The 72,089-nt window shown below is 45.0% G+C and overlaps 2 protein-coding genes and 2 pseudogenes across 2 annotated transcripts; 2 read left to right on the forward strand and 2 right to left on the reverse strand.

The window, feature by feature from the left end:
• Positions 1–7,342: 7,342 nt before the first annotated feature.
• On the forward strand, positions 7,343–9,336 carry LOC136486562 (probable protein S-acyltransferase 1). The gene is made up of 3 exons (XM_066483483.1): positions 7,343–7,600; positions 7,787–7,969; positions 8,085–9,336. Exons 1-3 carry the CDS (start codon positions 7,481–7,483, stop codon positions 9,150–9,152), a joined length of 1,371 nt encoding a protein of 456 aa, XP_066339580.1. The 5' UTR covers positions 7,343–7,480; the 3' UTR covers positions 9,153–9,336.
• A 2,984-nt stretch (positions 9,337–12,320) lies between these two features.
• Positions 12,321–17,365, reverse strand: LOC136486564 (uncharacterized). Its single transcript, XM_066483484.1, has 2 exons — positions 16,063–17,365; positions 12,321–13,075 (listed from the first exon to the last, which is right to left on the reverse strand). Exon 1 carries the CDS (start codon positions 17,189–17,191, stop codon positions 16,091–16,093), a length of 1,101 nt encoding a protein of 366 aa, XP_066339581.1. The 5' UTR covers positions 17,192–17,365; the 3' UTR covers positions 12,321–13,075; positions 16,063–16,090.
• A 1,762-nt stretch (positions 17,366–19,127) lies between these two features.
• On the reverse strand, positions 19,128–33,986 carry LOC136490160 (ATP-dependent DNA helicase At3g02060, chloroplastic-like; annotated as a pseudogene).
• LOC136485354 (uncharacterized) lies at positions 25,586–27,132 on the forward strand (annotated as a pseudogene).
• Positions 33,987–72,089: the final 38,103 nt, after the last annotated feature.

Genomic DNA, 72,089 nt, shown 5'->3' on the forward strand with positions numbered 1-72,089 from the left:
CTACCAAGTCCAGGCAATGATGTTTGGGTCCAGGCATGCTAAAGAGTAGGGGTGAAAACGGTATAGATATTTTTCAATCGTATTCGAGACCGAATCCGTTTAGAGGGGTTCAGATATGTTCGTATCCGAGTTTGGATATTCAACATCCGATACTGTATCCATATCCAAATACTCAAAATTGTATATTTATGATGTTGATATCCAATCGTATCATATCCGACATGGTTGACACTATCCGTATTCGAATCCGAATCCAGACAAAAATATGAAAACAAATGTAATATCAATGATATCCATCCGTATCCGATCCATTTTCATCGATGCTAAAGAGGTCGCCTGGCTCAAAAAGTTGTTGCAATGGAGCAATTTAATCATGACAGTGTCCTAGAAAAGCACAGCACGCTGATGCATGTGTAATAGCAACAACTCCAATTCAAAGGAGCAACTGCCAACGTCACCGAATTTGAAGCCCTCCTGCACCGTCTTGGTGCAGCCGCATCCTTGGGTATCCATAGACTACGGTCCACGGAGACTCTGGGCTAGTCATCAACCAAGCGACGAAGGACTCAACATTTAAGGATCCGAAAATAGAGGCATATTGAGGAGAAGTGCATAAGCTTGAACACAGGTTCGACGGCAAGGAGCTACACGCCACGTTCCTCGACAGGCCAAAGACATAGCCAACACCTTGGCCAGGTTAGGATCTACTCGGGAACCCGTGCCTATATACAGGAGTATTTCTCCACGTGATCACAAAATCCTCTATTCGACTAGACGGTGATCAACAGGAAACACATAAGCCACAGGAACCCACTGTTAGCAATCGTATAGCTATGGCAGAGAAAGGGTAGAGAATCAGGGATCAGTAGGATTGGAGAAGAACAGTAGGGAGTAGAGGAAGGAAGGGGAATGACCTTGGGTTCTGTATTGTGTTGTTTGATGCCTCCTTCCTGCTGCCCCTGTGTTCTCTTCTAGATGATGCCCAGCGTCCAGCGATCCATCAGACACTTGCTCGACCAGGCCCAAGCCCATGGCCCATGTGGAAGTACAACCATGGGAACACCCACCAACAATCCTTGAGTGCAGGTGACGGCAATAACCCTGGACTGAGCTGTTAGTTGATCTCCACCAATAGGCCCAACGGCCTATTGGGCCCTATCTCTACTCCCTGATCGGGGGAGCCCAACCCTAATTCGGTTGGAGGACCCCTGTCGCATAGCACACATAAAAGGAAGGTGGGAGTGAGGGCTTGGACTATGAGGTTCACTGGAGCCGCCACACCCACCTACAGAAATCCTAATACCGATCTAAAGAGCTGCTGCCAGCGACGGGATGTGCCCCAACCACCGCCGTCTCCCACTGCAGGACACCACCGGCGTCACTAGACTTCATCTCGCCGGCGCTGGATGTCTTCTACACCACGACACTGGCTGCGGTGCATCTACTGAAGGGCTGGGAGCCTACTCGGATCTACGGGTTACACAGAAAGGTACTCACATCGATCCTAACAATAGTACCAGAGCAGGTTACCTCTGTGTATTCCTGTGTATCCCTAACCCTAATTGGGTAAAAGCAAAAGAGAGACCGGCTCACGGTCTACCGGTCGTCACCGCCATCGTGCGTGGGGGAAAGGAGCCGCACCGTTCGACGGCGCACGGCAAAAGTAAAGAAAAGAACAGATCCTTTCGGATCAGAGAAGAAATAGGGCCCTAGGCTCATAGAGCCAAAACCCTAACCCTAGAGCGGGGATAATCTGTTCGGGTAAACAAGGGAAAAGAAAAGAAATAAAAGAAAACAGAACCTAACCCTAGATCCATTCGGATGTCAAAGAAAAGAAAGGAAAAACAGAAAAGAAAGGGGAAAAGAACAGGGTCGGCATACGAACCCTAAACCTAACCCTAGAACGGATCCTCATCCCTAACCGGTTGAATCCGAGAAGAAACAAAAGAAATCAAAGAAAAGAAAAGAAAGGAATCAAAGAAACCCTAACCCTAATCCCCTCCTTCGGTTCGGTACGGATAAGAGGAAAATGAGATCCAAATCAAAAAGAAGGGGGTGGGAAAGGAGAAAGGGAAGGGGACGGATCCACCCTCGCCGGCGCGGGAAAAGAAGAGCCGAGACAGCCTTTCGCTGGCGCGGGAGAAGAAGAGCCGAGCCAGGGGCGCCGCGGCCAGGCCGCTCGACGGCGGCGTGCTCACCCGTTGGGGAGCACGCGCGCCAACGAGGGGGCCGGCGACGGCGCCAAGGCTCGCTCCACCGCCCACTCGCTCGTCGTCGGTCGCTCGCAGCTGCACTGAGGTAGAGAGAAGAGAGAGCGGCGAGCGAAGAGAGAGAAGGGCAAGTGCCGAATGAGACTAGGGTTTCGGAGCCCGCGGCCGGAGTCGTTTTTTATTCGGCCGAAACAATCGAACGGCCGTCAGATCAGATCCAACGGCGCCGGATGCACGGGCCCGCGAGCGGCCCAAGCAGGGGGAGCGCGCCGTGGCAGTTTGCCGGCCTAGGCCCAGGTTGCGGCCTGGGTGCGGCCTGCGCGCGCGGAGAGAGGCGGCCGAGCTGGTTTTACCGGTTGGGCCGAAAAAAAAAGGGAAAGAATCAAGATTAGTTTTTTCTTTTCCAGTAATTGCTAATTTCTGGAAAATGAAAAATATATCAAAGAAAATATGAAAAGTGATTTTACCTGTGGGTAAAATTCAAGAAATTGAGCATATATTTTCCGCTGCGAAAGAAAAGTACATCCTCCAGTGATTTTGAACCGACATGATATTTAACTGGAGAAAAGAAAAGATTTTCCAGAAAATGTTTATTCCCTGGAAATTGATTAATGGATTAAAGAAAATATAAAAAGCAATTTTCCCTGTGGGTAAAATTCAAGAAAAGGAGAAGTTTTTCCATAGCTAGAGAAATTATTTATTCTCCAGTTAATTTGTACCAACATGGTATTTAATTAGAGAAAAAGAAAAGTTTTCCGCTGCTAAAGAAATTGTTGATTCTCCAGTTATTTTGAACCAATGTAGTATTTAATTGGAGAAAAGAGATTTGTCATGGATTATGATGTTATTTTCTGACCAACGTTGTTAATAACAATATCGTAATTTTAATGATTTATGCGTTGATTCTACTTCTGCCCAACGGTGATGTAGAATTAGTGTATAAGAACAGATGTTAATTTTAAATGATTTATGCATTAATTCTACTTCTGCCCAATGGTGATGTAGAATTAGTGTGTAAGAACAATTGTGAAAGTTAAAGATTTATGCATTAATTTTATTTCTGCCCAACGGTGATGTAGAATTAGTGTATAAGAATAATTGTATGTTTTGATTTTGACCAACGTTGGAATTAAGGCATGCAAATGATGTTATTTCTATGTTAAGAAAAGTTTTAACCTAGTTTTTCATCTTATTTGAGGTGGACTGGGTAGTCACCTCACCGTGTTCCACTGAGTTTGTGGCACCGGTGAGGGAGACAGAAGTGAATGATGCCATTTGGGCAACTAAAGAGAGGGATTTTGAATCCCAAAAGATATCCTATGACTCCTTGGGCATAGGAAATGAATCACTACCAACAAGAAAAAGTTTGGCTGTGATAAAGAACATGATTGAACCTGCAATTGTAGGCTAAATCCCAGAGTGTGACACGGTCACCGAGTAACTCGATAGAATAAAGAGTCAGTTCACTAGCTCTTCAAAGACATATGCTACTTAGCTAAAGTGGTGGCATATGAGAGCTCACAATGCGTTGTCGAAATTATGGCAATATCGTTTAGGCCATATTTCGAGGGGGGGAATAGAAAGAAAAGTTAAGAATGATATTCTTCCTCCATTAGAGCTCTCAGATTTAGAACAATGCAGAGAATGCATAAAAGAAAAAGTGTGTAAAGAAGCGCAGGAATTTTATAGATTATTCACACAGACATCTGTGATCAGCTTTCCTATAAAGAGTGTGGATGGTTATGATTCGTTCATAACATTCACAGATGATTACTCCCATTATGACTATATTTATCCAATCAAAGAAAGAAAAGATGTATTGGATAAATTTAAGATATTAAAGATTAAAGACAGTTAGGTCTGACCGTGGTGGAGTACTACGGTCGGCATACACTAAAAAAATGGTATAGTAGCCCAGTATTCTATACTGGGCGAACCTCAGCAGAATAAAGTAGCTAAAAGAATCAATCGTACTCTGATAGATATGGTGGGCAGTATAATAATTTACTCCACCTTATAGTTGAGCCTGTGGATGGAGGCATTAAAACCTCCATTCATATTCTCAATAGAGTATCAAGAAAGTCGGTGCTCAAAACACTATATGAGTTGTGGACAGAAAGAACACCCTCACTTAACCACTTGCGTGTGTGGGGGGGAGCCCTGCTGAGGCTAAAGTGTTTAACCCAAACATTGGGAAGTTATATCCCAAAACAGTAAGTTGTCATTTATTTGGCTACACAGAAAAGTCAAAAGGTTTTCGTTTCCACTGTCCAGAGAGATATACAAAGTTTGTGGAAATGAGATATGCTGTCTTCCTGGAGGACGAATTGATGAAGGGGAGCATGGTAGCTCGAGAAATTGACCTTGAAGTGAAGCGGGTGTAAGCGCCCACTCCAATGATTCATGAGCCAATTTTCTCACTACCTGTTGTAGCTGCACCGACAGTGCTAGATACTATGGTGCCAGCACCTGTTGTTATTTCACCTGTGGCAACAATGAATGAAAATGAGGAACCTGTTCTTCAGGATTCTATAGAACCTATTGCCACACATGAGGGGGAGCAACAACAGCCTCAAACAGAAGATGTGCCAAAAGTGGAGGCCCCTAAAAGGTCTCAAAAAGTTAGAAAATCAGCTATTTCTGCTGATTATGAAGTATATAACACTAAGTAATTTCAAATGGAGAAGGATCCCACCTCATTTGAAGAAGCCATGAGAAGTGATCATTCATCAAAGTGGCTTGAGGCCATAGAAGATGAAATGAAAACAATGAATGTCAATAAAGTTTGGGATTTGGAAATAATTCCTAAAGGAGTCAAAACAGTAGGCTGTAAATGGGTCTACAGAACAAAACTTGGCTCTCAAAGGAATATAGAGAAATATAAAGCGCGACTTGTGGCAAAAGGCTATATGCAAAGAGAAGGAATTGATTACAATGAGATATTTTCTCCAGTCACATGTAAAGTTTCCTTCAGAATCATAATGGCATTAGTGGCACATTACGATTGAAAATTACATCAGATGGATGTAAAGACGGCATTTCTCAATGGAGACTTGGAGGAAAATGTTTACATGGCACAACCGAAAGATTTTGTCATGGAAGGAAAAGAACGAATGGGATGCCACCTAAAGAAATCTATTTATAGATTAAAGCAAGCTTCAAGACGGTGGTACTTGAAGTTTGATCAGTCAATAAAGAATTTTGGGTTTTAAAGAGAAGGTAGAGGATAATTGTGTCTATGCAAAGTTTAAGAATAGGAAGTTTATCTTCTTTATCCTGTATGTAGATGATATCTTACTTGCTAGTAGTGATGTCAGTCTACTACTGGAAACAAAAAAATTTGATATGAGAGATCTTGGCGAAGCCTCGTTCGTTCTAGAGATCGAGATTCACCAAGATAGAAGAAAAAGGGTATAAGGACTGTTATAAAAGGCATACATGGAAAAGATCTTAAAGAAATTCAGTATGCACAAATATAGTCCATCACCTGCTCCTATAGTCAAGGGCGACAGATATAGGGATTTTTAATGCCCCAGGAACCAATATGAGCTCAATCGATAAAGTAAAAGTGGTTCCATATGCTTCAGCTGTCGGAAGCTTGCAACATGCTCAAGTATGTACGCGCCCTGACTTTGTATTTGTTACCGGGTTTTACTTAGTAGATTCCAGAGCAATTCTGGAATAGAATACTAAAATTAGTAAAAAAGTCTTGCATTATTTGCAAGGAACGAAATGCCTCATGATGACATATAGAAGATCTGATTGACTCCACATGGTGGGATATTCAGATTCTGATTATGCGAGAGTGAATACATATCCAGACGTGGATTTTCTATCATCTCGCAAATAGGAGTTATTTCATGGAAAAGCTCAAAGCAAACTGTCACTACATCGTCCACAATGTATGACGGTTTGTAGCGTGTTATGAGGCAACGGTCAGGTGAACTAACTAACGAAGTTCATACCCGGTTTTGAAGGTGGTTGACGACATCTATAGACCACTAAAGTAATACTGTGATTATAATCTATCAGTACAGGATGCTCACAACATAAGTTAAGTGGTGCTGCCAAACACATTGACATAAAGTATTATGTTGTGAAAGATTAAGTCCGGGATCAAGTCATAAGTCTTGAGCATATAAGAACAGAAAGGATGCTCGCGGATCCGCTTACAATAGGCTTACCACCCAACATGTTCAGAGGACAGGGTGTTCAGAGAACATGTAACTAGCTTGGGTTTAAGGGAAAGCCTAAAATATTCCTGGACAAAAGTAGGCCCAAAGATAAGTATCTATTTCAGAACAGAATAATAAGTTGTAGCTGTTAAGTCTATCGGCAATGGACCGTGACGATGAGACATGCTCTATGAGCTAATCTGTAATGGAATGAACAAAAGCAAATGATATGAAAGTGAAAGATGGAATGCTCTCAAGGGGGAGAATGTTAGTTGATCTCCACCAATAGGCCCAACGGCCTATTGGGCCCTATCTCTACTCCCTGATCGGGGGAGCCCAACCCTAATTCGGTTGGAGGGCCCCTGTCGCACAGCACACATAAAAGGAAGGTGGGAGTGAGGGCTTGGACTACGAGGTTCACTGGAGCCGCCACACCCACCTACAGAAACCCTAATACCGATCTAAAGAGCTGCTGCCAGCGACGGGATGTGCCCCAACCACCGCCGTCTCCCACTGCAGGACACCACCGGCGTCACTAGACTTCATCTCGCCGGCGCTGGACATCTTCTACACCGCGACACTGGCTGCGGTGCATCTACTGAAGGGCTGGGAGCCTACTCGGATCTACGGGTTACACAGAAAGGTGCTCACATCGATCCTAACATGAGCACGACTTCTGGTCAACTACTTGTTGCACGACATCCTCCCGATAAGAGCCAGAAGGTGTTTAGAAAAGCGAAGGCTTTGTTCCTAAAAAAAAAAGCGAAGGCTTTCATCATGATCGTACATATCGTCATTCGGGAGCTGTGTGATGCGCGTGCTATGTTTAGGCATGGCGGTTCCCCTCCGCCGATCTATTCGATCTTTGCACCCCAATAACAACCAGGACGCGCTATAGCTTCTCCCACCTATGGATAGCACAATGATGTCCGAAACGGGAAAACGAGGAGACGAGCTTCCCGTCCCTCCTCCCCCACCACCTCCATTCCGGCCGCTGCCGCTCTGCAGGGCCGGCCCATGCGCGGGTGAGGTGAAGGTGACGACGACGCGGCGGCGCGCGTTCACCGGACCGGCGGCGGCCCACGGGCGGAGACGATGAAGGGGAGGCCGCTGTTCAAGAGCCCTCTCCCCCGCAGCTACCTCTCCGACACCTCCGGCGTCTCGTCGGCCGTCGTGGCCACCCACCGCGTCTACCAAGTCTGGAGAGGGAAGAATGTACGTGCGTGCGTTCGTTAATTGATGGCTAATTGATTAATTAATTCATTACAAGCTGCCGCGATCGATCGTTGCTACGTAGTAATTAACAATGGCGATCGATCGAGGACTCTCGCGTGGCCGATCCTGATGTCGTTGTCTGATCGAGATGCATGGTTTGGTCTTTGGTGCTGATGTCGTTGGCAGAGATTCCTGTGCGGCGGTCGGCTCATCTTCGGCCCGGACGCGAGCTCCATCGTGCTCACGGTGGCGCTCATCATGACGCCGCTCGCGCTCTTCGTCGCCTTCGTCTCGTTCCGCCTCGCCGAGCTCATCGGGAAGCCGCTCGGCACCGCCGTCCCGGCGACGGCCATGGCGGTCGGCGTATTCGTGAGTCCGTGGCACACATACATACAATCAATCACGGACCAACTCTATCTAGTTGTAGCACGCGGCCGGCGGCATCGATCATGATATCATTGCGATGGTGCGTGCGTGCGTGCAGGACGTTGTGGTGCTGGTGCTCACGTCGGGTCGGGACCCCGGCATCATCCCCCGGAACGCGCGTCCGCCGGAGCCCGACGACGCGTCGACGGACAGCTCCTCCTTCGCGTCCCCCGCGACGGGCGCGTCGTGGTCGCTGCCGCCGACGCGCGACGTGTACGTGAACGGCGTGGTGGTGAAGGTGAAGTACTGCCACACGTGCATGCTGTACCGGCCCCCGCGCTGCTCGCACTGCTCCGTCTGCAACAACTGCGTGGAGCGCTTCGACCACCACTGCCCCTGGGTGGGCCAGTGCATCGGCCGCCGGAACTACCGCTTCTTCTTCATGTTCATCTCCTCCACCACCTTCCTGTGCCTCTACGTGTTCGGCTTCTGCTGGGTCAACCTGCTGCTCATCTCCCGGCAGTACGGCGTCAGCTTCGGCCACGCCGTGGCGGAGTCCCCGGTCTCCGGCTGCCTCATCGTCTACACCTTCGTCACGGCGTGGTTCGTCGGCGGGCTCACGGCGTTCCACTCCTACCTCGTGTGCACCAACCAGACCACGTACGAGAACTTCCGGTACCGGTACGAGCGCAAGGCCAACCCCTTCAACCGCGGCGCCGGCAGCAACATCGCCGAGATCTTCTTCTCACCGATCCCGCCGTCCAGGAACGACTTCCGGGCCAAGGTGTCCCCCGCCGACCCGGACGCCGCCGCGCTCTACTACCTGGGCCCGCTGTCGTCCGAGTCGCGGATCAGCTTCTACACCAGGGCCAGCCTCAGCTTCGACATGGCCAAGGCCAGCTTCGACCTCAACTACTCCGCCAAGCGCACCAGCGTCGCGTCCTCCGACTTCGGCGGCATCTACGGCGGCAGCCACGGCGGACACGGCCACGGCGGGGCGCTCGACCGGGTCTCGACTACGCACCTGCAGCAGCCGCGGCACTCCATCTTCGGCGGGCCCGGCAGGGAGAGCAAGAAGGCGGAGGACGAAGCGGACGCCGTCACGGCGGAGCTCGGGGCCACCATGCACACGCACTACGGCGCCGCCGCCGGCCGCCCGCGCGGGAGGGAGTTCGAGGTGGTGTGATCGAGGTATCGCGCGCATGCAGGGGAACGAGCGAGAGGGGTCGTTGATCGAGAAGAAGCAAATGCTGCTGTGTTCTCAGCTCGATCGTGAATGCGATTTGCGCGTGTGCTTTTTTGCGTGATGTACCTACGTGTAATGTGTAAGTAGCCTCAGCTTCGTCCTCCATATGTATGTTTGGAAATGGGATGGCTCATATCATAGCATTCTACTTCCTGCATGGTACACTGTAGTTCAAGACTTCATGTGTATATAGTTGTGTTATTTATACATACATGTATATAGGCTGCCTATGCACATACATGTGAGTTGATGTCTGGAAGTTGGAGTCCGATGCTAGTAATCACCAAACAGGAGATACACCATCTCTCACTCGCATAGGAGGATGGCCCTATTTGGAATCGATTACAATTGGATTTCCGACTGTCCCACAGTGAGATACCAAAAAAATCCCGTCAAACACCTTGCGGTATCGATCATTTTTCACCACGCAAGACTCGCCCACCGAGGAATTGAACTAGAAGTCTGATTTCTCGTACCGTGGCTCCGCTAACGTGCCGTGCGGTTGTGGAACGCGTATCAAACAGGCCTATATATGTTATACGTGAGAGCGAGCACTTCGACTTCATGTCCTCTTTGACTAGGCTTTGGCTTCTCCAGAAATGGTGAAGCCAGAAAAAGCCACATTTTTGTGGCTTCGGTTTCACTACTTTTGACTAGTTTTGGCTTCAAAAGTTGTTTCCGCATGTGTATTTGGCAGGGCTTCTCCAAAAATCCACAAAAGCCTCAGGTGAAGCCCCTCTAGAAGTTGTCCCAAAGAGGCATGTGATGCACATTCTCTATATCCAGCAGCATTGTTGGGTCGATCCATAATTAGAGTTTGAAGTTTTGGGCTTGGGGCTCTAGCGACACTCTCTCAAATCCCTCTATTCGGTAGTAGTGGCCGCTACTAGACCCCGGAGATGAAGGACATCGATTGATTGGGTGGAAAAAGGACAGGAGTGGAATGACTTGATGCGCTAGCGCAGTAGCATGAACTGCCAGAGATGGAGGTGGAGGTGATAGACCGATGGCATTATGAAAAATAAATCCTTGAGGCGAGGAGGAAGGGTATGGTGATGGCAGAGTTCACTGAAATGGCATGTCGAGGTTAGAGGCAAGCTTCAGGTGTCATGTTGCCGGCGGCGGTGGAGCTGTGGTTTGAGTGGAGGCAAAAGATGACTTGGGATTGTTGTTATGTCTGACTAAATTAATCTAGGTCGCCCGATCTTCACCTAATGGGTGACAAAATCGAGTGTTTCATGGTCTAGAATACACTCCATTGATACAAATACATCAAAACAAGGCCTTGAGAAGTTAAGAGGGGCGTGTGTCCTAGGTTCAAAACGATGTTACAAGGATGAACTAATTTTCTTTCCCAAGGGTTCCTACTTCTTAGTTTAGAATACAGCCTGTGCAATCATCCAGGACCACAGTTAGAAACGAAATCTGCAAGCACATGAAGAGTATTGTATTTCTGCACTGCATGGGTGCCCCATTTTGTGCTCCCTCGAGCTCCATCAAATGCATCAAGAATAAGAACAATATTCATCTGGATGTAAATTGCTGAGCTACTAAAAGCCTATAATAAAAACTGACGGGAAGACAGAAAGCCTATCAAACCTGGCGCCAGAGTCGCCTGCAATATTTTTATTTACATTAATTGCCTTGATCAAAGCGCAAGGTGCTTTGATCTCACAGTGAACTGCATGAGCTAAACATAAAACTCACTCATATTTCAACAAAAAGACATAAAACCTAAGTTGATGGGAAAAAAGTGTGGACAATTTTAACCAAGAATGACAATTGACAACAAATAAATCAAGCCTTTTGACTGTTGAATAAAGAACGACTGGCTTCACTACCGGTCAACAAGTAGCACAAAACAAGGAGTAGATTAATCGACTTCCACTACTACCAGAAACGTTTTTCGTGGCGGACGAATTTGCTTTCCCGCAGCGGGCAAACGCGTCCGCCACCGCGTAAAGGTCACGGTAAATCGTGGCCTTCCTGCGGCGGGCCGCTTTGCCCGCTGCGGTTAATCGATTTACCGCGGCGGGCACATTAGGACGCCCGCCGCGGTAAATCATTAAAAAAACAAAAAAAAACCCAGGATCCCGCCGGCGAGCCCATTCTCAACCCCGCCAGCGAGCCCGTACGTTCCCAGCCCAACCCACCGACGCACCGGCTGGATCCGCCCACCACCGCGGCCAGGGAGCTCCTCCGCACCGGATCCGCCCACCACCGCGGCCAGGGAGATGAAGGAAGAGGGAGAGGGAGGGAAGTGTTGTACCTACCTCCACGCGCCGCGCCGCCGTGGATCCCCGCCGGAGCAGGTGCCGCCGCCATGGATCTGGCCCCAGCCGTCGTGGATCTGGCCCCGGTCACCGTCGTCGTCGTGGACGCCCCAGCCGCCGCCGCCGCGAGGAGGGAGGGGGAAGGCCGCCGTCGTGGATCCGCGCCGTGTCGATCCGCGCCATGGAGAGGGAGGGAGGAAGGCCGCCGCCGTGGTGAGGCCAGATCCGTCGGGGACGCCGTGGTAGACGCCGCCGCCACCTTGCTGTGGCGGTCCTTGCCGTCGGGAGATGCAGGTCGCGCCTCCTCTAGAAGCAGCTCGCCGGCTCGAGGGGAGGGGGCATCCCGCGGCCGCGCGTGGAGGTGCAGCTCGCCGTCAGCCTTCGTGGAGAGCTCACCGGTGCGGCCGCGTCGGAGGGAGCAGGGCAGGCGGCGATGTCCGAGGGAGCAGGGGACGGCACGCCGGTGGGGGCCGTCGCGCCGGGGGCAGGGCCGGCCGCCACGCTGGTGCTGGCCTTTGCGTCAGAGGCAGAGCCACAGCGCCTAAGTATACCTATATATACGTGTAGATGAATATCGGGCCTGATGGGCCTAGTCCTTTTCCGTGGCGGGCTTTTAACGTTGTCCGCCACGGTAAATTGATTTACCGTGGCGGACACCTTAGGATGTCCGCCACGGTAAATAGGGTATTTACCGTGGCGGACATCTTAATATGTCCGCCACGGTAAATCGATTTACCGTGGCGGACACCTTACGATGTCCGCCACGGTAAATAGGGTATTTACCGTGGCGGACATATTAAGATGCCCGCCACGGTAAATCGATTTACCGTGGCGGGCAAAAGTGCTCGCTGCGGTAAATAAAAAATGCCCGCCGCGGTAAATCGTGGGATTTACCGCAGCAGGCAAAAATAGATGCCCGCCACGGAGTGCAAAAGTGCAACGCTGCGCATATTCGTTTGTGTAGTAGTGTTCATCTGTGATTGGTATCTGACTCTGCTCAATCAATAAAGGAAAGTTGAGCATCTATTAGGAAAGTTGAGCATGCGCAACAACAGTAAACCTTCGTCTGCAATACAGCAACAACATCAGCTTTGAGTCCCAAGCAAGTTGGGTACACTAGAGACAGAACCTAACATGAGGGCCACCAACTGAAAGAATTCATATGGATCTACACTAGAAAGAGCAGGAAAATGTCAGCTTTGTACAACTCAGATAACAGAAGAGACATTTCTCAGGAAAAATATCGTTAAAAAGAATCACACTCAAATAATTTTTTTCTTAGAAATGTTTTGAAGCCCAAGACCAGGAGAACATCTCGTGCATTTCCGTAATCAAAGACCCAAAAGTCATCCAGCTCCAACAAAAAGAATTTTTTGTTTGCCAATATTATGCCAGGTGCGCAGCTCCTAATTCATGCATGTTCTTTTAAGAAATTTCTCATGCTTAATGCTAATAAAGCCTCTTGAAATTGTTTGATCTTTATTGCGATGATGATGCTCATACCTTTCCTTGTGCACGTGCACCTTTCAGTTGTGTTGAGACCATGTGAGCTCCAAGAAAAGCTTGGCAACTTATCCCTATTCTCCTTACCTGGATACAAGTGAGATAGATGATCAGTAACGCCCACTGCCTTGTAAAGATAAGAAGCATATTACTCACCCACTGTCCATTTCTCATACATCCACTGTCTGATTTTGATTGAGATTAGCTAAGTTCATTTCGAACAATCAATACAACAAATGATTAACCAAGTTCTCATAGAAACAAACAATTAATTAAGGGGGTGTACCCAGTGCAGAGAGCTCCCGCTCTGTGCGGGGTCTGGGGAAGGGTGTCAGTGGCAAGCCTTACCCTCGCCTGTGCAATGCGAGGAGACTGCGACTCGAACCCAGGACCTTCCGGTCACAGGCGGTAAGACTCTACCGCTTGCACCAAGCCCGCCCTTCAGAAACAAACAATTAATTAAATACACAAATAACTAAACAGTACACATCTTGGCTGCTGGGCACAGGCACTGTGGCTCACTTGGATCCCCCCCCCCCCCCCCCCCCCCCCCCCCCCCTCCTGAAGGCTTTCTCACAAAGATCTGGTGGAAATTCATTGTGCAAGCCAACCAGATTTACCAGAGAAAGCCTTCAAGGGAGAGAGGGACCAAGACGGCCATGCCATTTGTCACTCTTAGCTCTAGGTTTACAGTTCAGACAACATTGGAGTTGTAGGCACAAGGGATGATTGACAGAACTTGGTGAACATTTATATAGTGTTCAGAACCTACTATATATGCATGATGCAGTTAACACACACTATTAAACTAATCTGACCAAGACAGGCAACAACTGAGGTATAATTAAAACAATAAGGTGTTATTGGATTGTAGACAGGTAAGATAAATATAGGCTCAACCACCTAGAAAGAGACCAGATACTTTACCATAGTGGAACTATCTTTTTTAAGACAACTTTTGTCCAATGGTATCTGACTGTGCCTATCAATTGGTCCAACTCATGGTTATGTTTGATTCCCATTTGCTATTTAACCACCATCTTTCATGCTTGATCACCTTGTATCACAAGGCTACAACAAATTAACCAGCTTTGTATCAAGAGAAAGCTAAATGCTCACTTTCCTGTATATATGATGTTCACCAGTCTTTATTCATAGTCTTGACACCTATGCATAAGAAAAATAATAGTACATGCCAGCAGAAGTTCTTGATAAGTTGGGTAGAGCTAACAGTTTAGCCGCATCACAAGGTTCAGTAGCCTCTTTGAAGATGAGTCACAATTTTTACCCGTAAAGCATGCAAGCACTTCCATAATTAATCGAATTGCGAAGGAGTGGATGCGCTGCCCTAATCAAAGTAGCATACTTGGATAGCCATATGAAATGGTTTGGTGCAAGGAACTATCTTTAGTATCTTATAAACCTCACTCGCTACACAAGAATGCAACCACGAGAAATCACATAGCAGATATTCATACACAGTTGAAGATGTTCTGAACCAGGCAATTCAGTTGTCACATCTGCATAAGTTCAACCATAGTCCAGCAGTATTCACCCACAGACAGACTAAATGAAAAATGACAAGAATCACCTATTGGACAGAGATATAGAACATAGATGTCCTAAGTGACCTTTGCTTTAAGGAGTAGCCAATTCGCTTTTCCTAAAGAAGCACTAAGCGAAAGATTTACAAAGGTGTAAATATGGATCATAGTTGGTACAACAAGTAGTTAATTGTCAATGTCAGAATCTCTAGAGGACATCTTTTGCATCCCAGCAATATCACTGATAAGTCAATAGAAGATTTTTGCAGCTACCAAATAATATTTGGCAGCACAGTGACATGAGGAAGCATATGGAAAAATTGAAAACACACCATGACTTGGATTTGCTTTATTATTTAATGAGCAGAAGAAGAATAGCTTGCCAAAACCATAAAATAGTTCAGAAGGAAACAGCACAGATTTGCCACTCTTGGCTATCTAATTCAGTTATATAAGATTTTTAACAAAACAAAGGCATAAAGATACAAATAGTAAAATTCATTTGCAAAATTCAAGGATAAATCTAAAAGCAAAAAATCATTTGGCTAACTCCACGAAGGAAGAATATGGTCGTCATTTAGTAGCATTTAAGTTTGACATTGCCACATCATTACAAACCTACTACTAGCAGACTGCAGATATACTCCTTTGAACTAGTTGGGTGTAGTCTCAATAAGATTCAGTGAATCACAATAAAACTGAGTATGGTTCTTGTCAACCTTTCCAAATTAGCTCCAGTATGCTGTATAACCCCTTCACGTTCTAATCAAATAATTGAGAAGTAATGATATCAAATTTAACAAATCATGAGATGAGAACCCAGAAGAGGTGTCCCTACAACCTGAGGTTCTGATCCTAAATAATCTCTTGGTGCAAACTGCAAAGGGATTCTACATTCTCCGACTTCTGGTTCCACAGTTCATTTGCTACACCACTTAGACTTATATAACATCTAATTCATGGAACTATCATCATCATGAGGTCATCCATGCAATTCCTTCAGCTTCTCTCAATATCTCTCTTCGAAAAGTGTAGCACAGGCGAACAAATATAGCTAATAAATCCCTAAATGGTACTATGTGAATGTAAGAGTCAGTATAAAAAGCACAAGAGCTCACTAGCTAGTTATATGTGTGGGCATAGAGATTTGGCATATGTATGCTTCTTCACAAGTGCAACAAATGAACAACTACAACTAAGAATCAAGTAATAAACAAAAAATATTGCAAATTAAATTCCCCTGAAGTAGACAGAACTACCAAATACCAAACTGTGGACACAAACAAAGCATTGAGATCAGTACAGCAACCCTACAACAATGGTCCAGCCATAGATTGGGCTCCAACGGCCAATCAACAATGCAATTTGTCTGCAGCAGCAGCGACTAGTGCCCTCTCATTTCAACTAAAGATCAGTGTTCCACTTCCACAGAACAATTCTGCCACCATTTTGACTGGCCAAATTCCCCACCCATTCGGCCATTCCAGGGGTTCACATCTCTAACATATACTTGAGTCATTTGAAATATACCTAGTTAATCCAATACATTGCACATATTTCACTCCTGCGCCACGCTCTTGCCAACAACACCCTTCCCCTGCAAATGCTCCATCTCCGCCATTGCCCCAGCAGACGCCACTGTGGGCAATGCATCATAGGAGGATCCATTATGCCTCCTCCCCACACCAGCGCTGCTGTCAACCCCGAACCACCTCGCCACCCCGAGGAGCACCCCGGCCACGACGGCAGCCACGACGACGCAGTGCACGGACAGGGCGAGATCCATGACGGCGACGGCCCTGAGCCTAGCCTCCTCGACGTCGCACCGCGTGGTGGGCGGCGCGGCGCCGCCGGCGTCCAGGAGGCGGTGGCACCCCGCGGGCACGCACGCGTCGACGTAGAGGCTGAGCCCGCTCTGCGCCGCCCAGAGCCCGCCCACGGCGCCCGCGCAGGCGAGCCCCGCCTCGGCGACGAAGTAGGCGCCGGCCGCCGTCGAGCCCCTGGGCGCGGCGGCGGAGAGCGACGAGGCGAGGGAGGCCGCCGCCGCAGCGAGGAGGAGGAGGCGCGCGACGGCGAGCGCGTGCGCCTGGAGGTCCGAGGCCGGGAACGAGGCGGCGAGGAGGTCGGCCGCGCGCGCGAGCAGGAGGAGCGGCAGGGAGAGGAGGAGCGGGCGGAGGAGGAGGAGCGGGAGGTGGGGAGGGAGGAAGGGGAGCGGGAGGAGCGGGAGCAGCGGAGGGAGGAGGAGGAGCGGCACCAGGGACGTGGAGGCGAGCGGGAGGAAGGCGAAGGGGAGCGCGAGGAGCGGCGGGAGGAGGCGGACGAGCGGGTGGCGGAGCAGGCGGATGAGGCGGTGGTGGAGGGAGGAGGGCGAGAGGTGGGAGACGGCGGCAACGACGAGGTGGGAGAGGGAGGCGGCGAGGAGGGCGAAAGAGAGGGCGAGGTGGCACGCGAGCAGCAGCGCCTCCGCCATTGGGGTCAGTTGGAGCACGGCCGGGGTTCCGAGGAGGAGGAGCGATCGATGCCGGAGTTTTTGGGCAGGGTAGCGGAGGAGGGAGCAGGGAACAGGGCGGCGAGAAATGCGGCGGGGGCGCGGTAGCCGTGCCCGCGAGGACGGTGGAGAGGGGCACCGGTTGCCGCCGGTATTCGGTCGTCCCGGCATGGACACGGTTTTCTCCGGAAGCACACACTAACTTGAACTTGCGAGTTTGCGTGTCAGACTGGGCATTCTGTTTAAACCGAAAATTCGGTTTGGTTTGTTCGGTGTCAGTAAACTTCGGTTTCCAGCGATGAACACCCGATCGGTTATTTCAAAAATACAAAATCGATGAGTTCGGATTCAGTTTTCTAATTCGGCTTTTTGGTTTAAACCGAGATGACCGAAGTCTTCCTGCTGACCTGCTCCGCTCCTCGCTGATCTCACTCGAAGTCGCTCCTGCGCCGCTCCTGCCGCCGCGGGCACGGCCGTGCAACTCCTTTCCCTGCTCGCCGCGCCGCTCGCCAGCTCCGGTGCTCGCAGCCGCCACTCGCTTGCTCCGGCACAAGGTGCTCGTAGCCACTGCACACCCGCTTCGGCGTAGGGCGCTCGCAGCCGCTACGAGCGCCTACGCAATTCGGTGCTCCACTCGGGCGCTCGCAACTCGTCGGCGAGTCGCACCTAGCCGCCCATGTCGCTCCCCGCTCGCCCGCTCGGGTGTCCGTCTCGTCGCGTCATCTCGCGTGGGGGCGGGGCCGAAGCGGTGGTTTGGTGGAGTGGCCGAGTGGGCCTGCTAATTGGGCTGAGGTGGGCTGCTGAGAGGACGAGGAGAGGGACACGGGCTGCTGAGAGGTAAGAGTTGACGAATATTCGGTGTTCTCGGTTTACGGTTCAGTTTTACATAGAAACCGAACACCGAGCCGATGACCGATGTTTCTAAAACCAAAAACCGAAGCCAAACCGAACTATCGACTATTCGGTTCGGTGTTCGGTTTTTGGTGAAAAAGCGCCTAGGGTGATTTGCGTGAACGTGCGCATGAATGAACGGGTCTCAAATTCTCACCTACAGGCTGCCAGAGTGGATCTACAATTGTAAAGCATTAACAGTATTGCTGCCAAAGCATTGGAGTACAAAGCCATTCAACAAATTCAAAAACGTTTATGGCCTATTTGGATCAAACTATCTGGCTTAGAATTCCATATTCCACAGCATTTCAAATCTTAATTACACACCTACGTCAAATTGAAAGGGTAAGAAATAGAAAGAGCGATTTGTCGCCACACCTTCCGCTCATCTCTCCGGAGTCTGGACCCAAAAAAAAAACCTCCATACTGATAGAAACACTTTAATTAAGATCTAAAACGTAATGTGATTCTTGACTCTTAAAATAATATTCAATTACAAGAAAACATATAGGCCTTTAGAGTTTTCTTGAATCACCTAGATTAGTCATTAGTCCCAACTCAGTCAAGTAAAGTTTAGTCCTATATTTTGAATACGTAAACTATTGAAATCGACTGAAGGTAAATTAGACTGGACCAAATAGTAGTCACCTTTTAATTTACCCATTTAGATGGCCTAGGACTAAACTTTAGGTGATTACAGAGTTTAGTACAGTGATCCAAGCAGATCCTTAGACATGCTTTGCAATGAATTTCATTTGCACCATTTTGTACATTTGGACAGAAGTGTTGCTTAAATGAAGACCGAGACCCCACGATTTGATTTCACATCGGATATTCAGATGTCATTTTCAATTCACGTTTTCGTGAACTTATCAAGCAGGATGTTTCTTCTAACATATCAGTGCTTTCCTGAGATATTATTACTTTTTTTCTGTCTTCAGCTAAACTATGCTAAGCTTCAAATGTTAAAGCACAAATCTTAAACTGTTACACAACTTAGTTGTACAAAACCAATACATCAAGTTTCACATAACTACTTTGACCAAATGAGTTGATCAATAATTGGCATGTACCATAGAACTACTTTGGCACTTGTTACCACAAAGCTACAATTTTCTTGCAAAAAAATACCAACTATTTAGGGACCAGGTTCTGTGGTCCAAGTGCCAAAAGGCCCAAAATAGTAGTTTTGTGATACGTGTCAAATATTATGGATCTGCGTGTATTATGTAAAAAACTGGTAGTTCCGTGAAATTTTGTCAACTAATATGGTCGCTGTCAGTTTGTCACAATCTGTTTGAATAGGCATTTACAACAAATATTAACTCACAGACTAAATGGCCCCAAATTTCCTAATGATTTTTGTCAGACAAATGGTGTATGGTTAACGCCATCCCTAGTTCCCTACCTACCATTTTATCGAGCAATATTTCTATAGTTCATGTCAAAAATCCTAGAAGAATTTTTAACGTATCTATTGTCAGGTATTCTGAACTAGTTCTCTGAGCTTCCTGATTTCATGTTTCATACTTGCATTGCACCTGAATTTAGCGATTATGCATCAGGCAATCATCCCGTCAGCGAATGTAGAAAACTGCAATATGTGGCTTTGTGTTGAGCATTCTCCTGAAAGAATTGGCAGGACGACAACCAATAAAGAAGATAGTGTGAGAAGGATTTATTGAAGAACTGCAAAAAAGGGAACTTTGGGGCTCAAGATAATACCAGTTTGTGTATAGGACTAAAGTATGCTCGTTATGTTGACAATTTTGACAGACCTTTTCCTAAATCAATAGTGCATATGGGCTTGCTTTGGCCTGCCAGAGCCTGACTGCCAATACCAACATAATGAAGAGCCATCCTTCGCAGATGAATCAAATAGCCAAGACTGCTTTCTCGGACAGACCATTCTCTTCAAGCATGGATAAATTGTCCCCTTTCATGGTGGCGGCAAAAGCCTTCAGTTCTTATGAAATAATAATAATCTAGTACTTCACAAGGGCTGGTATTACAGTATAGCAGTCTGATAAGTAATGGAAAAGCCAGTTCAGAAGTAGGGTATCTGGCAAGCTCACGAGGAGTTCAGCCTGTCGAAAAGAGTACAATTGTAAGAAAGGCGACACATGGAAATATTTTTTTCTTGAACACAAGAGAGATGTGCGTCCAGGCACATGGTTTATGGTTAATAGAAGGATTTGCACTAAGCCACTAAACCACTAACCACTTGGCTGTGCACGAACACTAAAGATCACATTAATTTATGCTATATAGATAATAAAGAAGGTCATGTACTTTAAGAATATTGTTTGATTGGATTTTGGGCATAATGTTAGTCGCTGAATTCTCACTCTTGGAAGTAGCAGAATTCTTACTCTCATCGAGAGAGGATGACACTAGGAGTTGGGACAATTTTCTGATTTATTTCTCAATGCCATACCAATCCGAGGGGTTGGGGATACATATTTATAGGCTGCTAGCCAGCCAAGCATATGCCAAGATGCTAGTCTAAGATGCTGTCCTAGATGCTAAGATGCTGTCCTCTAGATGCTAGTCTAAGATGTTGTCCTAGATGCTGTCCTCTAGTCTAAGATGCTGTCCTATGCTGTCCTAAAAACACAAAGACCACAACAACCCCATAAAAACCACAACAGCCCCACAAAGACCACAGCAGCCAGACTTATCCATCACATAAAACCTACAAGATCCCAAATTTAATCCTATCCATCACAACTAAAATACTGCTTTGCTTATAGTATTTCAAAATCATTACTAGGACTGATTTTCCTCAGTTTCATCTGCTCCAGGAAATTGCATACTGGGGAACATGGACCCTTACCTTAATTTCCTTTCCAGCAAATGATAGGGAATTCCGATGTGTTTCAGAAGTCATTGCTTCTGTCATGAGCCTAAATACCTTCTTGTTCATGTTTGTTTTCATGAATATCATCTTGCCAGATGGATATATCCGACTGATACCAAGATCTGCAGCCATCCGTCTTACATAGAGCTTTTTCAGTAGTAACTGCAAGAGAAAGCACATAACACAACAAAGTAAGCCACTAAACTGAAATCATGAGCCCTGATCATAGCACAAAGAAGAACCTCCATATCACGGGGCTCCTTTCCGTATCGTCGACGGAGGTCTTCTGTAAACTGTATCAAGGTCCATAGGTCTTTCTCTGCAGCTTTTGCCGCTTCATTGAGCAACTCAACAGGATTTTCCAGATAACTTATGTATTCAGAGGGGAGACGTGGAGAAATGTTTATATCCAGCTGCCCCAAGAAAAAATTCACTCAAACAATGCTCGTACAAAATTGCAAAATATCATTATGTAATGCTTGCATTAGAAAGCTATGCAACTCAAATTGAGAAGTATTTTCAGGTTCACCTGAACATCTTTGTACGGAACGGGAACAAGGCAAAACTGATCAACCTGAAAGAGTTAGAGTAATCCTATCAGAATTATCATGGGCAATAGCATGTCATGCAGAGCTTATAGATAGAACTTAGCTAAGAAATTACTCAATTGCTTTTATAAAGGAAAGCAATCATCCCCAATAGTTGTACTGTTGGAAACTGAAATAGCAAAATACAAATATTCTTAGCTATCCTTTCAGTAATCTGAAGGACTAGCCAAACTGCTTTAACTATCCTTCAAGTAATCTGAAGATTCTAAATACAATAATGTGCACCCGTGATGAATCAAGCAAAGAATAGACTGTCTTGCAAAGGGGAGGACATGATAAGGACACTTGTACACAAGCTAGTAGTTCAGAACAGGAATTATCTTCTCGGCCATGTAAGATGCGTCTCACAATTCTGAGAAGCAGTTAGCTCTACTGATGCAAATTTGCAAATGTGTAGCAGATGATTAGATGAATTATTAGTGAAGTTTGTCATATCTGACTTCAGTGTTACCAATGTGGTAAGAGAAACCTTTCAGAAGTTGGTAGCCAGGTAGATGTTTCTACCTTCTCTCTCCCAAAAAAGCTCAATTACAAGTGCATTTGCACCACCATATTGTATCAGTAACACTATTTGTAAGAAAGAAATTTCTTATGCAGCAGATTTAATAGCTTAAGGCTCACCATAATATTAGATAACCAATGCCATGATTATTAAGTAGAAAACAAAATGAGAAGAAATCATTAGTAAATGTGTCCGAATGAGTGAAGATACCTTTGACAAGCTATCAAAAAGCATATCAAAGAATAGATCAATGCCAACATTTGCAACATCTCCAGACTGTTGATCACCAAACAAGCTTCCAAATCCCCTGATACCCATATCCTTCTCTGCAACATGGAAACCTTGTCCAAGCTCTGAATGCTCCTCAATAGCTCCAAGTCTATCCTGTAGACGAAAATGTTAAATGACAAATGTAGTAGTCCATGATCTGCTGGGTATACATGAACTCTTTTGAAGTTTATTTATGCATGATTCTGTCAACCATAAACCTCCTCCTTGTAGAGTCTGCCAAACACATAGTTCTCCCCCTGGCGTCCTCTTTATTTCTTAGCCTTAAGTCTCTATAAAATGTACTCTGTATCCAATCTCTCAATTAGGAATAACAACAGATGCAATTCTCATCTGCTCTCACCAACTAAATAGCCTGTCTCTATCTTAATGACATCACATCTTGCCTAAGCGGCTGCAAGAGGGGTTGTCACAGACTCACAGTGTCAGGATTCTACCGATTGTGAGAGTAGGTCTCATCTACAAAAATGCCCAAACAGCTAATAAGGTAGTACCACCTGTACTGTGAATTGGCCTTAGTAAAATACAAGTAACAAGCACAAACTATCTTGACATAATCAAAAGTCAGATTCTGTTTCTTATTGGGACTTCAACATCTTGTACAACATCCCCAAATATGCTTTCAGCATCACATACAGTAAAACAGTATGAGACAAAATAAATTAAATGATGGATACCAATAACAAACTATAAGGTGTACTGTAGAGCTCACCGTTGCAACTCTCGAGAGCAAAGACTTATCAGTGTAGAAAAGGTATGCGAAGCCTTCTCTACCTGATCTTCCTACTCTTCCTCGTAACTGAAGCAAAGGCAAAACAATGAACTTGAAATTTAGAGAGTAGATACATGCATCTTATATTCTTATTAGAATATTTGTCAATTGAGCATGACTTAGAAATTAATGAATTAATCATATGCATTAAAAAATTCTACTAACAAGGCAAAGAAAAAACATACAAGGAAATAAAAGCTACCTGATACAGCTGGGCAAGTCCATATAGTTCAGCAAACTGGACAATCATTGTATTGGCATTTGCAATATCTATTCCACTTTCAATGATATGTGTGCAGACAAGAATTTTGACTTCCCCGCTAGCAAAATCCTCCATAGCAAGTTGTATGTTCTTTGACATTTTCTGTAGGAAATAAATTTTAACAAATAAGATTAGTCAATGAGGTTAATGCTTCATTCATCTATGCAACTGGAATATAAACACATTTACAGGCAATATTTAATAATTTAAGATAATGACTTCAAAAAAGTTGGCATGTTATGCTGAAGTAAATGAATTAAGCATAAAATGATATGAACTATAGGAGCAGACAGAATCTCCACTTGAATTAATTTGGACAATAAGCAACCACACAGGTAATGGTGGGCCCAAGAATTTTCAGAAAAACGTACGATTTAATGGGCTAAGCAATGAATTAGACCTTATCTCCTTATATGTGGGCTACTTAATAATTGGACCTAATAGACACGAACTGCGAGGAGCCCAGGTGGAGACCCACGGTCACCAGGCCTTGGATCCGCCAGTGACACAGGGTTTGTGCCCACAGTGGAATATGTTAAATCAAATAGTAGGAAATTCTCATTTGCATCTTGGTTTTTAATACAACACAAGATACGCAAATATAGATAATGTCTACTGAGAACTAAGGAGTTACAAAATGGCACAGTGAAATGGATGCCCAACTTCTTGAACAACTTAGTCAACCTACCTTTCCATGAGCAACAGCAATTGGTACATCAGGCAGAGAGTCCTTGAGAAACTGCAACACATCGTCTATTGCTGTTGAATGATGAATTAAATATGAGACATGCATATGTGTTTTAAAATGTAATAGTGCATTGTTTATCCAAAAGGACCATATAGAGACAAATCATATGCGTAGTTGTAAGACTAGACTTCTAGCGATTCAGCTGAAACGGCTAACCAAGCGTCAGGTTCATACTGTTCAACCATTCAAATGAGATATTTATTAAACAGGCTAACTAGTAAATACAATTTAACCAAGCCAGATTTGTAGCCAGAATTTATCTTGATAACAGCATAATTCAGTGAATTTAGCTAGGCTTAGTCTTGGTCAGGTCGCTTTGACATGTGTCATCGGCGATCTATGTAACCTTGTCAACGGAATACGTTTTGGTGTGGGTTGGTGTGTGTTCGTGTGTATGTGTGTGTAGTAAAGGTTCTCACCCCTTGTTCTTAATACAAAGAAACGCAGCTCTCCAGAGTTTCCGAGAAGGAAAAAAAAAAGAATTTAGCTCAAGCAGGTCAAATGTTTACAGAACAAGCTTAAAGAAAAGTAAACTGAATTATTAAGAAACATACTTCGTGCATCATGAGGATCTATCATGAAAAAAAATCATATGAAGCTAACAGAATTGTGACCTTTTATTCGAGGCACAACATAAAAGACTTGACCACCACGTTGCAGCTCAAACTTGATAGCTGATAGGGCCCTTTCTTTACTAAATGCTGACACATGTCTTTACAGCAACTCTTTCAGGAGGTGGTGTAGACATCAAACTGGAAGTAGAAATACACTTCAATAAGAAAAACAGAAAATAAAGTATACAAGTTGAATGCAACTAAAGTGTTTACATTATGGAGAACCATGCAAGCATAAAAACTACTAGTCTACTATAGGATAATGTTAAGTGTATATCAAGGCCCATCCTATAGGCCCATATAGCCCATGTGGCTCTCTATATATATATGGCCATCTCCACTAATTGAGATATCTTCTGTCATTTCTAAGGTTAGTAACATGGTACCAGAGCCATGGATTAGGGCTGGGATTAGAGCTAATCAAATTTTTAATCCCCCCATGATCCAATCCCTATCAGGCCGCCGTTGCGGTCGTCTTTCATAATCACGGTCTGTCGCTCCGCGCCGTCCGCGCGGCCCGTGCGACCGTCGCCGCACCGTACCTACGCTCCCGTCCGCCTGTGACGTTCGCGCCCGTGCGCGGTGCGCCCATGAAGTCCCGCGGCCGTCCGCCAGCGAAGTCCGCGCGGTCCGCACGGTCGTCTGCCCGCGAAGTCCGCGCGGTCCGCACGGTCGTCCGCCTCTTCTGCGCACTCGTCCGCGTCCCATCCGACGCGCCGTCTGCGCGCATCACGTCGTCCGCTTCGTCTCTGTGGAATCAACGTCCGGGCCTGCACATCTGCACGGCTCTTCCTCGGCCCGCCTGCTGCTGCACATCGTCCGATCTCCTCCAGATAGCACAGCAGAGGAAACAGAGGACTTCTGCTTCTGCAACGGTGGTGACTGATCCCTGCTTTAGTCTCCCTATTGGTTCGCTGTCAGTCTCCCTGTTGGTTAGCGGTCAGTATCCTTTCCAACCATGTCAACATCACAAATCAATGCCATTGTTATCAACATCACTTTAGATGGTCAGAACTATCCAGAGTGGGCTTTTTGTGTTGAGACTGCATTAAGGGGTGTTGGTTTTTATTTTCATCTGACTGATGATCCGCCTGCTCGTAACCCTGATGGTAGTAATGCTGCTGCTATTAAAACCTGGGAAATCAATGATGGAAAAGTGATGGCAGCCATAGTCAATAGTGTTAAGCAAACTATGATCATGAGTCTTCGTAAGTTTAAAAGAGCGAAGCCCATGTGGTCTTATTTGAAGCAACGATATGTTCAAGATAGTGGTGCTCTTCAGCATACTCTTATGCAACAACTTCATGTCATTGAACAGAAAGATATGTCCATTGATGAGTACTACTCCGCTTTTGATCGTTTGATGGGTTCTTTGATCTCCATGGTACCTCAATGCACAGCTACAGAGAATTGTACAACACTTACTTTCATTGAGCAGTTCCTTACATACAGATTTGTTATGGGAGTTTGGGCAGAATATGATTCCATTCGCACTCGATCGCTTCACAATTCCTCTAATCTCACTATGGCACAGGCCTTGGCTGATTTACTTGCAAAAGAAACACGTCTTCAGTCCCTGTCTGCTTCTTCTGTGTCTGTGCCTCATAGTGTGTTGGCAGCCTCGTAGAGGTCTGGTGCACCAAAAGGCACCTCTTCAGAGCCTTGCAAGCATTGTGGCAGGACTGGTCATCCTCCAGAAAATTGTTTTGTCCAGCACCCACAGAAATTGGCTGAGTTTCGTGCCCGTCGTGCTGCCCGTGGTCGTGGTACGGGCTCCACTTCTAGAGGTTCAGTCTCTATTGCTGCAGCCTCACCTGTCAGTGCTTCCTCGACGTCTTGGGTTCTTGATTCAGGCGCTTCTTTCCATGTGACATCTGATCAGTCCCACTTGGCTGCTTGCAAGTCAGTCGCGGATGGTGCTTCTGTTCAGACTGCCGATGGTACATCCTGTCACATCACTCACCAGGGTTCTCTTTGCAATTCTCATTTTTCTATACCTGATGTTTCTCTTGTACCTTAGTTGAACATGAATCTTCTATCAGTAGGCCAAATTACTGATCAAAATTGCTTTGTTGGATTTGATGACTCATCTTGTTTCATTCAGGATCGTCGAAGCGGGACTGTGATTGGGACTGGCCATCGCCGTAAAGGTGCTCCTAGCCTCTACGTTTTGGACACCTTGCGCCTTCCTTCTTCAGCCACATCCACGTCTCGTGTGTCATCTGCTGCATCTTCATCCACCTCGTCCTTCGCCAAGTGGCATCACCGTCTTGGTCATTTATGTGGGTCCCGTTTGTCAACATTAATAAATAAAGGTTGTCTAGGTCATGCATCTGTCGAATCTAGTTTCCATTGTAAAGGTTGCAAGCTTGGAAAGCAAATACAGCTTCCATATTCATCTAGTGTTTCACATTCTGCTAGGCCTTTTGATCTTATTCATTCAGATGTATGGGGTCCCGCACCTTTTGCTACAAAGGGTGGTCATAAATATTATGTTATTTTCATTGATGATCATTCCCGTTATACTTGGATTTATTTCATGAAACATCGCTCTCAACTGTGCTCTATTTATCAATCTTTTGCGCGCATGGTTCACACTCAGTTCTCTACTCCTATCAGAGTTTTTCGTTCTGACTCTAGTGATGAGTATTTATCTGATATTTTCCGCCGTTTTTTGACCTCCGAGGGCACCCTTGCTCAGCTCTCTTGTCCTGGCGCACATGCTCAAAATGGTGTTGCTGAACGCAAACACCGCCATCTCATAGAAACTGCCAGAACACTTCTCATTTCCTCATTTGTTCCATCACATTTTTGGGGCGAAGCTATTTCTACTGCTGTCTATCTCATCAATAGACAGCCCTCATCCAAACTGTTTGGCAAATGTCCTGGTGAATTACTTTTTGGTACTCCTCCAAACTATGATCATCTCCGAGTCTTCGGATGTACATGCTATGTTTTGCTTCCCCCTCGTGAGCGGACCAAGTTGACAGCTCAAACTGTTGAGTGTGTCTTTCTGGGGTATAGTCCTGAGCATAAGGGTTATCGGTGTTATGATCCTACCTCTCGTCGTATACGTATCTCCCGTGATGTGAATTTTGTTGAGGATCGCCCTTTCTTTTACAACCCATCTACTAAACCTTCATATTCCCCCACTGAGTCCACCTCCTTTCTTTGTTTTCCTACTAATTCATCTGGAGGTGATGTTCCTGCACCATCCTCCTCCATTCCACCTCATGTGATATCTACACATGAGAGTTCTCCACCTCCACCTCCACCTCCACCTCCATCTAAACCACCCATTAAACATGTCTTCACTCGTCGTCCCAAAGGTCCCACTGCTCCTTCATCTACCTCTACCACCCTGACCAGTCCTGACGATCCCGTTGCTAATGTTTCTAATGTTGCTAATGAGTCACAAGCTTTATCTGATGAGTTACAGGTTGGTCCAAGATATAATCTTCGGGACCGTAGTACTATTGGGCCTGCTGACAAGTATGGTTTTCCATCTGTGAATGCTGTTGTTGATGAACCCTCCACGTATCAAGAAGCTTCCAGCATCCCTGAATGGCAGCTTGCAATGTGTGAGGAGCTTGCTGCCCTTGATCGTCAAGGGACCTGGGATCTTGTTCCATTACCATCACATACAGTGCCAATCACATCTAAGTGGGTGTTCAAGATTAAGAGAAAATCTGATGGTTCTATAGAGAGATATAAAGCTTGACTTGTTGCAAGAGGTTTTCAGCAGGCACAAGGCCGTGATTATGATGAGACATTTGCACCCGTTGCTCATATGACTACCGTTCGTACTCTGATTGCAGTGGCTGCCACTTCAAACTGGGCTATCTCTCAGATGGATGTTAAGAATGCCTTTCTTCATGGTGACTTGAATGAAGAAGTTTACATGCAGCCACCTCCAGGTGTTGATGCTCCCTTAGGATATGTTTGTCGTCTTCGTCGTGCCCTATATGGTCTCAAACAGGCTCCTCGTGCTTGGTTTGAGAGATTTGTTTCTGTGATACGAACTGCTGGTTTTTCAGCTAGTGCTCATGATCCTGCTCTATTTATTCACCTCTCTCCACGTGGGCGTACTTTGCTCCTTCTATATGTTGATGACATTTTAATTACTGGAGATGATGTGGAACATATTTCCCATGTGAAGAAGCAACTTGGTGTGCAATTTCAAATGTCTGATTTGGGTCCTCTTCGTTATTTCTTGGGTATTGAGATTTCACATTCTGCCAATGGCTATTACCTCTCTCAATCAAAATACATACATGACCTTATTGTTCGTTCGGGCATTATTGATAATCGCACGGCTGCCACACCTATGGATATGCACTTGCAACTTCGTGCTACTGATGGAACGCCTCTTCAGGATCCTTCTCGCTATCGGCATCTTGTGGGCAGCCTTGTTTATCTTACTGTTACTCGACCTGACATTGCTCATGCTGTTCACATTCTAAGTCAGTTTGTGAGTGCTCCTACTTCTGTTCATTTTGGCCATTTGCTGCGTGTGCTACGTTATTTAAGGGGGACATCATCTCGATGCTTGTTTTATGCTTGCGATAGTCCACTTCAGCTTCATGCTTATTCAGACTCCACTTGGGCAAGTGACCCCATGGATCGCCGCTCTATCCCAGGCTATTGCATTCTTCTTGGTTCTTCTCCTCTTGCATGGAAGTCCAAGAAACAAGCTGCTGTCTCTCGCTCTAGTACCGAAGCAGAACTTCGAGCACTGGCTACTACCACTGCAGAGATTGTATGGCTTCGATGGTTACTCGCTGATTTTGGTATATCTTGTGATGCACCCACACCTCTTTTGTGCGATAACACTGGAGCCATACAAATTGCCAATGACCCTGTCAAACATGAGCTTACTAAGCATATTGGTGTTGATGCCTTTTTCACTCGTTCTCACTGTCATCAGAAGACAATTGATCTTCAGTATGTACCCTCTGAGCTGCAACTGGCTGATTTTTTCACGAAAGCCCAAACTCGAGAGCAACATCGGCTTCATTTGATCAAACTCAATGCTTCAGATCCTCCGCTTCCACCTTGAGTTTGAAGGGGGGTGTTAAGTGTATATCAAGGCCCATCCTATAGGCCCATATAGCCCATGTGGCTCTCTATATATATATGGCCATCTCCACTAATTGAGATATCTTCTGTCATTTCTAAGGTTAGTAACAGATAACACTAATTTGTCAAGCATATAATCTACCTGCACCACAGTAGCATTAATTGTTTATTAATCTTTTGCAAGCTATAATAGTCCATTCGTCCATGGAATCTAATATGGCAAAAGAAAATCCATAGATGGTAGAGGTTTCTTATTTTGAGCAATAAGGTCGAAGTGCTAGCTATTACTCATATTTTGAACAAGTGCAAATAAAATACAGTAATATCATTAAACCACGTCCTTTATATTTTTATGTTGTTATTAACAACAGATGGATGTCACTCTAGTGAGCAGTACCAGCAGAGTGGTACAGACTAAATAGAGCAAAACTAGAGCAGATAGCATGTAATATCCAAGAAGCTGAATTTCGTGTTGGCGTCTAGTGATAACAGTTTTTTTTTCTTTTTCTCCTATTAATATAATTTCTAACAGTGGGGGACTCCCCTGCTGTATTTCCCGTTCAAAAAAAACGTCTAGTGGTAGTCATTAGCTGATAATGGTCTTAAAGTAGTGGTAGCGATTACCATCACGTTCCGCAATAAATCATCTATATTTAAATTCTAGATGACACAATATCTTATCTCAACAAGATAGACGAGGTACAAAAGAACATGCTACTGTAACCACACCTTACCTTGCATCACGGAAACCAGTCAAAGCCACATACAGAGTACGTGGAATGGGTGTTGCAGAAAGTGTAAGAACATCAATCGAAGACTTGTATGAGGCAATCTTCTCCTTTTGTTGAACACCAAACTTCTGTAAATATTTTAAACGGAGTGTATGAAGATATATGCATAAAAAGAAAATATATATATATATATGATAACTTTTGATTTGACTCGAACTTTCTTGCAAGATGCCAATCACAGCATTAAGCTATGACAACTTAACATAGTAGACTTTGAAAAGAATGGAACTAATGTAGCTTTCAAAATTCTATTCTTCTCTAGGCACTTGCCCTTCACCCACACCACCACCAGACTAGAACAGCAATTACACACACACAAATGACAACAAAAGAAGACAGATAATTTCAAGGATTGAAAAAGAAAATGTAGCAAGATTCACAGAGGTACTTGTTCTTCATCCACCACTAGGAGACCAAGATTGCTATAGACCATCCTTTCCGTAAGAAGAGCATGAGTGCCAACAATGATGTGCAAATCTCCATTCTTAATCTTTGTTATTAGCTCATCTTTCTCCTCTTTGCTCTACAAAGAAGAGATCACCATGTTATACAGTGCAATTGATAGAGTTGATATGTTAAGTAAATTAATTTCAATATGTAATAACTTTTTGATAGCTGGGCGTCAGCAAGGCTGAAACACACTTGACATCAACACAACTCTATATACATTCCAAAAGTTATAAAATCACTAAAGAAAGGAAGGATGAATAAAATATTCTTCTTTAAAACAAGTTTGTACAATAATCTGACAACTAATAACATTAAGTTGCAAGACAGTACTGCCACAGCCATGCAACCCATTACATATCTTATCTTTGCAAATGATACAAGTCATATATATAAGGATTCTTTTCATGCTAAATGTTAGGCTATTAAGAATCAGGAGATCAGGGTGCAACATTTCTTAGGGTCAAGAATTAAATACAAACATAGATTGTTCCGAAAGAAAGGGGGAAATATGAAATGTGTTGCATTGTGGGCTAAACTGCGTTCAAGAAAAATTGTAGGCTAAATTAACTTCTGCCACGGCATACCTGAGCACCACTAAATATGGCGACCTTTATCTCTGGATAGTTCGCAAAACGCTCAGTCATTACATCATAATGTTGCTTGGCAAGTATTATTGTTGGAGCAAGAACCATAGCTTGAAATCCTGCAGACACAACAATGAATATAGCGCGCATTGCGACTTCTGTTTTGCCAAAGCCCACATCTCCACAGATTAATCTATCCATTGGTGTTTCCCTTTCTGTCAGATCTTTCTCAACATCTATAAAGGCCTGTCATCAGAATGAGCACCATTTCAGCCAGCATTCAAGTTTATTTAGAATGTATTGTACTGTGGACCATATAATGTTTTGTAGTGTGTGTACATGCAACAGAATCCTGAATTTCGGATCTTCCGGGCAGTTTTTCAAGTTAATAGGACTGGGATAGAAGAATCCTGGGGAGAAGTACAGTGATCAGAATGAGTTGGTTCTATCTCTTTTAGATCCCACACAGATCCGCATCTGAAGAGCTCTACAATTACTCCCTCCATTCCAAATTATAAGACGTTTTGGCTTTTCTAGATGCATTGATTTTACTATGTATCTAGACATAAGTGTATATCTAGATACGTAGCAAAATTTATGTATCTAGAAATGCCAAAATGTCATAATTTGGAACAGAGGAAGTAGAATTCTAGGATATAGCAAGTGAGACCCTCAACTCTGACAACAAGAACTAACAGAGCAAACAGAGCAGTAGTGCATACCATAGATTATGCCATACAAAGTGGATCATCTCTGAGCTAGTCACGCAATGAGTCTCACAGGTATGGAAAGCAAGTATAAAGGGAACTGAAAGACTTCTAAGCCCAGACCATATAATGCCAGTAGATGTGTGTCATATGCAAGGAAACAATCTAACTGCGTATTAATGGGGCATGAAGAGATTTCATGTACAATTGCCATACATTTCACCCTTGGTCTATGCATCCACCAGGAAGGAGACAGTTTTTGCTCAGAAAATACTATGCGATGTTGAACTGGATCTAAAATAGTACATACACACATCGCAGCAGCTATCAGGGTGTAACTCTGTCTATCAATCTATCATGCATGTCAGTGAGAGGGTAATTGCAATATTTCTATTTGTATCAACAACAACAACAACAACAAAGCCTTTAAGTCCCAAACAAGTTGGGGTAGGCTAGAGTTGAAACCCAGCAGAAGCAATATTTCTATTTGTATACATCTTCAAAAACATAAGGGATGTGAGTAGCATCTTTTTATTTTAGAAGAAAAAACTATGGTAGTTCATTCAAGTTGACCTGGCATTGGTCCGGAGTAGGCTCATAAGGAAATTCAGTGGCAAAGTCATCCATGGATGCCGGCTTTGGGTACGGAGGTCTTCCCAACCTCAACCTTTGCAAATACAATTCCATCAGGTTGACAACCATCTTCTGAACAGCAAGCTTCCCTTTCAGCCTCCGCTTCTCCCAGGTGGAAGGATCATTCAGTTTGCTCAAATTCCGTGGCCTTGTCTTCTCGTGAGGCCTGCAAAAGAGATCAATCTGAATAAATGGTTAACGTGAAATTTTAATTTCCAGTTGAGATCGAGATAATGGCTCATATAATAAGTCATAACATAGCATGCAAAATTGAAGCGAATGTGTTCGTTGCCACCAATCGAAATAGCAAATCCGCATCCATCACGAAAGTGACAGTTTCAAATTTTGGTTCCTAGGACAAATCAGGATTTCCAATTGGAGCACAGTGATTGAAGGAGCGCAATTTCATTTTTCCAATTGGAATGGTTGCAAAGCACAGAAGCCGTGTATGCAGAGATAGTGGGTGGGTGAGGACTGAGGGCCAAGGAGGAGGCCATACAGGTTGTATCTGTAGAGCATGCGCGCGGCCTGGTCGACGGCGAGCTTGGCCATGCCGTCAGCGTACTGAATGAAGACGTAGTCGACGCCGTCCTCGGAGCTGATGCAGGCGAACTTCCCGACGCCGACCTTCTTGTGCACGACGTACTCGCCGGGCTCCAGCTCCCGCGGGTCCACCCGATGCCCCAGCGAGCTCCCCGCCGCCACCCCCTTCCTCGCTCGCTCCTCGTCGCCGTCGTCGCTCTCGGCTACCTCCCGGCGGAGCTGGCGCAGGCCGAGCCGCTGCTGGTCGCGGATCATGCGGAGGTACGCTTCGGCCTGGGCCGGGTCGACGGGGGAGGAGGACGAGGACGAGGCGGCGGAGGAGGAGGCTTCGCGGCGGCGGGCGATGGCGCGGAGGCGGTAGTTGAGCTGCGAGATGTCGTCGGGGGCGACGGAGGCCGCGGCTGCCGCCGTGGCCGTGGCCGCGGGCGCGGGCACCCTCGCGAGGCGGAGGCTGCGGGGTCGGAGGCGGACGCGGAGGACCAGTGCTGGCGGGTGGTGGTGGAAGAGGATGAGAGGCTGGGGAGCCGCCGCCGGCGGGGTGTGAGGCGGTGGGGCGGCCATGGAGGGACGGGGACGCCGAGGCTACGGGGAGGCCCGGGGCATTGGAAGGGGAAGGAGGGGTTTAAGCCGAGGGGTTGTGTGGATACTGGATAGTGGACGACGGGCAACGGATAATTCTTGGGGGTTTGCGTGGACCGGTTGCACGGGCAGGGGAGATATTTGCCGAAATTTGGCTGCTGCCTGCTGGTATGGATTTTTTTTATTTTTAATATATTTTTAAACTAATTTTAAAACTAACACTGTTTAAAAAAAAGTTCAAATTTAACACTCTTGGCCGCGCCTATTCGCACGACGCGGCGATTTAACGCTGCCATGCCATGCACGGGGGCGCGGCGAGTCTGCCCACGTAGCAGCGATTAGGGCCCCTGACCGGTGACGTGGCCGGCTCTGCCGCACCACCGATTAGGGCGCGGCGGTGACACGCCACGCATTATGGCACAGCAGTGGCGCGCCACCGTCCAGGGCGCGGTAGAGCCTAATATAGGCCCACGGCCTAGTCTCACCCCTCCCTCTCTGTTCAGTCACCAGGGCACAGCAGCCGCCTTCGTGCCACCCTGTTCCCGCCGGCGCGCCTTCCAGCCCGCACCGCCGCGCCATTGCCTCCCGGCTCCTCCACGGTCGGCTACCGAATTTCCCTCCCTTGGCGTTCCCCTCCATACCTTCCCCGAAGCTCTTCCTTGGTCTCCACGGTGGATCGAATGATTTGAATAAGTAGGTAGGATATGGAAGAAAATATGAGTTCGTTAGAACGTTGGATTGAAGGATCAGGATTAGAATTAGGATTGTCAATGTTAAGGTTAATTGGTTAGTTAGAATTATGATTACCATGTATTTTGCTTGTTTGAGTTTGCATCTCTACTTTTATATGTGAATAAATATATGGACACACCGTTGATGTACCAAATTTTATTTTTTACTGACCAAAGTATAGTTTTTATATAGTTTTCATGTTTGCATCTAAGATAGAGTTTGCACCAAAGTGTAGGTTATATTTTATTTGTTGTAATGCAAATGGTTCTCATTGACATTAATTTGTGATGTTTTGATTTTTGTTTGTTAAATTACAACCGTTTTGTTGATGCAAGAAATGTATTGGGATGAGTTTTGACGAAAACGGGGTCGTCCTCAAGAATTATACCCCGACGCGTCTAGCAAATATGTCCCCGTCCGTCCTGACCTCCTTGTCCCTAACTGTGAATGTGGTTTCTCGGCCGACGTGTTTCAATCGAGACATCCAGACACAGCGGCGCTTTGCTTCTACACATGTAGTCGTTTTAATATAAGTAATTGTTTCCACTATCTTGTTTTTCTTCATTTGTGTAAGTATGTTTTGTTAGAATCTTGTTGTGTAGGACCATGAGAGGTGTTTTTTTTCAGTGGATCGACGGTGCAAAGAAGTTTGACCCTAGGTATATTCTTTTCGATGATTGGTGTAGAGAGAGACATCCACGTGAGCACTTCTAGGGTTGGGTTCCACCCCCCTAACCCCCCGCCAATGACGGCTAAGCAGAAGCACCTAGCCGCAGTTAGACGACTCGGGAACCTCCTCTGTGTGAATGTAGAGATCGACCTGTGATAAACCCTAAGAATACGTTAGAGTTTGTGTGTCCGAACAAACACGAAGTAAGTGAAAAGTGTATCTGTTTAAATGTTTATCTCTATAGGTGTGCGTGTACTAATGTATTCTCTTGTAGTGTTATGGATTTGCGAAGTATCGTTTCAATGAGTGGCTCTACGATCCTAAGAATCAATGGTCAGAGCCACCAAAGGCAAAGGAAAAGAAGAAAAAAAGTTAATTTACAAAGCACCTCCAGTAAAGTGCGAATGTGGTGTTAAATCCAACTATGATCTAGTCCCTTCGGAGCTTGGAATAGGTCATTATTGCAGCCATATGGTTGACTATGATGAGGTTGATTATTTTTATAGTAAACATGAAATCGTATTTTGTTTCTTTTGCTAAGACATATATGATATAATTTTTTATTTGAACAGAGCACTAGGAAATGCAGGTGGGAATGTTATGATGGTCAAGCTAAGTTCTTGAATGAACTGAAGGGGAGGCAAGTAATTGCACGAAAGAGGGGATATGGATCTGACTACGTCAACCTATTCGTTAAACATCACAAAAATAAGATGCGTGAGTTTGCTAGATAGCGCGGTATTCGTAACCCGGTCGATGTTGGACTTGACAAATGGGGATTAGAGAGACGGAGGACGTTAGAGGAGGAGAGGGCAAGGAAGGAGGCAATGGAGGAGACAAGAGTATAGATACAGGTCTTGAACGAGCATGTTGTTGCATTATGTGCCAGTGAGTTCTTGAAAACCTTTTTCGTTGTCTGATTTTAAATGTAATATAATCGTATTGCTAACTGATTGCATTTTATACATGAAGAGATTGGATGCAGCGAGGACCATGCCGCAGAGGTAGCTCGTGCAAGGTATGAGGAAAAGAAGTTAGATGAGCACAGAACACGAGCTGGTCGCACCGTTCAATCACTGATTGTGTTGTCTGATGAGGGGACGAGGATGAGGATGACACTGTCATGTTGAGCGATCTCATCGCTCTTGCTGAGGCAGGCTTGCAGGCGGAGGAGGCAGAGAACGACACTAGTAGACTGAGCGAGCTCATCACTCTAGTAGAGGCGGGCTTACAGGCGGAGGAGGCTGAGGACGATACTGACAGACTGAGTGAGCTCATCACTCTAATAGAGGCGGGCTTGCAGGCGGAGGAGGATGATGACGTGTTCTTCACATAGGCCGCTTACTACAGGCGACACGTAGGTCAGAGCAATGCAGGTGAGCCTAACCACAACAACAAGGTTGTGATAGAGGACTAGTACTCGGATGATGAGTTGCTTACTCAGTATGTTTCAGACTGAGGATTTGAAAGTGCATTTGCCCCCTATGTGGGTTTTGGTGTATTGATAACATTCAAATTAGGGACTAATGTGATCTTAATGAGATATGTCATAGTTATTAGTCCCATAAAAGATTCAAAGAGTTGATAAAGATGAAATGGTATCCCTCAATTCTTGAAGTTGTAAAGGCGGACGAACTCAAAGCGCTCTCCAAAGGTTTTTTTTGAGTTTAGGATCTGCCGCACTATAAAGAGGAATGCAAACTTAGTTGGTATAAGGAAGATAGAGTGCTCAAGCATAAAAAAATCAAAAGAGAGACACTCTAGCACTTCACGAGCACATAGAATATTTTTCAGTGACTGTTGATGTTGGAAGTCCCAACGTAAGCCAGAACTCCCGACCATCGGAAGTCACGACTCATGCCGGAAGTCCTGACGCCCAGTCACTTAGCCTAAGCAGTGACTGTGGCCGTCGGAAGTCCCGACGTGAGTCGAAACTCCCGATAGTCAGAAGTCCAGACCCAAGTCGCGAGTCCCGACACCTGGGTTTTTGCTAGCTGGCTGTCTACGCCCGTCAGAAGTCTCGATGTACGTCGGAACTCTCGACAGTTATGGCCAGCGCCTAGCATGGGATTGCCGTGCCACCGTACATGGCGTGGCAAGGCTAACGCGCCAGCAGCCATGGCACGGCAAGGCTAAGGCGCCACTAGCCATGGTGCGGCGATCAAAGCGGCAACAAAGGGAAGGTTTAGGCACTTCTGTTATGTCATCGTGTCGGTTTAACGAATAGGTCAACAGGAAGTTCGACATAAGTTCATCGCAAGTTCATCGCTCGAGCACTATCCCAAGTTCATCGCAAGTTCGACATAAGTTCAGCAAGTCATAACTACGACACAAGTTCATCAATACATAAGTTCTACATTACTTGACATACTACATGTTCCATCAGTATATGGGTGTCTGAGTATAAGTGCAGCATGTCATCCTAAAGAACTCCTATGACCTAGGAGTATATGGTGATCGCAGACGTCGCTACCTCTTCGGACGTGAAGGCAGCACGTTAGGGGTGAACCCAACATCGGTACAGTCTCATTGGCGGTACACCTGGTGGTACTGCTGAGTGTAACTAGGACCCTGCAATTACAATATAGGCACCGTTACTTACAATGTTTAAGTAATTGTGATGTATATGGCGAAGGGTTGTTTCAAGTACCTGTGTGTTGAACTGTGTAGGAAATGGTGCATCACCAAGTTGAGACATCCCAATCTTATCATAGTCCTCCTCCTCATCCTCGTCCTCGTCCTCCTCATCCTCATCCTCCTCAACATCATGCTCCGTAGGACCCTTGCCGCAATTGCCGGGAGTACGAACATAAGAGGTCCCACCAGCCGTCGTGTCGGAGGAACCTGCTCATGTCGGCATAGTGCTCGAACATAAGGAACTAGATAGGTTTGGGTCATAGGGCATCTCCCACGGAGTATCCACGTAACTGAGCTTCTGTGCCAACTTCTTACAGCTCCTCACTTTCTACAAAAAAAGAAAACACGGATGAATGAGTCATGGGAACCATTTAACCACTGTCATGTCTCTGAGAATAGAATGTACATCGACGAAGATGTGTAGAATGTTGTGCGGCTCCCCTCTGGTCTTGTGAAGTCACACGGCTACTTCGTTGGACAGACTTGTCAACTATGATGCCTGTATACAAAAGTAAGCTAAGTTCGTATCACTACAATTCATAGGAACGCCGACATGCAGTTGTATTGAAATTCAAATTTCTTACCACGTATCTCTGTAGCGGGACTCTCTGAAGCTGTGTCTCCATCCTTGTCGCCTCGTCGTACGCATCAGCGATGTCATCCTCATCTTTGTCCTCATCAATTGGCTTGTTAGTGTAGGGGGCCTGCATATGTGTGCGGGTACTCCTATGCAACCATTGGAGGTAGCAGTCGAAGTTGCGTTGGTCATGCGACGATATCTCGGCGACCAGGACCCTTTGCCGACTAGCCCATTCATGGATGAACGGGGTGTGCGTCACGGCTCAATTCTTCTCCTTGTACCTGTTCCTTCGATCGTACCTACAAGTTTAACGTAAGTTAATGGTTGTATGTATGCACATGACTGCTAAATTATTATGTTTTAGTTGTCACACCCATGCAACTTTTTGTTAGTTGTGTACAGCGGTGGTGGGCATGGCTGCAATCTTCTGAACTGCCTGTACACCCTTATAGGGTAGTGCATCTTGACCATGTGGAAGAAAATTAGTGGCCCATTAAAAAGCCACTCGTTCGACTCTTCCTCAGTGCGAGGACTCAGGTACCCCTCTAGCTCGAAGCTGGACCACGGACACCAATTCACCTAAAAGTTAGGTAACTACAGTTAGTTTTTTGGAACAATAAAAAAACAACAACACTAAGTAGCATTATCAAAGTGGTTGTTACCTGGTGTTGTGTCAGGACATCTAGCGTGTCCGAGTACTACATGCACCGACACTTTGGGTTCCCTCTAACTACCTCTGCTTCTTGCCAGACATATAGAGCAGTTAGTCCTACGTCCACATGATTCCATACCTGCATTGAATAGGATAGTCAGTCACAAGTGCGGCATCAAATTTGAGAAAAATAAAAAATCGATGCACTTACAGGTAAATCGTGAACAATGAGCCTCCCGACAGGCTATCGCTCCCAACATCAAACCTGTAGTAGGTGAGAACAACCTCCTAGGTTGGCACCTCCTGTACTGCGTCGGCAGGCAACACAGAGCTAACGATAGATCCATGCTAGGACCACGCTGCCCTAGCTATACGCTCCTATATTCTCCCAAGGCTGGCTCAGTATGTTGAGGAAGGCCTAGTTGATGGTGTTACCCAACGTGTTGGGGAATAGGAAGGCACTTAAGAAGTGCCACAGCCACACCCTAGCATACCTCTCAATCTCCTGCTCTAGAGCGTCTGGGTGCAGCGGTGCCCCAAAGTTTTCTGTTATCTAGACCGAACTGACACTGGATGTTTCCTACAATTTTTGAAGGACAATTACATAAGAGCTGAGGGAACAAAAATAAACATTAAATTAGGCAAAGACAATATGCATCATAAAAGTTATGTACTAAACCCTCCATTTAAATAGCAAAATAATTTGCAGAATATGTAGATCAACGACAGACTTAGACCATAATATATATTTGTGATATAAGAGACCAACCAAAGACTTGCATGTGCTGGTTTCAAATTGGTAAATGTTTGGAACATAGAAATTCTTACTTTGCTCTCTTAACATCCTCATCCTCGGGTGGTCTTCTGCCACAGAACTGCTCCACCAAGTCCATCTAGTGATCGTTATCAAGGATCCCAGTCACTGGAAGACCCTCCAACCGTAGACATAGAATCATCTTCACATCCTGCATCGTGATAGTCATCTCGCCACAAGGAAGGTGTCTCCGGCCTCCACCTGTGGGTTTTTAATTCAATACAAGAAGTTTTTAATTTAAACAACGACACATATCAATGGTTTGTACTGTCGCAAACGTGTATCAAATCATACCTATCGACAGCAGCAGTGAGAAGTGCAGGGTCGAGGATCTGTAGCCCAGTGTTGAAGACGTAGGCGATCTTGAGGAAGCTGGCACACTGTATGTACGGTCGGTATCGCTCGTCCTAGCGGTACGGCTAGTGCGTGCATAGTCTAAGAGGTACCAAGTCCTCCTGAAGCTCCGACAGGCGTTGGGCTTGGTGGTCCTTGTCGTAATGCACCTCAAGAATGGGGTACTACGGATGATGATCCCCCATCCTGGTTCAAATTTCAAATGTATATGTTAGAACAAACATTAAGAGTACTATAATTTTATGGAACATTAGTGCATAAAAACAAAGTAAATGTAAAAGGAATAAACTATTATGTAAAATTACAGAATAAACATATATCATAATAAACATAGCTCCAAAGTTCCAATGTACTAACATAGTAGTTTTAACATTAATATAATAAAATATATGCTATATGCACCTGCTGCCCTTGCCTTCTATGCCTGCTAGCCTTGTGACCATGTTCTTTGCAAATAGAGCAAAGATTCCTGTCACGGGTCTTGTTGAAGTCTCCCTCTCCGTACATGTCTTCGTCGTACCCTCTCATAGCGTCCATGTCCTCCTTGAGTCGCTTCTTCTTCCTCCTACCCTAGCCTACCTTCATTAGATCCTGATGCGGCATGCAATCATAACCATGATAAGGTGGCCATTATGTCGGGTCAAGGTATGGCTCGAAGCTCCTCTCCAAAATACTAATGGTGTTCGAACGGAGATACAAGGGTGACATATATGGCAGATCCTCATAGTTATACCCGCGAACCCTGCAGTCCGTGATCATATGAGAGCAAGGGGCATGCATAATCTGAGGGATGTTGCAACTGTACTCTACTTTTTCAAGATCAACTAGGTAGTTTCGTCCACCATAACGTTCGCCGCCCAAGCTTGTACCACCCTTGCTCCGTACACTAAAGATATGGCGCCAGGGTCCATACGGCTCGGTGGTGTGCTGCTTGGCCAATTCCTTGGCCTTCTTCAAATGTTCTGCTCTGGCCTTTCCAAAATGCCCTTGCTCAGCTATATTCCTCTACTCAAGTTCCCACCTCTTGACAAAATATTCATAGCACTTATGAAAGGAGAACTCAACAATTCTAGATATAGGCAATGATCGAACTCTGGTGAATACACGGTTGAAAGACTCCAAGGAGTTAGTGGTCATGATGCTATACCTAAAACCCCCTCATCATATGCTAACGCCCACTGAGCCTTCTGTTCCATCTGCGCCTCTAACCTAGCCTTTCCTGCTTCATTTAGTATCTTGTCTAGTTCTCCCTTTGTCTCTTTGAACTGGTGCTCTATACGTACACAACATAGAGCCTTTACCTTGTCACATACCTCCTTCTTCCTCTAACGCCGCCAGAAATTAGTGGCAAAGTGTCTCATGCACCATCTAAGCACTAGAGGCGGGAACCCATTTATATGCTCAGCTACAGCATTAAGAAGCCCTAGGTGACGGTCCGAGATCAAACATATAGTGCGAGATGGGCCAAGCACTTGTACACATAGAAGCCGCATGAACCATGACCATGATTCATTGTTCTCTCCCTCTGCCAAAGCAAAAGCCATGGGTACTATCTAGTCCTCAGGATCAACAACAACAGCCATCATCAAGGTGCCCCTTACTTTCCTGTTAGGAAAGTGCCATCAACAAGTACAACTGGCCGACAAAACTAGAATGCATGTTCCGTTTACGCGAACGACTAGAACACATGATAGAGGACAATGAGTCCCGAAAATACATCCATCTAGTGTCCACAAACCATTTCAAGCCAGGGTTGTAGTAATGCATTGCACATAAGATGCGGGGCACCCTATTGTACGCTTCCTCCCAACTACCCTAATGAATCGCTAGAACAATTTGCTTAGCACGCCAAGCCTTTTTGTTCTTGACATCATACTTAACGAATCTAGATATGGACTGTTGTAAAGAAGACACCGAAATATCGTTGTTGTCATCAATGAGCCCCAAAATACGATGGGCAAGGTACTGTGTAGTGAGCTGCTGATGATTTTCCTTCCCCCTATTTGTTAGGCAAGTGTGGGGTTCGACAATTTTACTTATCCTCCACTTGCCATCACTTTGTCTCTTTCGTGCATTTAACCTCCACATACAACCATTTTTGCATATCACATGGTACCTCAACTCCTGGTCCGAATGAGTGACGTTGTACGGCCTATGGTGATACACAGCATAGTCCTGAAGGAAGAGCTTCATCTCTGACATTGTATTGAATATCATATTCTTCCTAAGGATTTCTTTCTCATGGTCATATAATGATTTTCTAAACATCTGGAGACCGGTGTCACAAACTACGATATCTGTCATGCTGACATCCCTATAGTTTGGAACGCCCCTAAAAGGTATGTTCATCGACCTTAGTTGCTCAACCTCAGTCGTTGTGTAAGGTGGTGGTGGAACATACTGCTATGCTTCGCTAATTCTACCCCCTAAAAGGTATGTTCACCGATCATGTCCTCCTCCTCCTGCTCCTCCTCTTCTAGTTCGAACTCGTTCACATCGAAGTCATTGCTTATACAACCTACTTGACTTGAATGAAACTGCTCCTACGTCAACTGACCGTCCAAATCTATGTTACCCTGAGTTGCTTCCCCTTCGACCTCCAAATCTTACTCATTGCCTCCAACACTGTCAATGTATGGCCCGTCCAGGATACCCTGCATCCTATACCCATTCTCCACCACCACCTCAGCCATGGGCACATTGGAACCTTGGAGCACCCTAGTGTAGCGGGACCAGTGAGCAGGGTCACGCAAGGGTATTAGGACATAGTGTGCCCTAGTATTTCTAGTATCAAACCTTCCCTTCAGTGTGAAATCACCGCCAAACTTTGCATTCAAACGGACACAAAGGTCGTTGAAGCTAGGAGGTTCATCAACCCATTCTAATTCTTCTTCCATATCCTCAAACATATCATCTTCTCTCCTAACACTTCCTCCATAAAAAACTCTAACACAACAATCCATCTACAGAAGCATTTCAACAAACTTCATCAAGTCATCGAAATCATCATACGTACTGTCCATGGTAATATTAATACCTATTCTAACTATAACTATACTAACTAATCTAATATTAACATCTATATAAGACTAACTACAATAACTAATTATACTAAATACAATGTATAACTAGACTCACTAACTGTACTAACTAAACTAACTAACTTTACTAACTATACTAACTTACTATATTGCCTATACTAACTAAACTAACTAACTTTACTAACTATACTAACTATACTTTACTAACTATACTAACTTTACTTATTGTACTAACTTACTATACTAACAATGTTGATGCAATCAACAAATACACTAGGGGAGTACCTCACGGCAGCTGCGCTCGTCCTCGTGGCAGCAACGTGCGCTCGACCTCGCGGCAGCAGCGTGCTTGACCGGGTCGGGAGGTGCTGTAACACCTCTGGTGTTACGAGCTTGCTTAGCACCTAGGTTAATGCCTAAGAGTAACTAGTAAAACAATTTTTTTGGGTTTATAAGTTTGAAGCACACGTGGAATTATAAACGAATCTTGTGTGACTCGCTTTTGTAAATAAAATGAGCAAATAAGTGTCGCTAGTCAACTTGTCTCGGTGCTTAGCAACTTTTAAATAATCTTGCGGACAAAAGTTGTTTAGGGCTTGTTTTCGAAAGTATGAAGAAAGCGTTTAAAATGTCTGATAGTGAATAAATTACGAATGGCTTGTTCTGTTTGATTGAGCATGAAAACAATTTTTATAAAAAATAAAATATAACTTGTAATTAGAACTTAAATAAAATTTGAAGTGCAAGTTTAGTAGGTGAAAATGCAACTGTTGATTTAGTGAATAGATGTTGTTCCATGGTATTTTTGATAGCTCAAGTATTGAAAGTGGAATATAATTTCAACTTCTAGAACTAAACGATTTAAGTCTGGAAACCTGACGACGATGCCGTTTTGGCATTGAAATTTCATTTAATTCTTAAACACTAGATTCGTGGTTTTGTACTGTTGGTTGTACAAGGTGAGCACTCGAGAACGGTGTAGGTCGGGGTGGAAATGGGTGTCATGGTACTCTCGTAGAAATTGCCTAACTTCGCTAGAACGCATTGAACCGTGTCGTTGGCGCTCTGTTCGTGAACCGGCACGTGTAACGAGCGATCTCAGCCGCTCACCTCAACTACCTCGCCCCGCTCGCTCTCAGTCGTTCATCCCACCTACCGAGCTACTGCTATCGTGTACTGCCTTCTTCCTCCCTCTGCTTGCTGGCATCCACTCTGCCTCTGGTAGCCAGACAGCCAGCGCAGACAGCGCATTCATCGTCACCCACTCCCTCCCCAGCTCGCCTCCCTCTACTAGCCTTGGGTGAGTCGGCGCATGCCATGCCCGCTGCCCCACAGCACCTGCCAAGGCCATGCCCGCCGTCACCCGAGCCACCGCGTTGCCGTGGCCGCATCCGCCTTTGGTCGCGCTCGCCACCGACATTGCCGCGTCGTACGCGTCCGCCCGCTATGCTGCCACATGCCCTCATCCACATCCCTCTTGGCACCTCCCCTGGACCGCCTCTGGCCATGCCTTCAACGCCAAGGCAAGCCCTAGTAACCCTAGCCCTGCCTTGGCCACCGTGGCTATAAAAGTCGAGCATCGTTGCTGCATCGCTATGGCCGCCTCTCCTCCCCTACCAAAATTCATTGAGCACGCATTGCCCCTCTCCAATTCCTTAAACCCACCATGGACCAAGGTCTCTAGCTCACCACTCGATGCAATCCCATCGGTTGCCGTGCACTAGTGCGCTCAACCAAACTGATCTCCTGGCTGCCGGCCACTGTGTCCACCGATCTAAGCTCCACCGTGGTCGCACCCTCCTCGATCACTTTCTCCATGCCATGATCTTGTTTTAGCTTCTCCTTGACGTATCGGTGTCGCACATGAAACAAGTTCACCAGAGCTCCAGTGGTTTGCCAGGAACATCATCTCCGCCACAGCCACGGACATGGAGATCCGCTGCACACTTGACCAACCTCCTCCGTGACTTTGTCTCACCAACCAACTGTCATAGCCGGACCTTGGTGAGTCTTGGTACCTTCGCTACCCCTCCGCTCTTCCAATTCCATAGCCATCTCGCCAGAACGCGTGTGCCATTGCTGCCATCCACATCTGCATGTGGGCAGACATGCCCCTGCATGCCGCCGCCCTAACCACGGGCCGTTGCAGTCCTACGTGGCTGCGCAGACCTTGTGCTGGCCCTGTGCCGCTCGTGGTTGGCGTCCCGTCACCATCGAGCCTCTCCCGACCGGGTTTGGCCGCCGATCGGCCAACCCTATGCCGTTCTCTGTTCCAAGAGAGGTCGGGGACTTTGGAAATGCGAAGATGAGAAACTTCGGGGCCCTAAATGCAAAACTTGTGACTGAAATGAATAGTGTTAATAGTCGTAATGCGAATTAGAAAGACAACGAGGTCTCTTTTGCAAAATATACCTTCCACACTAGGCCTCCCCTCTTGGGCCGGCCTGCTCACCAGTTCGACCGCACGTCCGCCCGAACTCGGCCGAGTCACGCTGCCGGCCTGTCGCCGCCGCGCCTGGGCCGCTCGCGCCCGAGCGTGCCCCGCCTAGGCCGCCCTGCTCTTGCATGCTAGGCTCCTCCGCCTAGGCCGCGTTGCTAGGCCGACTCATCGGTCGTGGGCCACACTAAGGCCGCGCTCGCTGTGGGTCATTTGGGCCGCGGTGTTCTTTTTTTCTAATGAATTAGTGAAGATTTCCTAATATAAATTCTGAGCCAATTTTGTTATTTAAATATAAAATAATTTATGAGTCAAAAAAATTATGAAACAAATTTTGTTGAGTTCCTAAAATCTTGATCTATCTATTAGCATAATGGGTTCATCTAGTTGGTGTTGTTTTTAGGGTTGCCATAATTAATTTAAATTGCTTAGTTTTAATAAGACCTAAGCTCGTAGGAATTTTTGTGGTAAAATGATGATAGTGTTGACTCTAAAAATTTTACAGTAAATTACTAATATTATTAGCTGCTCACTATAATTTTTATAGCTACAGAATAATTAGTTTACTAGATAGATAATGATGTCCTATTTCGAATAAAAATTAAATCAATAGAATGAAATAAAGAGACAATTTGGGTTTGTATAACTAAAACACTTGTTGGGAAATGACACCTTTCTTGATGATGTTGATACATAGATTAGTACGTTAGTCATTAGAGCTAGCTTGTTATTTCGTAGTATGTACTCTATTTTAAGAGTTGTTGTTGCCTAGTTAATTAACTATTGCATCATCTCTGCATCACATTGCATACCATAATAGGGACAACGATGGATCATGGAGTCATCAGGAGTTGCTGGTGAAATAGTACTTTAGAGATCGTGTCGCCAAGATAGAATATTAACTTTTGGTTATATTTTATTTAGCCAAGCTACGGTGCATAACCCCTACTTTTCTACACTTTAAATTATATTTGTGCATTAAGTTTTAAGGAGTTAAATGAAACTCACTTACATATATATATATATATATATATATATTTATCCTATGAGTCTTACTAGTATGACATGATCATGTAGATTGCTATGCTATAGGACTCCGATAGAAGTCGAGTGATTGCTTGTCACTCGCGAGAGATAGAAAATATATTATTGTTGTTACTATATTATTATCACTCATGATAAAATGGTGGAAAGAAAAAATGGAGACTAGACAGGGATATGGTATGGATATTGGTGGGTGTAAAAGGTTGTGTCCTGTGGCCAACAGGGCATAGCTTGGTTACACTTTTTCCCTGTCTATGTCGGTTAAGGACCGGCCGTTGCATTGGGTTCTAGGCAGGTCATAGACTTATTATCCCGAGCACATACTTGGATGTGGGCGCAGGGAAGACTTGTTACTCTCCTGTCATAAGTTCTGGCTCTTTCTGGACCGACTTTCAGGGTGGTTTTTAGGTGGAGGTCCTTGCACCTCACTGAGTCTGAGACTTAGGGGCGGGGGCTTGGTGTCCAAGTTTGGACGAAGACCTAGACCCCATGACAGGAGGGTAGTGGATTGGCCCTGTTTGTGTCTGGGGTACAAGCAGGGCATGTGTTTCGAGGTACCCAGCTAGGCACATTGATTCACGAATCGCTGGTCAATTCGGTACGGCTTGTCTATAATCTAACACCGTAGTAAGAACTGGAAGATGAAAGATATTAAAAGGAAATTTGATTGCTTACCACCTGCTTGAAAGTAGCATAGGTGCTTACATAGAATGGTTAGTTAATGAACCAATATTGATTGCTAATAAAATCGAATATAAGGACACACTTTTAGTAATGTTCCTACAGATGCAATAAATCCACAAGCTAGATAGCCTTGTATATCCTTGGAGTCTTTTCTTTTCTCCTGTCGGGTAAGTCTTGCTAAGTACAATTGAGTACTCAGGGTTTATTTCCCCTTGTTGCAGGTGAAAGGTGGATGCTAGAGCTGACCCTTGTGTGTGGATTTCTCCTGGTGGGCTCAGAGAGGATTCCTTTATGCTACGATCATAGTTTTTATTTATAACTCTCACTCATATTTTATTAATAGAAGTTTTTATAATCGGTTATCATAATTTATATATCAATGATTCATCACGCTATGAATAGATATTTATTTCCGCTGTACTTCTGATCACATGTTTATATTCAGCTGTTAACTTAAATTGTTTATAACTCTGATAACATATTTATATTCTGCTATTATAAATAATAAATATTTTGCTCTGATGTACATGAAAAGTGATGTAAGGAATGGCTAAAATGTTATAAGCTTTATTCTCTCATTTGTGATCCTAATGAAAAAATGTGGATTTTTGGGTTCTCCCCTGGGGTGTGCTTGATGGAACTTCGTAATTTAGTATTCTCCCTTAGGTACTTAGTGTCTAATGGAAGACAAGTACTCCTAGGAGGCATTAGATTAGGCGGTTTTGCCACAGGCGTGGGTGCTGGTCTCGACAGCGATGGCGGGTGGACACAGGATAGAGAGAGGGGCGTGTGGCAGTTAGGAGCGGTGTACAGCGCAACAGTGAGGGCGGTGGCAGGCGCGGTGGGCAGCCGTCGTGCATGGTCGGAGGGCACGATGGGCGGCCGGTGGGCGTGGCACGTCGGCGTGCGTGGGCGGGGTGTAGCGTTCGGCCGGCGGCCATGGCGCGCTGGGGTTCGTGGAGCGGCTGGCGTGGCGAGTGCATGCGGGCTTGGCGTGGCCGGCGCGGCGTGGTGGGCGGCATGCGGTGGTCGCGTGCGGGCGAGCACGGCGGGAGCGGCAGGTGGCAGGCGTGGGCGGGCGTGGTAGGCATGAGGGCACGGTGGGCTGGGCGGTGGCGCGGCGCGGCGGGACTTGGCCGCGGGCCTATATTTGGCTCTGCCGTGCCCTGGACGGTGGCGCACCACTGTCACGCCATGATGCATGGCGCGTCACCACCGCGCCATGATCGGTGGTGCGGCAGAGCCAACCACGTCATCGGTGAGGGGCCCTAGTCGTTGCCACATGGGTAGCCTCGCCACACCCCCATGCATGGCGTGGCAACGTTAAATCGCCGCGCCGTGCGAATAGACGCGCTAGAAGTGTTAGGTTTAAAAAAAACAGTGTTAGTTTTAAAATTAGTTTAAAACATGTTAAAAAAAATCCTGGTATGCGGGGGTGAATTTTTTTTATTTTTCATACACATTTTTTAAACTAATTTTAAAACTAACACTGTTTTTTCAAATCTAACACTTGGCCGTGCATATTCGCACGGCGTGGCGATTTAACGTTGTCGCGCCATGCATGGGGCATGGCGAGGCTACCCACATGGCAGCGACTAGGGCCCCTGACCGGTGACATGGCTGGCTCTGCCGCGCCACCGATCAAGGCACAGCAGTGATGCGCCACGCATCATGGCGCAGCAGTTGCGCGTAACCGTCCGAGGCGCGGCAGAGCCTAATATAGGCCCACGGCCTAGTCTCACCCCTCCCTCTCTGTTTCAGTCACCAGGGCACAATAGCCACCTCCATGCCACCCTAACCCACCGGCGCGCCTCCCAGCCTGCACCGCCGCGCTAGTGCCTCTCGGCTCCCCCACGGTCGGCCGCCGAATTTCCCTCCCTTGGCGTTCCCCTCCATACCTTCTCCGAAGCTCCTCCTCGGCCTTGTCAAGGTAATGAAGCTCCTCCTCGGCCTCCACTGTGGATCAAATGATTTGAAAGAGTAGGTAGGGTATGGAGGAAAATATGAGTTCGTTAGAATGTTGGATTGAAGGATTAGGATTAGGATTACCAATATTAAGGTTAATTGGTGAGTTAGAATTATGATTACCATGTATTTTGCTTGTTTGAGTTTGCATCTCTACTTTTATATGTGAATAAATATATGGACACACTGTTGATGTACCAAATTTTATTTTTTACTGACCAAAGTATAGTTTTTATATAGTTTTTATGTTTGCATCTAAGATAGAGTCTGCAACAAAGTGTAGGTTATATTTTATTTGTTGTAATGCAAATAGTTCTCATTGACACTAATTTGTGATGTTTTGATTTTTGTTTGTTAAATTACAACCGTTTTGTTAGATGCAAGAAATGTATCGGGAGGAGTTTTGGCGAAAATGGGGTCATCCTCGAGAATCATACCCCGACGCGCCTAGCAAAGATGCCCCCACCCCTCCTGACCTCCCTGTCCCAAACTATGACTGTGGTTTCCCGGCCGACATGTTTCAATCGAGAAATCCAGACACAGCGGCGCGTTGCTTCTACACATGTAGTTGTTTTAATGTAAGTAATTGTTTCCACTATCTTTTTTTCTTCATTTGTGTAAGTAGGCTACTAATATTTTGTTGGAATCTTGTTGTGTAGGACTATGAGAGGTGCTTTTTCTTTTAGTGGATCGACGGTGTAGAGAAGTTTGACCCTAGGTACCTCCTTTTTCGACGATTGGTGTAGAGGGAGACATCCACGTGAGCACTTCCAGCGATGGGTTCCACCCCCCCCCATAACCCCCCGCCAATGACGTCTAAGGAAAAGCACCTAGCCGTAGTTAGACGACTCGAGGAACCTCCTCTGTGCGAATGCGAAGTTCGAGCTATGATAAACCCTGAGAATGCATTGGAGTTTGTGTGTTTGAACAAACACAAAGTAAGTGGAAAGTGTATCTGTTTAAATGTTTATCTCTATAGGTGTGCATGTACTAATGTATTCTCTTGTAGCATTATGGATTTGTGAAATGTCATTTCAATGAGTGGCTCTACGGTCCTAAGAATCAATGGTCAGAGCCACCAAAGGCAAAGGAAAAGAAGAAAGAAAGGTTAATTTACAAAGCACCTCCAGTCAAATGCGAATGTGGTATTAAATCCAACTATGGTCTAGTCCCTTCAGAGCTTGGAATAGGCCATTATTGCGGCCATATGGTTGACTATGATGAGATTGATTATTTTTGTGGTAAACATGAAATCGTATTTTGTTTCTTTTGCTAAGACATATGTGATATAATTTTTCATTTGAACAGAGCACTAGGAAATGCAGGTGGGAATGTTTTGATGGTCAAGCTAAGTTCTTGGATGAACTAAAGGGGAGGCAAGTAATTGCATGGAAGAGGGGATATGGACCTGACTACGTCAACCTATTTGCTAAACATCGCAAAAACAAGATGCGTGAGTTTGCTAGACGGCGCGGTATTCATAACCCGATTGATGTTGAGCTTGACAAATGGGGATTGGAGAGATGGAGGATGTTAGAGGAGGAGAGGGCAAGGAAGGAGGCTAGGGAGGAGACAAGAGTACAGATGCAGGTCTTGAACAAGCATGTTGTTGCATTATGTGCCAGTGAGTGCTCAAAAGCCTTTTTTTCATTGCCTGATGTTAAATGTAATATAATCACATTGCTAACTGATTGCATTTTATACATGAAGGGATTGGATGCAGCGAGGACCATGCCGTAGAGGTGGCTTGTGCAAGGTATGAGGAAAAGAAGTTAGATGAGCACAGAACGCGAGTTGGTCGCACCGTTCAATCACCGATTGTGTTGTCTAATGAGGGGGACGGGGATGAGGATGACACTGCTAGGTTGAGCGATCTCATTGCTCTTGCTGAGGCGTGCTTACTAGCGTAGGAAGTAGAGGATGACACTAGTAGACTGAGCGAGCTTATCGCTCTAGCAGAGGTGGGCTTGTAGGCGGAGGAGGCTGAGGACGACACTGGTAGACTGAGCGAGCTCATCGCTCTAGCAAAGGCGGGCTTGTAGACTGAGGTACCTCAACTCCTGGTCCAAATGAGTGACGTTATATGACCTATGGTGATACACAACATAGTCTTGAAGGAAGAGCTTCATCTCTAACATTGTATTGAATATCATCCCCTTCCTAAGGATTTCTTTCTCATGGTCATACAATGATTTCCTACACATCTAGAGACTGGTGTCACAAACTGTCATATCCATCATGCTGACATCCCTATTGTTTGGAACGCCCCTAAAAGGTACATTCATCGACCTTAGTTGCTCAAGCTCAGTCACTGTGTAAGGTGGTGGTGGAACATACCGTTGCGCTTCGCTAATTCTGCCCCATGAATCATAGGGGGTATCATGTGCTGGCAAATCTATGACTAGTCTACCCCGAGCCTAGATAGCATGTAAAACCTTACTTGGTACTGGTTAAGGCATACCATAAACTGGTACTAACATAGCATCGACCGGTGTGGGCATAGCATGTCTATTTCCCTAGCCATCATCTGAATCGTCCGAATCACTGCTAACTACATCACCGATCCTGTCCTCCTCCTCCTGCTCCTCCTCTTTCAATTCAAACTCGTTCAATCGAAGTCATTGCATATACAGCCTACTTGACTTGAATGAAACTGCTCCTACATCAACTGACCGTCCAAATCCATGTTACCCTGAGTTGCTTCCCCTTTGACCCCCAAATCTTGCTCATTGCCTCCAACACCGTCAATGTACGGCCCGTCCAGGACATCCTGCATCCTATACCCATTCTTAACCAACACCTCAGCCATAGCCATGGGCACATTGGAACCTTGGAGCACCCTAGTGTAGCGGGACCAGTGAGCAGGGTCACGCAAGGGCATTAGGACATAGTGTGCCTTAGTCTTCCCAGTATCAAACCTCCCCTTTAGTGTGAAATCACCACCAACTTTGCATTCAAACGGACACAAAGGTCGTTGAAGCTATGAGGTTCATCAAACCATTCCAATTCTTCTTCCATATCCTCAAACATACCATCTTCTCTCCTAACACTTCCTCCGTAAAAAACTCTAACACAACAATCTATCTACAAAAGCATTTCAAGAAACTTTATCAATTCGTCGAAATCGTCGTACGTACTATCTATAGAAATATTAATACCTATTCTAACTATAACTATATTAACTAATCTAATATTAACATCTATACAAGACTAACTACAACAACCAATTATACTAAATACAATATATAACTAGACTTACTAATTGTACTAACTAAACTAACTAACTTTACTAACTATACAAACTTACTATATTGCCTATACTAACTAAACTAACTAACTTTACTAACTATACTTATTGTACGAACTTACTATACTAACAATGTCGATTCAATCAACAAATACACTAGGGGAGTATCTCGCAGCAGCGGTGCTCGTCCTCATGGCAGCGGCGTGCGCTCAACCTCACGGCAGCGGCATGCTAGACCGAGCCGGGAGGCGCAGACGCTGGCCTCAGCGGCAGCGGTGGGTGGACACGGGATAGAGAGAGGGGCGTGCGGTAGTTGGGAGCGGTGTACAGCGTGGCAGTGAGGGCGGCGGCGCGGCAGTGTGGGCGGTGGCGGGTGCATCGGGCCACCGCCGTGCGTGGCGGGCGGCCAGCGGGCGTGGTGCGTCGGCGTGCGTGGGCGGAGGGCACAGCGAGCGGCTGGCGGGCGTGGCACGCTGGCGTTCGTGGTGCGGCCGACGTGGCGGGCTTGGCGCGCCGGCGTGTGTGGCGTGGCTGGCTTGCGGCGGCTACCGTCGCGGCAGGCGTGGGCGGGTGCGGCGGCCATGAGGGCAGGCGGGTGGGCGCGGCGTGCGTGTGGGTGCATGTGCGATTGCGGCGGCTGGGCGGTGGCATGGCGGGAGTGGCAGGAGTGGGCCATGGGCCTATATTAGGCTCTGCCACACCCTGGACAGTGGCGCGCCACTGTCGCAGCATGATGCGTGGCGTGTCACCGCCGCGCTCTGATCGGTGGCGCGACAGAGCCGGCCACGTCACCGGTCAAGGGCCCTAGTCGCTGCCACGTGGACAGCCTCGCCGCGCCCCCATGCATGGCGCGGCAGCGTTAAATCACCGCGCCGTGCGAATAGGTGCGGCCAAAAGTGTTAAATTAAAAAAAAATAGTGTTAGTTTTAAAATTAGTTAAAAAATGTGTTAAAAAAATTCGCGGGGGTCGGCTGGACGCAGCAACGGGGCGGTGGTGGTGTCAAGCACGTCGACAGAGTCGGTGGTGGCAATGCTAAATGCTCGTTGTTGTTCGAGGTAGCCGTACTCTTCGCCGCCGGTTCCTCAGTCATGAACATGCACACCATGTGCTCCATGTTTTGCCTAGGAGCAAGACTAGTTACTGACAAAAACCGCCACTGAGATTCTCAATGGTTAATGACACCTGACAAAATATTCTACTCGATGTAAAAAGTAAGAGATGACAATAAGAAAATTTGGGCTACTGTATTTGCGTCAGAAATTATTTCACTACAAAGCTTGAAAGAAAAAAAATCAATGGACAACACTTTCAGAAATGGCTCTGTTCGTTTGAACTTATCAGCCATGGTATAGTATTTTTCTCTCACAGTAAAACAACACCAGCCGGTTTATCAGCCATAAAAATCATCGGCCGGACAACTTCATTATTTTGATTTCTACAATGTTTCAATCTAGCAGCCAACAAGAATTGAGTTCATTACTGTGACAATATCAAGGCCAAGTGGCCAACAATTTGCCAATTTCGATGGCCATTGCTGCTAAGGCTATAACTCTTTCACTCCTGGATAGATGCGTATGTACAGATATGCAAATTTTGATGTCAATTTTAGATCCTGTGTCTGCCACAAGGACATAGTAAATGCATAGATTATATAAATTGAAATTAATCCACTAATAAGATGTTCATAATCTTCAATCACATGTTTGATCTCACTACGTCAGAGCAGGAAATCACTGCCGAGTTGTAACTCCCGTCGCTACCATATGGGCAGTGATAACTTGTAAAAATAAAAAAAAAATATGTTTTTAAGATTCGAACTCAAGACATTTAAGTTCGCGATATACGTGATTACATAGCTAACATTATTCTTTTAATTATACAATTTAAATCTTATATTGTATATTTAACACTCCAAACGATCTTAGATGAAAAGGTTGTTAACTGTAAAGTTGTAGATCTCGTCGAGTACTACAGTTTTGTTGTGGACTTTGTCTTCATTTGACATCATTAATCATCTCAAATTTGATCTGTATTTAGACATGTAAACCATCTCAAATTTAAAAGTTATCAACTATAAAGTTTAGGTTAGACCCCTTTAAACTCTACAATTTCATTAAAGTTTATATTTATCCTACTTCATATAAAAAAAGTTATGATATTATTGTCGGTTCGTGGCTCCTAGTGATAATATATAGTCTATCAATGTTGGTTGCAGTCGGTTCATATATAGTCTATTATTGTTGGTTGTAGTCACGATTGATATTACTGCCGGTGTCCTATTAGTATGGATTAAAGCCACTAATCGACAGTGACACTCTTATCACTGTCGGTTCCAAAACAACCAATAGTGAAACTCTAACCGTATCGGCCCAATAGTCGGCTATCATCGGTGATGGAGACATGGGCCTCGGGTTGGCCCAAGCAACACCAAGCCATGCTTATCATTAGGTCGCGCTGGCTCAAAAATCAGCCCGACAGACCGTGCCTGGACCAACAGCCAAGCATGAAACCCCCTTCGGCACGACCTAGTGGCCCGACGTGGCGTGCCTGGCCCGGTCTCATCAGGCCATGCTTTCACCGGGCCGGGTCTAGGCAGACCGTTTGGGCATGCTTTCACAAGGCCGGGTCCAGGCAGCCCGTTTGGGCATGCTTTCACCAGGCCGGTCCAAGCAGCCCGTTTGGGCATCTATATGGTTTATGTCATGATCTAACTACATAGTTAAAAGGGTAATGCTCAGAAGTAGACGTCCATTCATGTCGGATGCCCCTGTTGGTGGACCCCGACGTCCAGAAGGCCATCCTATCTCTTCCTATCCGCTCCTCTCCGGTCACCGCAGTTTATTAAAAAATCACGCATTGATGCGACTGCGCTACGCCGTGCCTCCCGTCCGCCTTTCTCTCCACCCGCCTCTCGCCCACCTTCCTCTCCACCACCGCCGCACCCATCCTCTACATCCCCATCCTCCATCTCCATCATCCATCCTCCATCTCCACTGCATCATTCATCTCCACTTGCAAGCGCCCGCGCGCCGTGTGTGGCTAGGCGGCCAAGAGAGGGGGTCGTCGTTTGTTAGGCCCAGGGAAGGCGCAAGCATAGCTGGCTACTGCCAGGCCGTGCCACCATCCTCGACCACGGGCTGTTCGGAACCGACCGTTTCCCACTCTGCTTTGCGTGGTCCGAAAGAACGGATGAAAATGCATGTTGCAATCGAATGTATCAAGTGTTTCAGGTGTTTCATAGGTATGTTGTAAGTGTTTAATATAGATGTTGCAAGAATAGATCAGGATGTTGCATATGTTTCAATGGTTGTTATGAATGTTGCAAGTTTTTGTTCCTAATATTTCATTTGTTTTTCGTATGCATGTTGCAAGTGTGTTTATCTCGATATTGCATATGTTTCACATGTTTGTTGCAAGTATTTATCTAGATGTTCTGTATGTTTACAATAGCTTCAAGTGTTTTTAGGTGTTTTTCAAATATTTCACACACATGTTTCAAGTGAAATGTTTTAAAAATAGATCTGATGTTGCACACATGTTGCAATGCGCGTGAGAAATAGAGACATGAGCGGTCTCCCCACACAATCTGGCGGCGCGGGCGGCACGGCCCCCACTGCTACATATCCTCTGTATAGTAAACTACACTAATTGGTTTACTTGGTATATCCCAAACAACATAAGTTGGTATATATCAATAAAAAGAGCCAATGACGAGCTACAAATGATAAGAATTTCAATAAAATTACATCCAATATTATAAACACAGTCATCCCAAATGCGTCCTTGTAATCTTTTCATGATGTATACATTTGACACCAACAAACTCAAACCACCATATCTCAAAGTTAATAATAAAAGTATTTTACGCTACACTATCATAATACTGAAACTCTAAAACACGGTGGTCTGTATAATTGTTTGCTTAAATGTTGTAACCATGTTCTCCTTTATTTTGGAGGGCTTCAAAAGTTTGAGAAACAAGTTTGTATCCTCTGTTTTCAGTACATCATACCTTTTTTATAAAAAAACTATTATACTCAGCACATAATTTACATAATTACATTTTGATTCCTCGACTAACATTACTTTTATTTATATCATTGCACTTGTAGGAACTACTAAGTTGGGTGAGGAAATAATCATAGTGCTAATTGCCACAGATCAATCCAGCAACATAAACCAGACATTGTCAAAAAATGAATGGATAGAGGGTTTTTCGTTGGGATCTGTTGTGAATTTGCCAAGCTTGTCTAAAGACTCCTCCAATAAGCTAAGTAGAGAACCCACATGGATGCCTTCATTCTTATATAAACTACATTCTCATGTGTTATTTCTGTTTGCACGTGAAAAGTAGAAGAAAATGGGATTTGATGTTAGCTGAAATTATCAGCATAAAAATCAGAGGCCTTTGTCCGTTTTGCTGAAATAACACATATGCTGTTTTGTCCTAATTGTCTAACTCCTCTTTGGCTGCTACCGCACTCTTACCTGTTTGAAAGTACATATGCCGTTTTGTCCTAATTTCATAGTTTACTCGGATAACAGAGCACAAGTTACCCCTACAATTCTAGAATGCCATAATAGCTGAACTTATCTCTCCTCCATGCTATCTATTAAACAATTTTTGCTTGGTTGTAATCATATTATTATGTTTTATAAATTTGCCAATATATAAAACTCCATATCCTATGTAGCTTCCACGTAACCAGAGCGCTTATCTATTAAACATTTTTTGCTTGGTTGTAATCATATTATTATGTTTTATAAATTTGCCAATATATAAAACTCCATATCCTGTGTAGCTTCCACGTAACCAGAGCACTTGTAAGGTACATTGCTGAGCTATAGAATGAAAGCACAACGACCAAGCACAACAAGATTGATTCACTAGGCTACAATGTATGAAAGATGGATTGGTAGGCTCCAAGCAGGGCGCGGCGCGGCTGAAAGCTCTAGTTTGATTTTGGTGAATTGATGAAACCCTAAGTGCTAACCTAGTTTATCTAAGTGATTATAAGATAGGTGACACATTCCAAGTGGTGAAGCAAATGAAGATCATGACATGATGATGGTGATGCCATGGTATTGATCAAGTGCTTGGACTTGGAAAAGAAGAAAGAGAAAAACAAAAAGCTCGAGGCAAAGGTGAAATTTATAGGAGCTTTTCGAATTCAGTGATCGAGACACTTAACGAGTGTGATCACATTTAGGATCAATAGTCGTACTATTAAGAGGGGTGAAACTCGTATCGAAATGCGTTTATCAAAGTGCCACTAAATGCTCTAACTCATTGCATATGCATTTAGGATCTAGTGGAAAGCTAACACCCTTAAAAATGTTTGTGAAAATATGCTAACACACGTGCACAAAGGTGATACACTTGGTGGTTGGCACATTTGATCAAGGGTGGTGAAGTTTGAGGGTCAAAAGGGGCTATTTCATATTGACCAGATTCTGCCTTAGGTAGTGACCGGACTCTGACCCTACGTCTGATCAGTGGTGAGCAGTGAAGACCACCCTCGGTCCTTTGACTGGACGCTGAGAAGAAATAGGACCGGACGTGCTAGGGGAGCATCCGGTCAAGTGATGACGCACGTTGACAAAAGCATCTGAACAGGACAGCAACGACTGGACTCTGATCCGTGTCCGGTCACCTATGATCGGACACGTCTGGTCAAGAAAAAATGGTTCTGGAACCTACTGGAAACGACCGGACTCTAGTGATGGAGCGTCCGGTCACTTTGAGCAGCGCATCCGATCACAACTTAACACGTGGCGTGAAGCAATCTAGCCATTAAGATCGGGCGCTCAGCATTTGAAGCTGATGACACATGGCGATCATCAGGTGACCGGACGTAGGGGTCTAGCGTTCGATCAACCTGACCGACGCGTCTGATCAACCTGTGTTTCATTGGACAGAGGAGCCAATGGTTCTATTCGTGGAGGCTCTCTATTTAAGCCACATGACCGGCTCAAGCTCACTCTCTTGGCCATTTGCATTGACATAGCAACCTTGTGAGCTTAGCCAAAGCCCTCACACTCATCTCCATCATTGATTCATCATCTTTGTGAGATTTGGAGAGAATCCAAGTGCATTGCTTGAGTGATTGCATCTAGAGGCACTTGGTGTTCATGTTTCGCTGTGAGATTCACTTGTTACTCTTGGTGGTTGTTGTCACTTAGATGGCTTGGAGCAGCGAGGATCGTTGAGTGGAGGTTGGTGATTGTCTCTGGCTCCGATCGTGGTGATTGTGAGGGGTCTTGTGCCTTTCCCAGCAGAGCGTCGAAAGGTAACTCTAGTGGATTGCTCGTGTCATTAAGTTACCTCACTTGTGGGTAGGTTCTTGCAGTGTCCAATTGTGTGGAGGAGGTTCTCACTTGTGGGTAGGTTCTTGCAGTGTCCAATTGTGTGGATGAGGTTCGTGCAACACCTCTTAGCAGTCGAACCACCAAGTGTTGGTCGACACAACGGGGACTAGCATGCTGGCAAGCACGTGAACCTTGGGAGACAAATTAGTTGTCTCTTGCTCTTTGGTATTCTCCTAGTGATTGAATTAGTATTCATCTTGTGATTGGTTCACTCCTCTATGCGGCGGTATAATCACCTTACTCATTTACATTTCCACAAACTAGTTGTAGCAAGCTCTTTAGTATAGCTAGAGTTGAGAGCTTGCTTTGTAGCTTAAGTTCATCTAGTGGAGCACTTTAGTGTAGCAAGTGTGAGAGCTCTTAGTGAGTAGTGACTTAGTAAATTGTGTGTCTAGTGATCATAGTATCTAGAATTGTTGGATAGGTGGCTTGCAACCCTTGTAGAGCTAGAGCAAGTTTGTTTTTCGCTATTTGTCATACTAATCAAATTACTCTAGTTGGTTTGTAGATTTTTAAATAGGCTATTCACCCCCCCTCTAGCCATATTAGGACCTTTCAAGTGGTATCAGAGCCGTGGTCACTGTTTGATTGAAGGCTTAACAACCTCGGTGTCAAAAGATGGCTCAAATTATGTTCAACCATGTGGGGGGCAAACCACCATTCTTTGATGACACATGTTATGATTATTGGAAGAGAAAGATGAAGATGTATCTTGGTTCAATCAATGATCAAGTGTGGGATGTGACCGAGAGTGACTATGCTATCATTGATCCCGATAATCTCACCAAGCAAGACAAGGCCAACAAGCAATGTAATACAATGGCTCTCAATACCATATGCAATGCCATTGATTCCAAGGTGTTTGAGCAAATCAAGGATTGTGATAGAGCTAATGAGGTGTGGAAGAGATTGGAGGAAACATATGAGGGCACACCGGCGGTGAAGAGTGCCAAGTTGTACATCCTTAAGGACAAGTTGACAAGCTTCAAGATGAAGGATGATGAGAGCATTCTAGAGATGTTTCATTGGTTGCAAGTGATTGTCATTGACTTGAAGGCTTTGGGAGAGAACATCAATGATGATGATGTCTCTCATCGGTTTTTGATGTGCTTACCTACAAGATTTGAGATGTTGAGATTGCTTATCATAAGAGGAGGATTAAAGGAGATTACCCCTAACTAAGTATTAGATGATGTCATGACACAAGAGACATACCATGTGGAAAGGGAAGGGGTTGACAAGAATGGCAAGAAGGAAGACGAAGACAAGAAGAAGAGTGTAGCATTCAAGGCTAGCTCATCATCTAAGAACAAGGTCAAGTCCAAGAAAGAATCAAGTGATGATGAGGATCTTAGTGACATTGATGATGAGGCCATAGCTCTATTTGTGCGCAAGATGGGCAAATTCATGAAGAAGAAGGGCTATGGTGCAAGAAAGAGAAGAGATCACACCAAAAGCAAGGAATATGTGAGAAGATGCTACAATTACAAGAGCCCCAATCATGTTGTAGCAGATTGTCCCTACAATAGTGACAATGATGAGGATAAGAAGAAGAAGCACAAGAAGGAGAAGGAGAAGAGCATGACCTTCCAACAAAAGAAGAAGGGTGGAGGGCTGGAGGCTATGTGGTTGCTTGGGATAGTGATGGCTCTTTGGATAATGATGGCTACAGTGATGATGGCAAGAAATCTATCAAGAAAGCACTAGCAAGCATCGCCATCAACAACAAGCCCTCCATCTTCGACACTCCATCGACATGCCTCATGGCAAAGCCTACCAAGGTAAAATATGATGTGAGTGATGATGATGAATGTGAAAGTGATGCTTGTAAGAGTGATGATGATGAGGAGGAGAACACCAAGGAGGAGCTCATGGACATATGTGAGCAAGTGCACACTTGCTTTGAGATAAAGAGAAAGGAGTGCAAAGAATTGCGCAAGAAAGTCAAATTTCTTGAGCAATCCTTTGATGAGCTAAATGCCACTCATGAGAGGCTAATAGAAGCCCATGCGAAGCTTGGCAAAGCTCACTCTAAGCTTGAAAAGGCTCACTCCTCTCTCATCGAGCAAGTGAAAATGGAGGAAGCCAAGAAGGAGCAAGTGATTGTGTCTTGTGATGTGGGACTAACATGTGATAGTATTGATGAATCTTTTTATAAGCCCATTGTAGTTGCTCCCACTAACCCTTCTTGTAGCACTTCTACTTCAACTTCACCTTTGAGTGATGGTTTCAATTGTGATGCCTCACTAATGGTGAAAAATAAGACCCTCAAGAAGGAGGTAAATGAGCTCACTCGTGCCTTAGGCAATGCCTATTGTGGAGATACCCACTTGCTAAAGTGCTTGGGTAGCCAAAGGTTTTCTCTCAACAAAGAGGGATTAGGCTATACCCCTGAAAGCATCTAGGCCCCTAGTTGGGTTTCGGTGATTAATGACGACACAAGATTACTATGACTAACAAGTGTTTTGCAGAGGCAATTTCATTTAGTTCAAGGTAATGGCAATTGATTGGGCAATCATAGTTGTCATGCCCCTATCGATGGAAATCATTTTGATTTTCAAAGGATGGATGATAAGGTTAAGGATGGACTAGTTCTAAGTGTCGTTTGGTGATGGAGAGACACTTAGAGTAGTTTAGGACTTTGTTTTTATTTGGTCATACTATTAAGGAGGGTATGGACTAGTAGCTTGACCTAGGTAAGTCTAGTGGGTTAGGTGTGGTGCACACTTGTTAAACCTAGCACTAGGTACCTTAGGAATAGCCCTAAGATCAATTGAAATAAACTTCATTCACATAGGATTTTGAGTTGGAAGTGAATGGAGGGTCAAATGATCTTGTCAGACCATGCTTCAAAGAGCTGTTTGGTGAGGGGTCGAGTAGGACACCATGTGATCTTACGCCTATAGCACGGCTCCTTGATGCTATTATGAGGAGGACTCTGCTCCCGAGGATGGGTTACCACAAGGGTTTGACTCGCATTCAGCTGTGGTTAGTGCATTCTCTGGTGTCTCAGACTATATTTGATATTTGGGATGTGATACTTTCAGAGATAGAGGATACACTAGCAGAGGGCTTCAGAGGTCATCGTCAGCTGCCTTATGCTCATTGGATCACTTTCCTAATCTGAAAGGCAGTTACATAGAAGTCTCCTGAGACAATGATAGAGTACACAGGTGCTACTACTGAGTTTCCACCATATGACATGACCCAGATGCTATGTCACAGTCGTGCGAGGACACCTTGCCAACCGAGCCATCGCCTAGAGGTACCAGAGACAGCAGCCCAGCATAATGAGATCATCAGGGGCATTGCAATGATAGAGGAGGAGCAGATTGATGCTCAGTAGGAGGATGTGGTCGAGAGCGACCTGAGTGATAGCTCTGATGGTGACTATCAGCCGATTCCACAGATGGCTCCTCGACCACACAACAGAGAGGCCAGTGGCTCTAGCTCTGCACCACCATAGCCACCGCAGACTGACCTAGCTCTTCTACCTATACTTGAGTGGATGAGGCAGGACTAGGCATGCCAGGCACAAGAGACCACAGCGGCACTTGCTCAGGTTCAGGCTCGATAGGATGAGTTTTAGAGGCAGCAGCAGGCCATGCAGCATCAATAGCTTATGATTCAGCAATAGTTACTTGGCTTCATGCAACATGTATTCACTACTATTGGGGTTGCTCCCCAGCAGTCTACACCTTAGATAGGCTAGCCTGCTACCACCACATTAGTGACTCCAGCTATACAACCCAGTGGGCTTTAAAGTTAGGGACCACTAGCTACTCAGTTTGCTTCACCTATAGAGCAGGTGTCCTAGTGGTTTGCTTCACCAATGACAGCTCAGGGTCCTCAATTTACTTCTATTGTTACGAGCTTCACTCTGACTCAGAGTTCTTCAATGTTAGTGATAGACACCCTAGTCTCCAGGAGTCTCGATGCTACCTTCAGTGAGCCTACAAGGCAGCCTATGTGGTAGAACCGCCTAATCTAATGCCTCCCAGGAGTGATTGTCTTCCATTAGACACTAAGCACCCAAAGGAGAACACTAAATTACTCAGTTCCGTCGGGCACACCCCAGGGGAGAACCCGAAAATCCACATTTTTGCCATCAGGATCACAAATGAGAGAATAAAGCTTACATCATTCTTAACCATTTCTTACATCACTTTTAGTACAACATCAGAGTATAATATTTATTTACTATAACAGTGGAATGTAATTATATTATCAGAGTTATGAATAACTTAATGTAACAGCGGAATATAAACATGATAACAAAGTTATGACAATTTAAGTTAACAGCGGAATGTAAACATGTGATCAGGATTACAGCGGAAATAAATATCTATTCATGACATGTTGAAGTATTGATATATAACAACTATGACAACAAATTATAAACTTTCATTTATAAAAACATTTGGTGAGAGTTGTAAATAACAACTACGATCGTAGCGTAAAGGAATCCTCGCTAAGCCCACCAGGAGGTATCCACACATAAGGGTCAGCTTTAGCCTCCACCTGTCACCTGCAACAGGGGGAATAAAACCCTGAGTACTCAATTGTACTCAGCAAGACTTACCCGACCGGAGAAAAGAAAAGACTCCAAGGATATGCAAGGCTATCTGGCTTGTGGGTTCATTGCATTTGCTGGAAGCATTACTAAGCGTGCATCCTTATATTCAATTTTGATTAATAGCCGCATTAGTTCAATAACTAACCATTCTATGTAAGCACCTATGCTACTTTCAAGCAGGTGGTAAGCAATCAAATTTCCTTTTTTCATCTTTCATCTTCCAGTTCTTACTATGGTGCTAGGCATAAGACAAGCCGTACCAACTCAGTGGCGATTCACGAACCAATGTCCCCAGCTGGGTACCCCGAAAACACATGCCCTGCTTGTACCCAAGACACAAGCAGGACTAACCCATCACTCTCCTATCCTGGGTGTCCAGGTCCCCATCCAAACTTGGACTCCAAGCCCCCACACCCTGAGTCTCGGACTCCGTGTGGTCCAAGGACCTCCACCATCCCCGCCTCCAATCAGTCGGTCCGGAAAGAGATGGATCTGTGACAAGAGAGCAACAAGTCTTCCAAGCGCCCATACACAAGTATGTGCTCAGGATAATAAGATCTGTGACTTGTCTCGATAGCTTATGCAACGATCGGTCCTTAACCGACCAGACAGGGAAAGCGGTGTAACCAAGCCATGTTCCGTGTCCACGGTGACACAACCTCTTACACCCACCAATACCCAAACCATATCCCTGCCTGGTCACCATTTTTTCCCTTTCCACCATTTATATCTTTCAAGTGATAACAATCCAGTAATATATTTCCTATCTCTCGCGAGTCATAGGCAATCACTCAACTTCTACCAGAGTCCTGTAGCATAGCATTCTACATGATCCTGTCATACTAGTAAGACTCATAGGATAAAGATATATATATGCAAGTGGGTTTCAATCAACTCCTTAAAACTTAATGCACAAATATACTTTAAACTGCAAAAAAGTAGGGGTTATGCACCGGGGCTTGCCTGGGTAAAATATAACTAAAAGTTAGTATTTGCATCTTCGAATCATCCACCATCATCTGAATAGGAAGCCCATTACATCATCTTCTGGAGAGAATACCATTACACCATCTTCGGATTCCTAATCATCCTTCAATTGATCCGTTGATCCATCATCGTACCTATATGATATGCATTAATGCAAATGCATAGATGTAAATAATCAACGACAGTCAAAATGCTTAGAAATCCGATAACGCCTCACAGCTAACACGATAGCTCTAACGTAGGTCTACATATCTATGTTGTCGAATAAGGCGTTACTTCCCAATCACCGTTTTAGTTATACAAACCCAAGTTATTTCTTTATTTCATTCCATCGATTTAATCTTTATTCGCAATAGGATGTCATTATCTATTTAGCAACTAATTATTATGGAGCTACAAAAATTACAGTGAGTACCTAATATTGCTAGGAGCCTACTGTACAAATTTCAGATTCAACACTATTACCAATTGATCATGGAAATTCCTACAAGTTTATATTTCACAATATTAAGTACCTTAAATTATTTATATAACTTCCAAGAACATTATCAAACTATGTGAACAAACTATACTAACAGGTAGATCATAATTTTAGGAGACTAACAAAACTGGTTTCACAATTTTTGGACAACTACACAATTTTATATTGACTTTACAAGTTTTATTCCCAAAACTAAATTAATAAGCGCTTTATAAGACTAAAGGGCCAGCGGCTTGGCTCGGCCCGCGAACACACGCTCGGCCTGCTGGCCAGACGCAGCCCAGTGACAAGGCAACCCAAGCAGACAGATGAGCGGCGGCCCAGGCAGAGACGGGCATGCACGCATCCCAGTGAGAGCCGGCAACCCACACAAACACGCAGCGCGCAGCCCAAGCACGCGGTAAAGGGCACGGTGGCCTAGGCGATAGGCAGGCCCAGGCAGACGGCGTGGCCTGCTGCCCAGCAGCGGCAGCCTCAAATGCGGCCCATGACCGGCTAACCAGCTTGGCCCGAAGGCGCTCGCGCGGCCCAGCCACGCGGGGTGGCCCACAGGGGCGCGCGTGGCCTTCCAACCAGGTGGCCCAACCAAGCGACTTCTTAGGCCTAAATCTTAGATCCAGATCATTTTACCTTCACTTCTAGCTTTAGAGGGTCAGACCACTCAGAGTTCAGGGTCAGAGGATGATGCAGCTTAGTTTTAAATCTCTCACTGTACCTTAGCGCTCGACTCGTCTGCTCCTGTCCTACCATCCGACCCAAAGGGGGAGAGGGAGCGAGTATGTTAGATCTAGAGGGAGCGTTAGATCTAGGGGGAGCGTGTGATTCGTTTCTTTTGCGTGAGACTCCATGCATTCACGTTTACTTTCATGCATTGTCTTATTTACTTGTGATGGTGAGACTTATGTGACATGTGTGCTCTCTACATTGATATATATATATATATCATGTCACTTGGTTATGCTTATTTGCTTTGTTTCTGCGTTTTACTCCGATTCAAATGAGATTTACTTCATGTACTCATGCTTAATTCATATTTTTTAGTACAACATGTTGGCTTGGGTCATATAAGCATGTCTAACATCTTTGCTCTTATTGTCAAAAGCTTATATGAACCAAGCATGTTGAAAACCTTACTCATCTCTTCTACATACTTGAGGTTGTGTTGTCACTAATCACCAAAAAGGAGGAGATTGAAAGCATCTAGGCCCCTAGTTAGGTTTCGGTGATTAATGACGACACGAGATTACTATGACTAACGTGTATTTTGCAAAGGCAATTTTAGTTAGGTCATGATAATGGCAATTGATTGGGCAATCATGGTTATCATGCCCCTGTCGATGGAAATCATTTCAGTTTTCAAAGGATGGACAACAAGGTTATGTACGGACTAGTTCTAAGTGTCGTTTGGTGATGGAGAGACACTTAGAGTAGTTTAGGATTTTGTTTTCCTTTAGCCATACTATTAAGGGGGTATGGACTAGTAGCTTGACCTAGGTAAGTCTAGTGGGTTAGGTGTGGTGCACACTTGTCAAACCTAGCACTAGGTAGCTTAGGAATAGCCCTAAGACCAATTGGAGTAAACTTCATTCACATAGGATTTTGAGTTGGAAGTGAATGGAGGGTCAAATGATTGACCAGACACTAGTCTGGTTATGCTCAGACGCTGAGTGAAAGTGCACCGAACGCTGGGTACCTACGTCCGGTCAACTCCAAAGAGGTTCTAGAGAGACTTTTTCCTGTCCAGACGCGTCCGATGTGTGCTGATCGGACAATGGTCAGGATCTGGTACCTGATCGGACGCTAAATAGTGAAGTGACCGGACTCTGGGTGCTAGTGTCCGGTCAACATCAGTAAGGTTCTAGAGAGCATTTTTCTTGATCGGACACATCCGGCCAGTGCTGACCAGACGTAGGTCAGAGTCCGGTCAGAGTTTAACGGATCTTTCTGACACAGTGGTGGGTATAACTGACTGGAGCATTTGGTCAACCCGTAGAATGTTGACTCAGCCTCCAAACATTATGTTTTGAATGAGGGAGTATAAATACTTACTCGACTCGTCCATGAGAGGTCTCTTGCCCATTTGATCAGCTGAGAAACACCTTTGGAGTGTAAGGGAGAGCAAGAGCTTAGTGAGGTGATTGAGATTTGAGAATCCAAGATTAAGGACATCATTAGTATATAGAGAGTAGCAAGTGTGCATCCACCCTTCTCATTAGGCTTGGCTTGGTATAACACCCGGTTTTAGAGACAAAACCAGATACACACTATATGTGAGCCTAGGAAGTCAAATCTCACATATAGCCACAAATAAAGGTAATATCAAAAGACAATACTTATTACATAATGTATTAGTAAGAAGAATATGACCTCAGAGTATAGACAGCAGAAAGGCAACTCCAATCTTTTGGCGAAGACTCCAAATCCACAGGGACAACTGACTGGTGGATCACAAGCCTAACTCCTCCAAACCAGCAATCTGGTACCCATCTGGGATTTTTATCCAATATATAGAAAAGTAAAGCAAGTGTAAGTACATGTCGTACTTAACAATTATATCATGGGGTTCATGAGGCTCAAAAAGGCTGACACTGGTTTAACTGCGATTAGCTTTAATAGATCATCTTTTTAAGCAGTTGGGTGGCAAATAATTTATCATTCCCATAAACACATGATCAGGTAAACATGAATAATGTATAGCATAAACAATCAATTATTAGCATCATCATTATCCATTAGTGATCATCTCTATTCCATAAGGGTCCAAGGCCGATCGTGTCTGTGAGCACGGCTGTTATAACAGTTTTACACTCTATAGAGGTTGTACACGTTCACTGTGAGTCGTGATTTACCCTTTCGCCTAAGGTAGCTAATCTCTTGACCCACTTCCAAGGAAGGTTGGCAGGGTTCACTATGAAGCCTTTCAAAGGTTCGTCTAACAAGTTAGGGCCGCTAGGCGTATGTGGCCCATCTCTTGGAGTGGCACGCGTAGGCATCGCAGCACGGTACACACTTCCTAGCAGCAAAGGAAACATACCCTGCGCCTTAAAGGTAACCACTAACAAGCTAGAAAAGATCCTCATACTGAGCTAAAGCCAGAGCCATATGGCCCTCACAGCTGTACTATAAGTCCCGGATGATCGCTTACAGATAAGTCCTTAGGGAGAGGAATCTGAAGCATATAAACACTCCAACCCCCTATTTCCATGTTACTAAAAAGTCATGTTTTAATGTTTATTGCATATACCATTAGTCAAGTTACCAGATCATGGTTTTGATTAAGCACTAGCAAAAACTATCCCATGCAATATCCCAAAGGTATCAAGGTACAAGTTATCAAATATCTAGGATATCCAATTTGGCAACAAGGTAGACACATGCAATATGAATTAAGTGTTTAAATGTGAATAGGTAACAAGGATAGTTCCATGCTATACTTGCCTTACACACCGATCCTTTGGTAAGCTTTAATCTTCACGTCCTTCTTCTTCTTCTGGATTACCACATGTATCTCACCGACTGGACATAATCGTAGAACACACAAACATCCATACACATACATGCATAGCATACAATTGCATCTATATCAGAATAGTACACCAATCATAAAAAAATAAGTAAAAGAGATTGAAATACGATTCTACGCATCACTACGAACACACAGTCGCGAGAGGTACGCTAATCGGAGCTACGGTTGAAAAGTTACAACCACCGAGAGATTTGCTTAATACGTGGAAAAGAAAACTATAGGCTTTGTTTATGTTAACCATATGAATTCAAATATAAAAGATATTTTATAATTAATATAGATTAAATTAAGTCAATTTTAAATTATAAAACAAAAGTAAAACAAATCATATTTTATGTATAAAACCCAGTTGCATAATCATTAATCAAGATATGATTTAAACCATATTATTTTAGAAATAACAATATAGTAAACACTATTACTAATGCGTAGATCTCATCGTTATGAATCCAACGTAACTTGAACGGACTATTTCGGAATTAAAATGAATAAGTTATGATTTAAATAAGTTTTCCTTTAATTAAATAATAGATTAAAGCCACCCATGAATTTCAAGTGTTGAAAACATGCCTAACAGTAGTATAAACACATAGATAACGTAAATACGGTCTTAACGCAATTCGAACGGATCAAATTGGACTTAAAACGCAAAAGTTACGCATGAAATAAGGTTCAGTGGCATTTCTATAAATAACTCGAACTCATTTTTGAATTAAAACAATTAAAATCTGAATTTAAATGAATTTTGGACTGCGCGCACTGTTTATGGAAACTATAGGGACTTAAACGAATAAAAATTGGGCTGATTTGTAATTCATTTGAACTGCTACGGACTACGGGTTGATTACTTCGAAACACGGGGGCTTTTCTGTAAGATGCACATGGCTTGACTGCGGGTTGACCAGGGTGCTGACCAGGCGAACACGTGGTGCGCTTCAGTTGGCGCGGTGCACCACGTGGCGTGGGCGCATGCTGACACGGCGGGGTGGACCAGGTCCACGGTCCGCGTGGAACGGTCACTTAATCCAACCAGTGATCTAATCTTGGCCGTTCAAAATAGATCCGATGGCGCAGGTGGGATGAGGTGATTACCCATCGCTGCACAGTGCCTCCGGAGAGGGCGCCATGGCCGGCGGCGAGCCAAGCTCGGCGGTGGACACCGGTACTACAATTTCGTCCATCCCAATCAAAACAAAACCCACTGGCCTGAAGCATAGGACCCCGCAAACTTTACACTCTATAGAGGTTGTACACGTTCACTGTGAGTTGTGATTTACCCTTTCGCCTAAGGTAGCTAATCTCTTGACCCACTTCCAAGGAAGGTCGGCAGGGTTCACTATGAAGCCTTTCAAAGGTTCGTCTAACAAGTTAGGGCCGCTAGGCGTATGTGGCCCATCTCTTGGAGTGGCACGCGTAGGCATCGCAGCACGGTACACACTTCCCAGCAGCAAAGGAAACATACCCTGCGCCTTAAAGGTAACCACTAACAAGCTAGAAAAGATCCTCATACTGAGCTAAAGCCAGAGCCATATGGCCCTCACAGCTGTACTATAAGTCCCGGATGATCGCTTACAGATAAGTCCTTAGGGAGAGGAATCTGAAGCATATAAACACTCCAGCCCCCTATTTCCATGTTACTAAAAAGTCATGTTTTAATGTTTATTGCATATACCATTAGTCAAGTTACCGGATCATGGTTTTGATTAAGCACTAGCAAAAACTATCCCATGCAATATCCCAAAGGTATCAAGGTACAAGTTATCAAATATCTAGGATATCCAATTTGGCAACAAGGTAGACACATGCAATATGAATTAAGTGTTTAAATGTGAATAGGTAACAAGGATGGTTCCATGCTATACTTGCCTTACACACCGATCCTTTGGTAAACTTTAATCTTCACGTCCTTCTTCTTCTTCTGGATTACCACATGTATCTCACCGACTGGACATAATCGTAGAACACACAAACATCCATACACATACATGCATAGCATACAATTGCATCTATATCAGAATAGTACACCAATCATAGAAAAATAAGTAAAAGAGATTGAAATATGATTCTACGCATCACTACGAACACACAGTCGTGAGAGGTACGCTAATCGGAGCTACGGTTGAAAAGTTACAACCACCGAGAGATTTGCTTAATACGTGGAAAAGAAAACTATAGGCTTTGTTTATGTTAACCATATGAATTCAAATATAAAAGATATTTTATAATTAATATAGATTAAATTAAGTCAATTTTAAATTATAAAACAAAAGTAAAACAAATCATATTTTATGTATAAAACCCAGTTGCATAATCATTAATCAAGATATGATTTAAACCATATTATTTTAGAAATAACAATATAGTAAACACTATTACTAATGCGTAGATCTCATCGTTATGAATCCAACGTAACTTGAACGGACTATTTCGGAATTAAAATGAATAAGTTATGATTTAAACAAGTTTTCCTTTAATTAAATAATAGATTAAAGCCACCCATGAATTTCAAGTGTTGAAAACATGCCTAACAGTAGTATAAACACGTAGATAACGTAAATACGGTCTTAACGCAATTCGAACGGATCAAATTGGACTTAAAACGCAAAAGTTACGCATGTAATAAGGTTCAGTGGCATTTCTATAAATAACTCGAACTCATTTTTGAATTAAAACAATTAAAATCTGAATTTAAATGAATTTTGGACTGCGCGCACTGTTTATGGAAACTATAGGGACTTAAACGAATAAAAATTGGGCTGATTTGTAATTCATTTGAACTGCTACGGACTACGGGTTGATTACTTCGAAACACGGGGGCTTTTCTGTAAGATGCACATGGCTTGACTGCGGGTTGACCAGGGTGCTGACCAGGCGAACACGTGGTGCGCTTCAGTTGGCGCGGTGCACCACGTGGCGTGGGCGCATGCTGACACGGCGGGGTGGACCAGGTCCACGGTCCGCGTGGAATGGTCACTTAATCCAACCAGTGATCTAATCTTGGCCGTTCAAAATAGATCCGATGGCGCAGGTGGGATGAGGTGATTACCCATCGCTGCACAGTGCCTCCGGAGAGGGCGCCATGGCCGGCGGCGAGCCAAGCTCGGCGGTGGACACCGGTACTACAATTTCGTCCATCCCAATCAAAACAAAACCCACTGGCCTGAAGCATAGGACCCCGCAAACTTTACACTCTATAGAGGTTGTACACGTTCACTGTGAGTTGTGATTTACCCTTTCGCCTAAGGTAGCTAATCTCTTGACCCACTTCCAAGGAAGGTCGGCAGGGTTCACTATGAAGCCTTTCAAAGGTTCGTCTAACAAGTTAGGGCCGCTAGGCGTATGTGGCCCATCTCTTGGAGTG

This window comes from Miscanthus floridulus, chromosome 10 (assembly GCF_019320115.1).
Source record: "Miscanthus floridulus cultivar M001 chromosome 10, ASM1932011v1, whole genome shotgun sequence".
In the NCBI taxonomy this organism is placed as follows: Eukaryota; Viridiplantae; Streptophyta; class Magnoliopsida; order Poales; family Poaceae; genus Miscanthus; species Miscanthus floridulus.

Excerpts from the sequence above, each read along its gene's own strand:
- LOC136486562 (XM_066483483.1), top strand. The coding sequence starts at position 7,481 with ATGAAGGGGAGGCCGCTGTTCAAGAGCCCTCTCCCCCGCAGCTACCTC. Across the intron at positions 7,601-7,786 it reads AAGTCTGGAGAGGGAAGAAT|AGATTCCTGTGCGGCGGTCG; the intron begins GTACGTGCGTGC and ends TGTCGTTGGCAG. Across the intron at positions 7,970-8,084 it reads CCATGGCGGTCGGCGTATTC|GACGTTGTGGTGCTGGTGCT; the intron begins GTGAGTCCGTGG and ends GCGTGCGTGCAG.
- LOC136486564 (XM_066483484.1), bottom strand. The coding sequence starts at position 17,191 with ATGCCGGGACGACCGAATACCGGCGGCAACCGGTGCCCCTCTCCACCG.